General features: G+C 38.5%; 1 protein-coding gene and 1 pseudogene across 10 annotated transcripts; both read left to right on the plus strand.

Moving 5' to 3' along the window:
- The first annotated feature begins 6,632 nt into the window (after window positions 1-6,632).
- On the plus strand, window positions 6,633-41,807 carry EED (embryonic ectoderm development). Of its 10 annotated transcripts, none has more exons than XM_054662582.2 (13): window positions 6,712-7,528; window positions 12,423-12,575; window positions 14,276-14,380; window positions 17,359-17,424; window positions 18,520-18,645; window positions 19,653-19,734; window positions 26,355-26,446; window positions 28,263-28,396; window positions 30,642-30,747; window positions 32,275-32,349; window positions 40,048-40,206; window positions 40,986-41,059; window positions 41,467-41,807. In XM_054662582.2, exons 1-13 carry the CDS (start codon window positions 7,415-7,417, stop codon window positions 41,591-41,593), a joined length of 1,413 nt encoding a protein of 470 aa, XP_054518557.1. In that variant the 5' UTR covers window positions 6,712-7,414; the 3' UTR covers window positions 41,594-41,807. The 10 variants fall into 10 exon arrangements, 8 of the variants coding, with proteins under 8 accessions (XP_009422196.2, XP_054518557.1, XP_054518558.1 ...); XM_016921739.4 differs by having other exon boundaries at window positions 6,713-7,528; window positions 14,276-14,368; XM_009423921.4 differs by lacking the exon at window positions 32,275-32,349 and having other exon boundaries at window positions 6,633-7,528; window positions 14,276-14,368.
- A 9,493-nt stretch (window positions 41,808-51,300) lies between these two features.
- LOC749115 (protein SET-like) lies at window positions 51,301-52,208 on the plus strand (annotated as a pseudogene).
- Window positions 52,209-56,510: the final 4,302 nt, after the last annotated feature.

The following is a 56,510-nucleotide window of genomic DNA, read 5'->3' on the forward strand; positions in this document are numbered from 1 at the left end:
TGCGCATGTAGTCCGTCATTGTGTGAAATGTCATTAGGCAGCACATGACTGTATGTGGTAAACAAAGGCACTGCAAAATTACAAGGGAGATTTCACTCAAACTATAAGTGATCCTAATCAACTTTTCTTTAGCCACAAGACAGTGTTCTTTGCTAATGTTCAGAATGTAGTGTTTGCATCCAATGGATTGTCTGTCTCTCAGACTTTTGTCAGGGTAACACTGACAAAAATTTACTTTCTAAGCTAATTCTCACCTCTTCGTGATGCCTTCTCATATTTCCACCAAGTTACTGCCCTACCTGTTCTGTCATAGTACTGTATGTATTCTCTGTTGAGCATTTCTATTATAGCACTAGGTAGCACTAAAATTATTTATGAAGGTTGTTTTCTAACAGAGACCTGTAAGTATTAGTGTTTAAAAGGACCAGCCCTTGGGTCAATGAGATCTGGGTTTGAATTCTGATTCTCCCACTTACTTGTTGAATGTCCTTTGTCTAATCCCTTAACATCTGTGAGCTACAAGTCATCTGTAAGACATGGATAATATAGTACCAGATTTATAGTGATACTGAGAGGATTAAATGGCATGCTGTGTAGAAAGCATTTTGCACAGTACCAGACACACGGAAAACACTTAGTAAAGTAGGTCTTACTGATCACCTTTGCAGTTAGCTTCACAGTAAGGAATCCCATGTCTAGGACATCCATTATACAGCCTTGCTTTTATTCCTAGTGGTTTATCTACATTAGTTTTTGTTTTTGTTGTTGTTTGTTTTTTTATTTGGTTGGGTTTTTTTTTTTTTTTTTTTTTTTGAGACAAGTCTCGCTGTCACCCAGGCTGGAGTGCAGTGGCATGATCGCTGCAGCCTTGACCTCCCAGGTTCAGGTGATCTTCTCATCTCAGCCTCCCAAGTAGTTGGGACTACAGGTGCATGCCACCATGCCTGGCTAATTTTTTCGTATTTTTATTTATAGACTCAAGGTCTCCTTATGTTGCCCAGGCTGGTCTCGAAATCCTGGGCTCAAGCGATCCTCCTGCCTCCGTTGGCATTACAGGCATGAGCCACTGCGCCTGGCAGTTTATCTACTTCGGAAAACAAAAGCACTTTCTCTCTTTTAAGGTTTTTTTCCATTAGATAGTGAACAGATTTTCTAAGACAACTAGTGATACTCATTTGGTTTACCTCTGCCTTCCCTTACTAGACTATAAGTTACTAGAGGAGAGGCGTGATGTTTTATTTTTGAATCCCACCACCTAGAAAGTGCCTAGCACATAGCAGGTACTTTAAGAAAGTGTTTATTAAATGAACAGAAAAATTCCTTGAAACTGGCTATAAGACATTTCTGATTTTGTCATCTAGATCAGTGGTTGTCAAAGCATGATCTTTAAATCAGCAGTACTGGTATCACCTGTGAGTTTGTTAGACATGCACATTGAGAGGCTGGATCCCAACCCAGTGTATCAGAGTCTCTGGAGATAGGGCCCAGGCAACTGTGATTTAACAAGCTATCCAGATGTTTCTGAATTGTTACAATTTGAGAACCATTGACCTAGACAGTATTTTCCTTTAAAATACAGTATTTTTCTTTAAAAGCTAATAACAGTTTTTGTTTTTGTTTTTTTTGAGATGGAGTCTCACTTTGTTGCCCAAGCTGGAGTGCAGTGGCGCAATCTCTGCTCACTGCAACCTCCACATCCTGGGTTCAAGTGATTCTCCTGTGTCAGCCTCCTGAGTAGCTGGGATTTCAGGCACCCACGACCATGCTCAGCTAATTTTTACATTTTTAATACAGACAGATTTCACCATGTTGGCCAGGCTGGTCTCGAACACCTAAGCTCAAATGATCCGCCCACCTCAGCCTCCCAAAGTGCTGGCATTATAGGCATGAGCCACCGCACCCGGCCATAAAAGCTAATGACAATATTTAAAAGCTAAAGATAGTATTTGAAAGCTAAAGGCAGTATTTTTCTTTAAAAGCTAATGTCATTTTATGCATCTAAAAAACATTATGCTGAGCAAAAGAAGCCAGATACAAAAGAGAACATACTGAATTATTCTATTTATATGAAGTTCTACAATAGGCAAAACTAATATGCAAATATAGGCAAAACAGAATAGTGGCTGCCTGGGGAGAAAGAGAGGAGAGGTTTGACTGGGAAGAGGCATGAGAAAACTTTCTGAAGTGTTGGAAAGCTCCATCTGTATCTTGATGGTGTGTGGATTATATGGGTGTATGCCTGTGTCAAAACGCATGGAACTATATACTTGAGATCTGTGCATTTCACTGTATATAAGTGAAATAAATACGAACAGAGTTAAAATAATGCCATTCTAATTCCTTCTGTATAAGTCTTATCAACAGGAGATACATGTTAATAGACTTGTCTTAAGAAGGTCTATAAGATCCTCCACGATCTGGCCCCTTACCTTCTTTTCTAGCCTTCTCTGCTACCACACTTTTGTCACCTTCTCTTTTCAGTCCTTCACCAGCACTGACCTTTCAGTGTACCAATGGCATTTGTACTCTTCTCATATTCCTGCGCCAGGACTTTTGCACATGCTGTTATCACTCCCTAGAATGTTTCTCCTTCTCTTCTTAATGGGAGACTGGTTAACTCCCATTCTTCTTTTAGTTCTACTCTTCTGTCTGTTTCTCAGGGAAACCCTCCCATGTCTCACTTTATTACACACGTCCATGGAAACTTTGTCCAGCTGCTGTGTATGCCTGTGCAGCTTGTTCATCTAAACAAGGGTTCCCAGCTGAGGTGACAACTAAAACTAAAATCAAATTTGTGCTCCACTCACAAAGCCTTGCACATGGAGCAGGGTTGTATCAATCTGGAAAAGGGGGTGACTTTTCTAATTTACCAAAGTCATTGTTTGCTTGCCAAGCTTTACCTACTCTGGGCTCTTTCTGCTATGGCCTTTTAAAAAACAGCACAAAGATACCATATGGGCTAGCAGCAGCCCTGACCTTGTACTTCCCCTTCACACCACTTACCACGGTAATTTCACATTTATTTGGTTAATGCTTGTTTCTCCTACTTGTCAGTAAGCATGATGACAGCAGGAAATTGTCTGGTTTTGCTTATTGTCAAGTTTCCTCAGCACCTGGAACAGTGTTGGGCACACAGTAGGTACTCAGTAAATATATATTAAATCTATTCGTTATTTTTCTTTTTTTTTTTTTTTTTTAAGACAGAGTTTCACTCTTGTCACCCAGGCTGGAGTGCAATGGCGTGATCTCAGCTCACTGCAAACCTCCACCTCCCGGTTTCAAGCTATTCTCTCACCTCAGCCTCCCGAGTAGCAGGGATTACAGGCTCCAGCCACCACGTCAGGCTAATTTTTGTATTTTTAGTAGAGACGGGGTTTCGCCATGTTAGCCAGACTAGTCTCGAACTCTTGACCTCAGGTGATCCACCTGCCTCGGCCTCTCAAAGTGCTGGGATTACAGGCATGAACCACCACGCCCGGCCCCATTCGTTATTTCTTAACGCTGGATGAATATTAGGCTGTTTGAAGGTAGAGACTGTGTCTTATTTTCTTTTTTATTGTCCCCTCCTCCCCATTGCCCCTGGAATTATCCTACTGCTTTGCATGTAAATGGCATTCAGTAAATTCTTCCTGATTGATTTGAAAACATTCAAAGAAGCCATATGATGTTCTGTTCATAGAAAACCAGATCTGCAAGCATATGATTACACATTGCATGAATGATGATGAACAGCTGCTATTTATGAAGCAGAAGAGACAAAAATGTTGAATGAATGAGAAATAGACTCCAGTTGAAATGGGAAGGATTTAATTTAGCTTTTGAAACTCATTTCCTGATATGAAGCTTACAAGATACCAGGAGACAATGCCAAGGAACGCTGTGAATTTTCTTTTTCTATATAAGTAAATGATCTTGGAAAGTTCCAAGATGGATCAACCACTTACTTGAAGGCTAAGGGGTATTTCTTACTGAATTCCCAACAGCCAAGTATGAGATAGATATTTTAAAGTAAGTTTTTATTTTGGAATACTTTTACAGAAAATTTACTAAGAACAAAGATAGCATAGAGAGTTCCTGTATTTCCCTCATCCAGTTTCCCTCATTATTAACATCTTACATTACCATGTTACATTGGTCAAAATTAAGTAAAGACTGAAATCCGTACGTTACTATAAACTATGCTATAGATTCTTTGTTTTCCCAGTTGTATCTTCTTTCTGTCCCAAGTGAGATAGCTTTTTAAAGTTCTTTGATACTTTATAAACAATTCTGTGGTCTAAAGACCAAGCTCTGTGCATAGAATTACATAAATTTAGAGCTGCCTGGGTCCCTCATCTTGAGGTAAAAGTGCTTTGGCTTTCCAATCAATTGAACACAATCTCTAGTACTGCCACTTGAACAGCTGTGTGTCTTTGGGCATACTGTTTACTTATCCTAAGTCTTAGTTTCCTCATTTGTAAAATGTGGGTAGTAAGACCTCTCCAACTGTGATGGTTCCTGAGATCTTTCACAGTAGGAGAATGCAATGTTGAGAAACGTACAAATTTTTCTTTTTTAGAGAAGTAGGTCTCCTTATGCAGCGCAGCCTGGCTTTGATATCCTGGGCTCAAGCAATCTTCCTGCCTTAGTCTCTTGAGTAGCTGGAACTACAGGTACACATCAATGCACTCAGCAAAACTTATTTTTAATAGGTAATTAGACTTTTATGGTTATTAAATTAATACCACAAAAGTAGTACTCTGCATGGAACACCTATGACATTTTACATATCTTAAATTAGTAACAAAGACTCTCCTCTGAGCCCTCTTCTCCATCTTCCTGTCTAGCTTGCCTGGCTCAGCTGTAGCAAGAATTCTGCATCAGTTTAGAGAAAAACCCATACCCTTGATATCTGATCACCCTGGCCTTTTTTAGCACAAATTCTGTTAAGTTGGTGTAGCAAAAATTTCCCCATTCTTGATGTCTCTTCTTAGTAATTTTCCAACCACCAACCCCTCCAACTTTGCTCGACTATACATCCCCACTCCTTGCTGTAATTTGGAGTTGAGCCTGATCTCTCTCCTATTGTGATAGTCTTGACAGCTATCAAAATAGTCCTGAATTAAGTGTTCCTTACTATTTTAACAAGTGTCAGAATATTTTTCCTTTAATGTAGTGACAATAACGTAGTAATATAAACTAATTTCCATTTATCACCCCTGATTCATCAGAAACATTTTAAAAATAACCCCTTCAAGTTTTAATAAGCCTCTTTAAACTATTTTTGCTTTGTTACAGATAATATGAATGCTGTAAGGCATTTTTCTACCATATGTGTCCTTTATCCAAATGTTCAGCACTTTTCTAATTTTATGACTAGACGTTGACTCCCACTTCCCAGCTCCCACTAATCTCTCACACACGGAGTAATTTTAATTTGAAATGCTTTAGTCAATTATCCTTTACTTGTAGAACTATATTTCAGAAACGTCCTTCCCTTTGTTGGGAAAGATGTTCTTAACAAAGGGAAGGATGTTTCTGTCTGCTGATGAAAATGTCATACCAAAGCACGTCTTACTTTCTCAGGAGCTCACTCTACTCCAGTCTCATCTCTTCTCACCAACTGAGGAGTGCTTAGTAGTGCCTGGAACATTGGAAGTGCTGAACAAATGACTGCCGTCATTGAGACCTCAACTTTAATTTTTTTTCGGCTTCTTTATTTCAAAGTCTTCACTGCAGAAACCCCTCATTCTGACCTGCCTTTGCTTTACTTCCTTTTCTCATTCTCAACCAAGAGTTCTCTCTTTATCTACAAAAGAAAGAGTGACTTGCAATCTGCAGATAAGGAAACTGATGTCCTGGTTATAAAGTTATCATGCAGAAATAATTCAAGTATACTAGAATTTTATGGATGGTGCACTCTAGGTGGGTAATGAGGTCTAAAAGAGAAAAGATATACAACATCAAGTAGGTGCCCAAGAAATGGTAGGTCCCTTTCTCCCTTCCTGCCTCCTCATTTTTACAGATGAGGACATTTTTACAGAAGCCCGAATAGATAAGTAGTCACAATCACGTTCTAAGAAAAACAAAAAAAAAAAAGGTGGCGGATGCCGTATTTTATTTTTCGTCATCACTCTCCTTTTCCTGCTGCTCATTCAGTTATGGTTTCATGACCCATATAATAATTCCACAAGGCACACCAATGTTATCTGGCACCTGCTAGAGAATAGATATAGTAACAGAGGCAAATATTTTGGTGAAGTTTAACAGGTGTGTTGCCTTCTAGAATTTCATTGTATCTGATGTGCAAAAACAAGCAAAACATTGTCGGTTAAGTATCACAATCTCATAATGGAGATGAGCACTGATTCTTAGGCCTTGGCGTAGTTCAGGGCCTATCCTTCAGCAGCTAAAAAGAGCACTTTGGCTGTAACTCATTGGAGTCTAGTCTCATAATTTTAGGATATTTCTATTTAAGTCTTAACCACTATTGGTAGCAACTGGAAGGATAATCATTCATTACAATAAATAGTCAACAGAATAAATATCCGACAAGAATTTACGAAGCGTCTAGAGTATAATTCGGTAGCGCTTTGAAATCCACCCTGGGATTCGGAAACCGGGTAGAAAACTACCTGGTTCAGCAAACGAGAATTCAAACAGAGGAGGGGCTTGGAGGAGGCGGGTTTCGACGAACCCAGCGCAAGAGTACGCCACGGCGCCTGCGCATCCCCTGACGGGTACTTTCCATTCGCCAGATGGGGGAAGCCAGGGGGAATCAGGTTACTGTTTTTGCATTTCTATCTTCAAGGAAGAATTAGGTTATGAATAGTTCCGTGAATAGTCAGGAAGCGCTGTCCTCCAAGTTCAAGATTAAGGAAACGTGGCATGCACAGCTAAAGCAAGAGGTGACGTCTTGTATCTTCCCCCGTTTCCTGGGACATTGGTGGTGTAGCCCATTCCACAGACTTTCGCTCCCTAGCAGCGGGTCGGAGATCGAAGGAACGGGCCAATTGCGGCTGAAACGTCTTTGGAAGGAGGAAGGGGGTGAGGGAGCATCCCTTTGAGTTTCGCCTCTTCTCGAGGCGGTGGTGGGAAGGGAGACATACTTAATACTGCCCTCTTAATCCAACGGATCTTACATCGTGTAGACTGCCGGGAGGGCGGCGGGAAAAGGGCAAGACGGGAGTTAGGGAAGGGAAGGAGCCAGGAAGCCGCGCGGGAGGGCGCGCGCGCGCGCCCCTTTTTCAGCAGTGTGGCGGGGTCGCACGCACGCCCGCCTCGGCGGCTGGGCGCGATTTGCGACAGTGGGGGGGGCGGTGGAGGTGGCGGCGGCAGTGGCAATTTTGCGGCAAGCTCGGGCCGGGCTTGCTTGACGGCGGTGTGGCGGAGGCCCCGCCCCAGGCGGCAGGAACCTGGAGGGAGGCGGAGGAATATGTCCGAGAGGGAAGTGTCGACTGCGCCGGCGGGAACAGACATGCCTGCGGCCAAGAAGCAGAAGCTGAGCAGTGACGAGAACAGCAATCCAGACCTCTCTGGAGACGAGAATGTAAGTGCAGCTCCTGGCAGTTACGAGACTGCGGAGTGAAAGTTTTAAATTCTTTTAAAACGGGGGGCGCGGGGACGAGCGGGCTGCTGTGGGGGGAGGGAGAGGTGTCACTCAGGAAAACGCGGGCGTGCGGGAGAAAATTGAAATTGCCTACGGGGATTTTGATGTGGGGCCGAGAGCAAGCAGGAACTAGGCGAAGGAGAGTGGTTCTAGTGATTGCGTGGGTCTGAGAGGTCTGCCCTGAAATCAGTTTGCATGTGATGGGGAGTGTTTTGGCCTTTGGGGGGATTTAAGGGGAGAGTGCGGGTCTGAGATTCTAGTAGTTTAAAAGGCACGTTAGAGACTTTTCTAAGAAAGTTGGAAGGACGGGGCAGAGTTAGGGACCCTGTTAAAGGAGCGTAAGGGTTGTCACTCTAAGACCCTTGTGGAATTTTCAGGATGGAAAGTGATCTTCGATTTGCGGAGTTTGGGAGACTTTATTAAAGGGGGTTTTGTGTCCGCCTCCGTCCTGTCCGCGGAGACCGGGTGCGCCTGAAGGTCGCCTTTTCTGTAGGAGGAGCCGAATTGAGAGGATCGATTTTTGATTTGGGGGTGGGGAGTGACTACCTTTGAGGAAGTAAGAGTGGGTGATTTCTTCTTTGAACGTTTTTACTTAAGATAAAGGTGAGGGGGGTGGCGACCTGGAAGATTTTGGGCAACAGTGGTATAGGCAGATGTATTTAAGTGTGGGTTCCTGGCTTCGCCAAGTGCGCGATGTTTTGCAATCAGATTTTTTTAAGCTCTGAAATGGGTATTCGTAATCATTCGGTACCAACATTTAACCCAACTGAGTTTTAATTGACTCGCCAGTAAGAGCCGAATTGACATAAATAAGTTTTCAGTTTCATGTTTTAGGTTGATAACCAGTAAGCTCAACGAAGTATCTTGACAATTTATTCAAAGATACTACTCCAAAATGTGATTCTCCACAACTTGTGAATATCTTTTTAAAAATCCTTAAAATGTTTCAGAAGAGTGGCGTAGGAATAAATGTTACATCTTCTACACGCAGTTTCTAAATTCTGTCATAATTCCTAGCTGAAACATATAATGATGTCATGACTAAGATTTTCACGGAAAAGATGAGAAAGGATTCTTTTTGCAGAGACAAGATAGATATTCTTGGGATTGTCAGTTTGTGGGATCTTAGACTTCAAATTTCAGAAAAGCTTGGGTGTTAAGTGTTACTTTTGTATTTTTCCCCCGATTGTGCGCCCCAATCTCACTGTACATTGGGATCTAACATTTTTTACCCTCTTCTTTTTATTATTTGGAGACCGTTCATTTTATTTCTGCGTTTTCTTAAATTTCTCTAGGCAGATTAGAGTATTAAGAGCACAGATGCTGGATCCAAGTGATAGGTTAAAATTTCTGTTCTATTAGCTTGACCTCGAGCAAGAGACTGACATAATTGTCTTAGTTTCTTAAAAATGAGGATGGTGGTGTATGGTATTTACCTCATAGAGTATTTGTAAGCATTAAATGAGTTAATATAGCTAAAGTACTAAGAAGAGTGTCTGCCCCATAATAAGTACTATACACGTGTTACTTATTTATAATAATTACTACTACTAATTTTATGATTACATAGAATAATGTTTCTGGCCCTTCCACATACTTAATAATCAGGCAAAATATAATGAAACTGTCAGACCTGTTTAGAATGAAGAAACTTGCAAAGGACAAAATAAAGCTTATTTTCTTCTTGCAGACCCTTACAGGAAAACATATTCTTTGCTGCAATTTTAAGACCAAATGATTGGATTAGTTTTGTTTTGGTTCCTCCATTTGGATAGCCTTAATTTTGTGTGTGTGCGTGCGCATGCCTTGGAAGCCTTAATCTTGTAGAGTCTTCTCAAAATAACATTTTTAGATGTATGAAATACAGGATATGAGGTTACAAACAAATTCAATTATAAAATTGTACACCATGTTATAAAATATTTCTAAAACAAATTTTAGATGTAGTCCTATACTATATGTACTTTATTAGCACATTAAGTAACAAGATCTAGCAGCGGGTCTGATAGTAGTGATGGGTATAAACACTTTTTCGAAGTATAATATAAAAATACTTGATTTCCATTGGTGGCAGAGTCACAACTTCAGTAACATTAAGCATGTGTTACCTAGATAATAATAGAAGGAAGTGCTAGATTTTAAAGGTGGCAAAAAATAAGATGCAATTTTTTTTCACCATTTGAGTTCACAAGCCTTCTGAATTTCATCCATGTACCCCTGACTTAGGGGCAGTAGTAAGGTAAGGGAGTAGAGAACGTTGTATAAAAATGAGTTTAGAAAAGATAAGGGCAATAGTTTTACTCTTGAGGGAGCCAAATGGCAAAAGGCCAAAGCAGATGGGGTGTGGGGGAATATGTTTTTGTGTTAGAGTTCAGGTAACCTGAGCAGTTACTACTGTTAATGTGAGTCAGAGAATTACAGGCACATATTTTACATTTATTGTGTTATCTGCCATTTTATTGAACTTTTTGAGATCATATGACTGCAGAGTAGTTGGCTTCTGCGAGAGTACTAATGGATGCCTTGGTAGTAAGATCAGAGGGCTGAACCTGGAGACTTGTCTTTTTGCTTAAGCAAAAGCAAAGATGCAGGGCATCCCTGTGGCAAGATGCAGGTGCAAATTACTGCCCTGTGTCTCTTTCCTCGTTGGGCAAGTGAAGATGGTAGTACCATGTCTGTTGCACAGTATCATTCTTTACTTTGAGAACGGAATAGGATGGAGGTCAGCCTGTACATATATTAGACACTCAGCAAAGACTTGATTTTAGTTTAAAGATAAAATGGAAGCATGGTGGCTGTATTACATTTTCATTTGATTCCATCTTGATTTGCCTTGGGAGGAGATGGGTAAATTAAGTGATCAGAAGTAAAATAAGCAACGTGCCCTATTAACGAATGTTTTGTGTGGCCTCTGTATTGGCAGCTCAGTGTTTAGCCAGAATGTAAAGAAACTGATATATAAAAATGTCTTAGAGTTTTTAAAATTTCAGTTCTCTAGTGTTAAAAGGTAATTTTACAGAAAAAATGGCAAGTGAACACATGTTAAAACTTTTACTCAGAGGGAACCAGGCAAATGTTATACAGTAATGGTTAACCCGCAAAATCAAAACAGTACAAATTTATTAATATATGGAGTAAAGGAATGGAGAGATGAATTCCAAATGGAGACAGAAACTTTTTTTTTCCCTTGAGTGGCAGGGAAGACATTTTGAACCTCTACTGTAGAGACAAAATTTACATGTCTATCAGTTATTCATAATGAAAAAAGAGTTGTGGCTGGGCGCAGTGGCTCACACCTGTAATCCCAGCACTTTAGGTGGCTGAGGCGGGAGGATCCTTTGAGTCCAGGAGTTTGAGACCAGCCTGGGCAACATCGTGAAACTCTGTCTCTACCAAAAATTAGCTGGGTGTGGTGGCCAGCTCCTGTTGTCCCAGCTACTCAGGAGGCTAAGGTGGGGGGAAGATCACTTGAGTCTGGGAGGTGGAGGTTGCATTGAACCAAGGACAGAGTGGGTGACAGAGGGAGAGCCTGTCTCAAAAAAGAGTTGTAAGATAGCTCAAAGACATAGTGGAGGGCTATAGTCTGGTAACTTGGAAGGATGTGCTATATAGATAATGCATAGTTTTCCACTGAGATACAGAATTGTTTTCTACATTTGATGTTAATTATGTGAATACAACTGAAAAGGTGGAGAGAAAAAGAGATTAAAATACCGCATTTTCTATTTCTGTAAAGACTAATGATATTTACATTAAATTACAATTCAAATATTTGTTGAGTACGTACTGCTTGCTACCCGCCTATTATTTCATTTATGATATTTTTTAACCTTCTATATAAAACCAACTTTAGGAAGCAATAATTTAAAAATAGCCCCTAAAGCAGTGTTTCCTAGGCTGTTTAATAGGCATTTCATGGAAAAAAAAAAAAAAAAAAGGCTTCCTCTGGAATGTATTTTAGAACTGCTGCCCTAAGGTCATAGATTAAATAAATCTTTTCTTTCCAAAGGAGACATTGGAATCTGTAATCAGGAGGTAGTGGAATCCTCTTCTGAGATTAGAGAGCTGAGATTAGAGGGCCACTCGTGTGTGAGATAAGGTATGAATTAGGAGAATTTTCAAGGTTTCCTGCAGTCATTTCTTTTTTTTGGAAGGATTTACTTTAATTGTGATTGAGAGTCTCTGGAGTTCTGATTTATGAGTATTATTACTTTAGAACAATGAGACAGTTTTAACTTGTAAATAGCATAGAATATATGTAGCACTTTTAAAAAATTCTAAATGGTTTGCGTTATAAGCAGAATTTGAAAAACAGGATTTTAAAAAGTGACATCTAATGTAGAAGCCATTAACACCCCTGCTTCAAACGGCTCCCCAGCTCCATGCTCCAGACTGAGCAGCAGTCAAATACATTATGAAGACATATACATCAGTCAGATTTAAGAGTCACAGCTTTGGGGTGGAATTACCAGCCAAGAGACCAGTTAGGCTTTTTCAACACTTCCAGTACCTTTTGTAAAGAGCTGTAAAGATTCACTGATACAGTGTATTAAAGTGACTGGAACAGACCAGTGCCTTATTAAAGACAGTATTACTCTTCCATTATTCTCAATAGTATTTATTTCATTTTCATTTTTGTTGAAATATAAAATATCTACAAACCTTCTAACCTGTAGCTGGATTATGTTTATCCTTATGTGGAGGCAAGAATACATTTTTTTCTTCTTGTAGAAATTATTTCTCTTAGGTCAGTCAGCATCTTCCCAGTAGAGTTATTTACTGCTAAAAACAGTATTGCTGTTTCATGTAATTTTTCCTCATTTACTGCTTACAGGATGACGCTGTCAGTATAGAAAGTGGTACAAACACTGAACGCCCTGATACACCTACAAACACGCCAAATGCACCTGGAAGGAAAAGTTGGGGAAAGGGAAAATGGAAGTCAAAGAAATGCAAATATTCTTTCAAATGTGTAAATAGTCTCAAGGTATGTGCAAAAAAAGATCTTTTGGGCTGAATGCTAGGCTTCAGAAATTATTTCTCTGTGGCACACATTTCGTACTCAGGATACTCTGTCAAGTTGTAAATATTTTAAAGTTACAATGTTTTTTGAAGGGTTTTTTTTTTTGTAGTTCAGACTGCATATCTATTTTAGTCCATCCCATGTTTAGTTTTTTGGTTTTGTTTTTTGTTGTTTTAATTTAAATATGTGACAGTGTTGCAGGATGTCTTTGCTTTATTGTTTGCATTCAAATTAAAGATTTGGGTAACTATTACTCTTTATATTTTAGTAAACCTTAAAAAACATAAGCCACTTCTGGCATCAGTTTTTAAAAAGAACTGAATGTAACCCATTAACTTTGACTAAGTATAAATTGAAACAGATGTTTTACTTTGTACAGTTTCTGTCCTTTGTTTTATTTATAACTGTTTTCAAAGAAAAAGGTGTAAAAAATTTTTAAACTTTTTAATATTAAATATTTAGGGAAAAGGGGGTTTTGGTTATTTAAATTAATCTGTCCCCAATAGTATTTTTATTTACTTTATAAAAGGGGTTACTGGTGTTTAAGATATTTTCTTTTATATATGTCCAGTTTGTTTTTTAAATGTGAGGCTATTTTTTTCTATACTGAGGAAAAATGTGTATTATCTCATACATATGTAAGTTAAAACCTTTTCTAAATATCCAAATATATTTTTTATAAGTAAAGTTTTGGGAAAGCATAAGAAGCTATGACTATGACATTTTTCTGTCTGTGTAGCAAAAATTCGATGCCCAGTGTGTCAGATTTTGCTCCTGTAAAAGGAGAGAAATTAATCTCAGCATATTTTTAAAAAGTCAATTATAGTTTCATGTGCATATTTATTTACATTAACGTACTACTTTTAGGTACTGTACCTGGAAGATGTTTTTAGCTGCCTTTTATACTTAAGTCAGTATTTCAAAATCCTAAAGCTGTGGCTTTTCAAGTGATGAGAAAACGAAAGATGTACTTTAAAAGTGAAAACAGTGCCTTAAACTGCATCTGAAAGTCAGTGTTAAATGCCAGAAGATAGCCAGTAAAATCTTAAAGCTGAAAAATAACTTTGTGAACAAAAGTGAATAATTGTTCTTTGTACATCTCCTATAGCCTCCTGGTAACTGTGCAGTTACAGTTTATTTCTTCCCCTAGTCCCCAGTGTTCAGATATTCTCATTCTGACTAACAGAAAACAGTGATTTGAATGGAGTCTGCTATGCTTCACTTTACAAGGGAAAAATTTAGCCTTATAAAATTTAGTGAATGCCAGAGAAGCTATTAAGACCATCTGCTAATTTCCTGTTTCAGAAAAATAAATTGTGTCCTTTTGTATCCACCAAAATTATCCAGTTTATTGTGATTCAGAATATGATTGGCTTATTAAGAAAAAGGCAAATATATTATAAGTGTTTTCGTAGGTAAGCAGTTATTACCTAACTTGTGATTTCAGCCTTTGGTTGTGATAAAACTTTATCATACACAATATTTTAAAATGTGAAAACTAGACTAGTAGATATCTTTTAATTTTAGTGTCAAAAGTTAGCTTATGTATGATACACAAAATAATGTATTGCATTTTGGAAAAAAGAAGGGGATAGGTTAGTTTACTGTCATTTTCTGGTTTGTAAGATACATTAATCTTTTCTTATTTCATGATTATTTTATAGGAAGATCATAACCAACCATTGTTTGGAGTTCAGTTTAACTGGCACAGTAAAGAAGGAGATCCATTAGTGTTTGCAACTGTAGGAAGCAACAGAGTGAGTGTTAAGGTGTCTATTTAGTATTTGGCTTGATTTCCAGATCTGGTGTTAATGTAATATTGAAATAGAATAATTTCAAAGTGCATTTTGTGAAGCTGGTTTAGCAATATGATTCTTTCATGTAAGAGTGAAGGTTTCTAGAAATTAATTAAAACTAGTATGCATGGCTGAAAATACATCTATATTTAATATATTACCCCTAATTATTTATGAAACAGGTTTTATACTTGTAGTTGTCTTCATAAATACTTGGTTGAAAGAATTGGCGTTCCTTTTTTTTTTTTTTTTAATTGGCATTCTTTTTAAAGTGATTTTGGTACTTATCATTCAAATAGCTTAAGAACTGGCTGTGATTTTTTTAAAATTAAGGTAATGAATGGCTCTATAAATGAAGCATAAATCCAGTGGATTTAAATAAGTTATTGAGATGTTTTAATTACTTGCAGTAAACATTTGAGTTTGCTGTTTTTTTTTGTTTTGAGACAGGTAGTGTTTGGTGGTGGTTTTTGTTGTTGTTGTTGTTGTTGTTTGTTTGTTTTTGAGAGAGAGAGAGTCTTACTCCTTCCTCCAGGATGGAGTGCAGTGGTTAATCAAGGCTTACTGCAGCCTCAACTTCTGGGGCTCAGGTGATCCTCCCACGTCAGCCTTCTGAGTAGCTACAGGCATGCACTACCATCCCTGGCTAATTTTTTTTGTAGAGATAGGTTTTCACCGTGTTGCCCATGCTGGTCTTGAACTCTTGGGCTCAAGCAATCTACCTGCCTTGGCCTCCCAAAGAGCTGGGGTTGCAGTCATGAGCCACCATGTCCAGCCTTTTAAGGAAATTTTATAATGACATGTAAGGCTCTAGGCCTTTTACTATTTGACAAGGTCAATTCATTGAAACTCTAAATATTTTTAAGTTACCCCTGAAGTTGATAACATGAAATAATAGCTTTTTTTCTTCTGTTTTTGGTGTTTAGTCAAATGTAGGTTTTAAGATAATGTAGTCTGCTTATAGTTGTTTAGTTCCTAGATTCTTTGAAAACAACAATTCAGAGGGAAAATTTTGCGGTTTTAAGAAAAGGTTGAGGTTATTTTTTTCCTAGTTGGGAATGTAGTGCATTAATTAAATTTGAGTCCACTTTTAAGACACCACTGTAAACCTAAGTTAATATTTAGCTTTGATAGTATTATAATTGGTATAGTTTGTGCTCCAGTGTGCTGATTGCAGTGTTTTAGGTTTTCTAACAAAAAGAATCCCTATTTTTATTTAAAGTGACATAAAGGGGTGTCATATAGTTTATTGAATTATAAAAAGTTCTGCTGTTAGAATTTCTTTAAAAGGAAGAAAGAAAACGAAAACAGTTATCACATAAGACATAATCAACCTAGTTAGCAGCCATATAAAGAATTTTTTTTGAACATTAACATAGAGGAGATAATGAATTAATAGGTTGTGATGATACACAGGATCTTCAGAGGTCTTCAGTACTATTATAAAATAATAATAGGTTTTTGCTAATGTGACTGACTATAAGCTATAAGAAAAATGGGGCCGGGCACAGTGGCTTACGCCTGTAATCCCAGCATTTTGGGAGGCCGAGGCAGGTGGATCACCTGAACTCAGGAGTTCGAGACCAGCCTGACCAACGTGGTGAAACCCTGTCTCTACTAAAAACACAAAAACTAGCTGGGCGTGATAGCGAGTGCCTGTAATCTCAGCTACACAGGAGGCTGAGGCAGGAGGATCGCTTGAATCCGGGAGGCAGAGGTTGCAGTGAGCCGAGATCATGCCATTGCACTCCAGTCTGGACGACAAGAGTGAAACTCTGTCTCAAAAAAAAAAAAAAAAAGAAAAGAAAATGGAAAGAAATTTATAAAAGATTAGTATTACAAAATTGTGTATGGTGTATGTATAGTTTTAATTTTAGAGTATGCAACAAATGAAAAAGTCTATCATACATGTGAAAGTTAATGTTTGATTATCTGTACCCATAAGAAAATAATTCATTAAGCAAATTGTAGACTTTTAAATATGTAACTAATATGTAAATACTCCAAAACTATCCAAAGACTTATTTTTATTTGAATTTTTATTTTTTATGGTTTTTTTTTTTTTTTTTTTTTGAGACTGAGTCTCTCTCTGTTGCCCAGGCTGGAGTGCAGTGGTGCAGTCTTGGCTCACTGCAACTTCTGCCTCCTGGGTTCTAGCGATTCTCCTGTCTCAGCCTCCTGAGTAGCTGGGACTACAGGCACATGCCACCACACCCACCTAATTTTTGTATTTTTAGTAGAGACGGGGTTCCACCGTGTTAGCCAGGATGGTCTTGATCTCCTGACCTCATGATCCACCCGCCTCAGCCTCCCAAAGTGCTGGGATTAAAGACATGAGCCACTGTGTCCGGACTTATTTTATTTTTTTTTGAGACAGAGTTTCGCTTTTGTTGCCAGGCTGGAGTGCAATGGTGCAATCTCGGCTCACTGCAACCTCCGCCTCCCGGGTTCAAGTGATTCACCGGCCTCAGCCTCCTGAGTAGCTGGGATTACGGGCATGTGCCACCACGCTCAGCTAATTTTTGTATTTTTGGTAGAGACAGGGTTTCACCATATTGGCCAGGATGGTCTTGATCTCTTGACCTCATGATCCGCGCGCCTTGGCCTCCCAAAATGCTGGGATTACAGGCGTGAGCCACCGTGCCCGGCCTAATATTTATTTTTTAATAGAGATGGAGTTTTGCTATGTTGCCTAGGCAATTGAATGGATGAAATACAAGTTTAAAAGATTGGAAATCGAAACGACTATTACTGCAATATTTAATATGCTCTGTGTATTATGTAAAACATTCAGCTTTATAATGGCTTCTTTAAGCTCACAGGAGGTATTTTAAGGCAGTAGTTTCTGTAGTATATTTAAGATATGATTGCGATTAAAATATGTTTAAAAGTTGGAGAGAGTATGTTTTCTATACTTGAGATGAAATTTACTGTATTTTTATTTTCATTAGGTTACCTTGTATGAATGTCATTCACAAGGAGAAATCCGGTTGTTGCAATCTTACGTGGATGCTGATGTATCCTTTCCTGGGTTTTTAATATCTTTAGTCAAAGGAATTTATTTTCAATAAGTGCACCAAAACTTTTATAAATTAATCATTTCCCTAAAGTTATTGTTCTTTCTTAACCGATTTCTTCACTATCACCCAAGAGAATCCTGGTATCTAGTTTTCCTGACCCTTAGAAATCCATTGTGGTATGTGTCAACTCAGCTAGGCAAAAAGAAAAAGAAAAGAATCCATTGTGGGATGGATGTGCTGGTTGGGTGCAGATGTCTATAGAGATAGGAGCATTAGAAATCTAGTAATAGAAAATGTTAGCAAAGACTGATTAAAACCTCCTTTTTCTTTGACCTTGCCTAGAATATATCATTTCATTGTAGTTATAATGATGAACTTGGGTTGTGACTGGTAGTCATTCTAAGTATTTGATCAACGAAGCCTAGGAAGAAAAAAAAAGTTTAGGAAAAATAAAATGTATAAAAATAAAATAGGAAATAAAAATTGCAAAACAGGTTCATAAAGAAACAGAAAAATTTGAAAAGCCCGAGTTAGAGCAGTAAAAGCTAAGTAATAAGATATTTCTTCCAGATCCATTTGAAAAACCTAGCAAACAAGACAAGGCAAGGACATTCAGTCTTCTCTAAAAGATATTGAAATGTGACCTGTTGTTGTATTGAGACTGTCTCACAAAGAAAAAAGTGGAAAACTGAATTGTTCTTTTTTAGATATTTATAGAGGTATGGGGATAGAGCAGAGGTTAAACTACAGCTTGCAGGTTGGTCACCTGTTTTTGTAAAGTTTTGTTTTGAACACAACTATGCCCATTCATTTGTATATTTTCTGCAGTTATTTTGGTACTGCAGCTACAGAGTTGAGTAGTTGTACAAGCAGCTAAAGAGTAAACAAAATTGAGTGGAGAGACTGTAATTTTGTTTGATCATTTGTTAGGGATTTTAGACCTCAAATCACCATTGTATATATTTGGTTGTATAAGGAAAATTGAGAACTTTTGTGTCAAAAACTTTAGCAGTTCTTTGTAAGTTTCTATTATAATTATTGACATGTTTCTTTTTCAAAAACATTATGTTTCTTAACTGTGGAATTTCTTAGGCTGATGAAAACTTTTACACTTGTGCATGGACCTATGATAGCAATACGAGCCATCCTCTGCTGGCTGTAGCTGGATCTAGAGGCATAATTAGGATAATAAATCCTATAACAATGCAGTGTATAAAGGTGGGTTTTTCTGGTTAAATTGTAGATCTGCTTCTTTTGAATCCACAACTGTAAAAACTTGTAATGTTAAATTTAAAACTAATGGTATGAATGTAACATTTCTCATTTGATTCGTACTTTTCTTACTGCTCTCTTTGGATGAGTCTTTTGAGACGTTTGTCACATTTGGGTAATGTAAATTAAGGAATAAGTGGGAAAATGTTAATATTTGTAGTGCTTTCTTTTTAAATCATTTCCCTCTTTCACCCTTGTCATGGTTTACTTTGAGAGGCTCTAAATGAACAATAAGAGGGAGTCCATTTTCCAAGACACCTAAACTGGAGGTGTGTTATCAAAGGGACCTTGTAACGAACATAAAGGTGAAGCCTAGGAAGTTGATAAGAAGACGGGTTTTTCAAATCACTTTCATCAGCTGTTTTTAACTGTGGGGCTACATCAGACTCTCCTGAGGATGCTTAAAACCCTACGCATATTGGAGCCTCCGCTAATCCCATCAGAATATCTGCAGGTGGAGTTTTGAGCATCTTTTTTTTTTTTTGTTCTGAGACAGGTTCTGACTCCTTTGCCCGGGCTGGAATGTAGTGGCATGATTATAGCTCACTGCAGCCCGTCTCCTGGGCTCAAGCGATCCTCCTGCCTCAGCCTCTCAAGTAGCTGGGGCCAATTTTTAATTTGTGTGTGTGTGTGTGTGTGTGTGTGTGTGTGTATGTGTGTATGAAGATAGGGTCTTGCTGCATTGCCCTGACTGGTCTTGAACTCCTGACCTCAAGCGATTCTGCCTTAGCTTTCCAAAGTGCTTGGATTAAAGACATGAGCCACCCACTGTGCCTGGGGTCTTTTTTTTTTTTTTTCCTTTTCACCTCAAGTTTGTTGGGTGATTTTAGTATGCAGCCAAGGTTGAGAACCACTACTTTAAGTGAAACTATTTTTACATTCTCTAAAGATTTATGAAAAAAAATTTACTGATTTTGAGATAGGAAACTTGAAATGTTTTAAATTTATTGTAGCACTATGTTGGCCATGGAAATGCTATCAATGAGCTGAAATTCCACCCAAGAGATCCAAATCTTCTCCTGTCAGTAAGTAAAGGTAAGTGAAGCAAATGTTTCTTGAGTCTGTGCAATTTGTCAGAATTAAGATGGAGTCACTAATGTCAAGAAAACCCTGACAAATAGGAAAAACCATGAGAAGAGAGTCCACATGCTTGTATGTCTGATAATAAAAACTCACAAAAAAACACAACCACAACCTTGCACAAAGGCCATCACAACCTTACACAGAAAATACTGGCAGTAAGTGCCTCTCCATCCTGAGACTGGCATCACCCTTGTTACTGATTTTGTGGCCAATCTTATTTCAAAACAATTATGTAATCCTTCTCATTTTTTTCTTTAAAAACCTCTGTCTTTCCTTTGTGTCTCGGAGAACACACATAGTTTACTTTGGCATGCACATTCTCATTGCAGTGCATTATTTCCATATAAACATCTTTTATTTTAGAGAGCCTCTCTGTTACTTAGGTTGACAGGTCCTGTTTTATTTTAAGTCTAGTATCTGTTAGTTATTTTTCCTGATCTTCTTACTCCTCCCACCCTCTACCCTCCAGTAGGCCCCAGTGTGTGGACAGATAGTGTTCTAAGGAAATAAAGCCAAATTTAAAAAAAGGTTATAACAGTAAATTTTAGTAGGAAAATCCCAGGCTATGTTAGCATATCCAAATCATTTTGTCCAATCATGTAATAATAAATACTACATATGAAAATTCATATTGCTTTTTTATTTTTTAAAAAAGCTTTTGTTTTATAAAGGATTTCCTATAGAATTTCTTAAAAATGCTACGTTTTTCAGGATAAGTTATTTGAAATATTCCCATAAAGGGAAAGCATTGCATTTTGGAAATCACTACCTCTAGGAAGAGTTGATTACTTTTTCTTGTCTCTTGATAACACTAATTGGGGCTCAGATATTTCTGAACAACTGTATAGACCGTAATGCCTCACTTGTTCTAAATATTACAACTTTTTTTTTCTCTTTTCTTTGTTTTTTTTTTTTTTTTTTTTTTTTTTGAGACAAAGTTTCGCTCTTGTTGCGGAGGCTGGAGCGCAATGGTGCAATCTCGGCTGACTGCAACCTCTGCCTCCCGGGTTTAAGAGATTCTCCTGCCTCAGCCCCTCGAGTAGCTGGGATTACAGGCATGTACCACCATGCCTGGCTAATTTTTGTATTTTTAGTAGAGATACGGTTTCTCCACATGGGTCAGGCTGGTCTTGAACTCCTGACCTCAGTTGATCCGCCTGTCTCAGCCTCCTAGAGTGCTGAGATTACAGGTGTGAGCCACTGCGTCCTGCCTCTATTTATTTATTTATTTATTTATTTTTGAGACAGAGTTTGCTTTGGCGCCCAGGCTGCAGTGCAATGGCTCTATCTCGGCTCACTGCAACCTCTGCCTCCTGGGTTCAGGTGATTCTCCTGCCTGACCCTCCCGAGTAGCTGGGATTACAGGCGCCCTCCACCATGCCTGGCTAATTTTTTTTATTTTTAGTAGAGATGAGGTTTCTCCATGTTGGCCAGGCTGGTCTCAAACTCCTGACCTCAGGTGGTCCACCCGCATCAGCCTCCCAAAGTGCTGGGATTACAGGCGTGAGCCACTGCGTGCAGCCCAACATCACAACTTTTAACCCTGGTCTTCCTCTATTGTGTCAGTAAGAGCATTTTTAAAAATCAGAAGTTTGAGCATGAATAAGAATTTTGCTCCAAGTGATACTATCAAGAAAGTAAAAAAGCCTACTCAAAAGGAGAAAAAATATTTATAAATCATTCTGATAAAGGACTTTGATTTTTATTTTTTGTTTTTGGAGACAGGGTCTTGCCCAGTCACCCAGGTTGGAGTGCAGTGGCGTGATCATGGCTCACTGTAGCCTCAACCTCCTGGGCTCAAGTGATCTACCTGCCTCAGCCTCCCAAGTAGTTAGGACTACAGGCACGTGCCGCCACACCTGGCTAATTTTGTAAAAAATGTTTTTGTAGAGATGAGGTCTCCTTGTGTTACCTAGACTGGTCCTCAAACTCCTGGCCTCAAGCAGTCCTCCTACCCCGGCCTCCTAAAATGCTGGGATTACAGGCATGAGCCACGATTCCCAGCTAATAAGGGACGTGTATCAAGAATTTTTATAGCTCAACAATAAAAAGACAGCCCAATTTAAAAATGGCTAAAAGTTCTGAATGACATTTCTTCACAGAGCATACACAGATGGCCACTGAGCACATGAAAAGATGTTTAACATATTAATCATTAAGGAACTACAAATCAAAACCACAATGAAATACCACTTCACACCTACTTAGGGTGGCTGTAATAAAAACGTTAGATACTAACAAGTATTGACTGGCACAAGAAGAAATCAGAGCCCTCTCAGACACTGCTGGTGGGAATGTAAAATGTAACTACTTTGAAAAACAATCTGGCAGTTCCTCAAAATGTTACAGAGTCACTAATCCTAGGTGTTTACATATGTATGTATATCCTAGGGTTGTGTGGGTGGGGGTGTACATATGTATCCCCAACAGAAATAACATGTCCATACAAAAGCTTGTACAAAATTGAAATCAAGGAATCATTTTTACAGCACTGTTAATTTTCACATGTATTACTACCTCTGGGGTGTTTATGTGATGCATTTATATTCACAGACAGAATGCACATTGTTATATTTCAAGCTTACATGACGTGTCTTTGCTTTACATTCTTTCTTTTTTTTAAATACTGTTTTAGAGACAGGATCTCACTCTGTCAACCAGGCTATAGTAGAGTGATGTGATCACAGCTCACTGTAGCTTGAGCTCCTGGCCTCAAGCAATGTTCCCACCTCATCCTTCTGAGTAGCTGGGACTAGATGTGCACACCACCATGCCTGGCTAATTTTTAAAAATTTTTTTGTAGAGATAACGGTTTCATTATGTTGTCCAACCTGGTCTCAAACTCCTGGCCTCAAAAGATCCTCACACCTTGGCCTCCCAAAGTGCTGGGATTACAGGTGTGAGCTACTGCACCTGGCCTGCTGTACATTCTTTATTAATGTTTAATATAACATTGCTCAAATTATAGCTGCATAATTTTTGAAGAAGGACTGTCAATTCTATAAAATTGTGCATGATATATGTAGTTATGTTTTCAGCTTACTGTAAAAATCATAAATCTCAGTCCCCTTTCAATTTTTTAATGTGAGTGTGGTGAAGGGAAAAGCTACTATCTTGTTCTGTGGGATAAAATTGCTTATGTCAAATCTGTATTTTATTTCAAAAGTATATTTCCATCAAATTAGGTTATTTAAAGAAAGTTATTTGAGATAAGTATGCTTAAAATATTTTTCAGACCACATGAATATTTCTGAACTTACTGTCTTAGTCCACTTTAACCTGGCATTAGAAAGTAAGAACAAGAAATTGAACTTGAAGCCTTTTTTTTTAAATATATAATTGGAATTAATTCATTCATAAGAGTGGTACTCTCATGACCTAACGCTTCTCATTAGGTCTCATCTCCCAACACTGCTGCACTGGGATTAAGTTTCCCAACCTGCTTTTTGGGGGGTTCATTTAAGCTGTAGCATTCTGCCTCTAGCCCCCAAAATTCAAATCCTCAATCAGATATGGGTGAGACTCAAGGCAGGATTCCTGCTGAGGTAAATTCTCCATCTGTGGGTCTGTGAAATCAGGCATCTTATCTATTTTCAAAATACAGTGGTAGGATAAGCATAGGATAGACAGTCCCTTCCAAAAAGGAGAGATAGGCAAGAATAAGTGTAACTGGTCCCAAGTAAGTCCAAAACTCAACAGAACAAACAAGATTAAATCCAAGGCACCAGAATAATCTTCCTTGGCTCCATGTTTTGCCTTCTGGGCATGCTGGGTGTGGAGTTTGGGCCCCAGAGGCCTTGGGCAGCCCCATCTTTATGGGTTTGCCACGTGCAGCCCACATAGCATCTTATGAGTTGGAGTCGGGTGCCTGCAGCTCTTGCAGGCTGGTGGTGTGCCCTGGTAGCTCAGCAGTTCTGGGATTTGGGGGATGGCTTTTTCCCCATGGCTCCACCAGGTGTTGCTGTAGTAGGAACTGCTGTGTGGCTCTGCCCTTCTGAAAAGTTTCTGCCTGGAGCCCCAGGCTCTTTGTGATGTCTTTTGAAATCTAGAGAGGAAGCCGTGCCTCCACAGTTCCTGCATTCTCTGCATCTGCAGACTTAACACCACATGGACACTGCCAAGATTTGCTGCTTGTACCTTCAGAAGCTATGGCCTGAGCCATACTTGAGCCCCTTCAAGCTATGGGGTGACCAAAGAGCACTGCCTTGGAATAGGGGGAGCAAAGTGCTGAAGTGGCCCTGGACAGTGAATGTAGAGGTCCCACGGGTGCTTCTCTGGAAACCTTGCCCTCAAGGTCCAAGCTATGTCTTGAAGATCTCTGAAATGCCTTTGTGGTCATTATCCCATTGTCTTGGTGAATAGAACCTGCCTTCTCTTCCCTATTAATCTCCTTAGCAATTAGTCACTTAGCTACATCCTTAATATTCTCTCTGAAACATGCTTTTTTATTTTATATATTTTTTGAAGAGACAAGGACTTGCTATGTTGCCCAGGCTGGTCTTGAACTTCTGGGCTCAAATGATCCTTCCACCTCAGCCTTCGAAAGTGTTGGGATTACAGGTGTGAGCCACCACACCCAGCCTGCTTTTTTTTTCTTTACATGGCCAGGCTGAGAGTTTATAAATGTTTCTGTTTTGCTTTCCTTTTTAATTACAAATTTCACCTTTAGATCATTTCTCATTTTATGATAAGCAGCCAGAAGAAGCCATGCATCACTGTGAATGCTTAGATGCTCAGTTATTTCTTCTGCCAGGTATTGGATTCATTGCTTTTAACTTCTGCCTTCCACAAAGTCCTAGGGCATGGACACAGTCCTGCTAAGTTCTTCACAACTGTATTGCAAGGATGGCTTTTATTTATTTATTTAATTCATTTTTTTGAGGCAAGGTCTCATTCTTGTCACCCAGGCTGGAGTGCAGTGGCACAACCTCTGCTCCCTCACACCCTCTCCTTCCCTTTTGCTGTGACACGATTCAGCATGAAGGCCCTCACCAGATGCTGGCACCATGCCAGTGATCCTTCCACTTCAGCCTCCTGAGTAGCTGGGACTACAGGCACATGCCACCACACCCCGCTAGTTTTTGTATTTTTTGTAGAGATGGAGTTTCACCATGTTGCCCAGGCTAGTCTCGAATTCCTGAGCTCAAGTGTCCACCCACCTCAGCCTCCCATGCTGCTGGAATTACAGGCATGAGCTACCACACCTGGCCTGGCTTTTTTTTTTTTTTTTTTAAAGACAGGGTTGGTCTCTGTCACCCAGGCAGTGCAGTGGCATGATCATAGCTCACTGCAGCCCAAAACTCCTAGGCTCAATTGATCCTCTTGCCTCAGTCCCCCAAGTAGCTAGAACTGCAGGTACATGCCACCACACCTGGCTAATTTATTTTCTGTAGGGATTGGGTCTCACTATGTTACCCCGGCTGGTCTTGAATTCCTGGCCTCAAGTGATCCTCCTGCCTCAATCTCAAAGTGCTGGGATTACAGGCATGAACCATCACACCCTGCCAACAGGGATAGCTCTTACTCCATTTTCCAATAACTTCTCATTTCTGTCTGAGACCTCACTGAATGAGACCAACCTCATTCTGTCTGAGACCAACATTGTTCTACCAACATTCTGATCACAACCACTTAAGTAATCCTTAAGAAGATAAAGGCTCTGCCTGCAGCTCTTGTCTTCTTTTCAGCCCTCACTGGAATTACCCTCAATGCTCCACTCACACCAATATAGGCTTTTTCTAGCCTCCTCCTCCAGATTCTTCCAGCCTCTCCTCGTTACCCAGTTCCAAAGTCATTTCCACATTTTCAGGTATTTATAGCAATAGTCCCGTTTCTGAGTACCAACATTCTGTCTGAGTCCATTTTGTGCTGCTATAACACAATACCACAGACTAGGTGACTGACTGATGGATTAATTAATTTCTTTTCTATTGCTCAGGCTTCACTAATTTTTAAATTTTTTGTTGAGACAGGGTCTTGCTATATTGCTAGGGCTAGTCTCAAACTCCTGGGCTTAAGCAGTCCTCCCATCTTGGCCTTCTGAAGTGCTGGGGTTACAAGCATGAGCCACCGTACCTGACTGGGTGATTTATAATGAACAAAAATTTATTTGGCTCCTGTTTGTGGAGACTGGGAAGTCCAAGAACATGGTGCCGGCATCTGGTGAGAGCCTTCATGCTGAATCGTTTCAGCAAAAGGGCAGGAGAGGGTGTGAGGGAGCAAGAGATTGAATTTATAGCCTCAGGCCCTTTTATAATCACTATTAATCCATTTGTGAGGATGGAGCCCCCATGACCTAAATACCTCCCATTAGGCCCCAGCTCACACCACTATTGCATTGGAGATTGAGTTTCTAGCACATGCTTTTGGGGGGACCTATTCAAACTATAGCACTTACCTAGCTAATTCTACATCTGATGTAAACATTTTAAGTTGCTATGTAATATGGATTCCATTTTTAGGCTTTACTGTGCATAACTTACATCTAGACTTTAGTAGTTTTTCTTTCACAAGATGTTGAAAGTTCACAGTAAATAAAAAACATTCGCCTAATTTTTGTATGTTTATACTAGATCATGCTTTACGATTATGGAATATCCAGACGGACACTCTGGTGGCAATATTTGGAGGCGTAGAAGGGCACAGAGATGAAGTTCTAAGTGCTGTAAGTTGGAAACTGCAGGGCAATGACTTTCAGGTTTACATAGCTGTGAACAGTCTCCATGGAACTGTTTCCTTATAAGAAAGTGTGTTTCATGTAGCCTGTCAGGCAGACATTCACTTACATTTGACATAGAAGATTTTAATCTCCAGATGAAGGAATAAAACAAGTAAAGACTATATTTATTTATTTATTTTTTAAATTACTTGCACTGTATACCAATCCCTGGAGTCTTATGAGAGCAGTATGATCTTGCTCTTTTCCTTTTAATCTTAAATCACTAAGTTAATGTTTGTTTTGCCATTTTGCAGTTATTAAAGAAAAAAATTAAACTATGTAGCCATTAAAGTGCTTTTCCATCTTTTGTTTGAAGTTGAAACATACGTTTTTTGCTATTTGGAAGTGTTTTATTGTGCTCACACTGTTTTAGGTAACTTATTTCTAGCCATTCTCTTTGGGTGGCATGGTATAATACAAGACCAGTTTAAAGATAAATACCACCTTTATATTGATGTATTGTAATCCATTGATCCATTATACAAGTGTTTTTAGTTAGGTTTCAGATTTTAACATTATTTTCGCTTATGTTCCATATTTAGCTCATTTGATTCCTGTAGTAATTTTACATCTCTTAGGTTGTTTTCCATTAAACTATGTAAAGGGGCACCATATTTTACAGCATGTAACATTTTAGTTGAAGGTACTAAAATATTCCTGTGTTGAAGTTTGGATTCCTTTGTGAGAATCATACCTTCCTTCGAATACCTTGTCAACTTGGATTTCCTAAAAGTTGCAGTAGCATTCTACATCTGGCTTTATGTGTGTAAAAGCCAAGTGAACTGTTCTTTATTAATAACTCCAAATTAGTGGTATTGTCTCGAAGGATGTCTTGTTGCTGTTGACAGTGAGGTAATTAGAAGTACCACAACTGTGAATTCAATAAACATCAAGCCTAAAGTTCTTAGGCTCTTATAAAATGGTGCTCATAATTAATTCAAAGGCTGGATTAACATATAGTATCTAGGTTAGTAAGGAAAATATACTCCTTCAATAGAACTCTCTACTGTTACTTCTTAGAATGAGAGCAGGAGACAGTATGTAGCTCTTCTGTGTAATACAGGAGTTCACTGATAGGTGGATAGGTGTGTGAGATTTTCATTACTCATGTGCCTTTTGCTAAATTAAATAGCATCTCTGGGCCTTAGTGTCTGCCTATGAAATGAGGTTGTTACAATAGATGATCTGTTACATGCCTGTTAAAAATTAGTAAACAGCAAATGAAAAAAGTTAAAATCTGTTTTTTATTAGACTTTTAAAAATTCACTTAAAAGTGAACTCTAAAACTAACTTCAAAATATTTTGACTTAGAATTATAAAGTAAAATGTCAGCTCTTTAAGGATTCATGTATTTTCACATGCACATGTCAGTTTCATTGGTTGGTTGAGGTTGGATAGGAAAAGTAATATCACTATTCAGCTCTTTGTGTCAGAATAATTATTTTAACTTAGTATTCAATTTACCTTCAAAATAAGCAAAATAAATATTTTAGTGTAATTGAATAGATAAAACTAAGTTTAAGTAATTTTTTCTTGATTTATACATTGTAAATGCTCTTATATTCCGATGTTGACAAACTAATTAAAGCTGTAAATCTTGAAAGTAGTAAACTCTGATTTATGGCCTATTTAGATGAAACCCAAAATGTAGTTTGTATTGTGATTTGAAATACAGTTTTCACTATGTTGCACATTAGGCAAAAATTGGATAAATATAATTTGAAGCTGTAATTTATATAAAACTTTTTGGTTTTACATACAGGATTATGATCTTTTGGGTGAAAAAATAATGTCCTGTGGTATGGATCATTCTCTTAAACTTTGGAGGATCAATTCAAAGAGAATGATGAATGCAATTAAGGAATCTTATGATTATAATCCAAATAAAACTAACAGGTAACAGTTGTGGTATTTGAAACAATTTGCTATGTTGTGCTATTGAATATAAGTTTTATTTTTTCCCAAAATTGCTATATAAGCCCCAACAATGAGTTTAGAAGACCTTCTTTTAACTTTAAGGGACAATTTACATACTGTAAAATTCACCCCTTTAAGAAGTCCTTTATTTGCAGTGTTTGTGGCTTAGTTTTCAAAATCCCCTTTAAATTGTGTTGTCATCTTAACTTAGTAGCACATTTTACTTATTTGTATTTTGGTATGCATATGCTTGGCCTTTTAAGTTATAAATGTAAAAGTTTTAAATCACTTAAGCTTATTATGGACTAGGGAGAGTAAAGGACACTTTAGAATAATGTTAACTTTTTTTAAATGATGCTAATTCTAATTCAAGATGGTAAACCACAGTTTTAAACAATGGAGTTCTTAGCTCTAATTCATTATAATGTTTTTCCCTAAATGATGCTCACTTGATTAAATGGAGAGAATTCAAATGCAGGAGCCTCACTTCATGGTACTATAGGTTGGGGAATTTTGCAGTTTTCTTAGTATATTTTTGAAATGTCTCAATTCTTAATGCAGTAACTGTCTTTAGAATCTTATCAGGCTGTCATTAACACTTTCACTATAAACGTTGTATGTCTGCATGTTAACTTTGTTGGCACTTTTGTTTTAGCAAAGAGCTAGAATTCATTTTCTGGTTATCAAGCCAGATTGTTAATAGATTATTAAATTTGTAAGCATCAGTAAATATTTCAATGCACTAACATTCATCAGACCTAAGTGTCCTCTAAGAATTATTAAAAGTTTTACCTTTCTCCTTTAAAACACCAGGAGCTAGTAGGACAATGTTAAATTTATATTTTTAGATTATTTTCTAGATATCTGGAATAAATACAAACTATATTTCAGAGTTTTCAAAAAATAACAGTTGTACTCGTTTTTTCTTTGAGAGAGGTTTGGCCATACAATTATAGTATGTATTTAGCTAAAAAGCAATTAATGTAATTATAGCAGAGTTAAGAATTTATATCAGATCACGAATAACATTTTAATGTTTCAACAAAATGCCCCAGAATTTGAATTGGAAGGATTGTTTTGAGTTGCTCCAATCCAAAGTGCTTTTTTACATATCTGAGGGAAAAGGTAAAAAGAGGACATATGAATTGCCTAAGACAACTAATTCATGGCATATTATACTTATACAGCTATTTCTGATTTAAAACTGAGTATATTAGGAATGTTAAGTGTACTGTTAATTAAATAACTCCAGAATTAATAGCAGCTTGTTTTGTTTCTTCTCACAAATATCTCTAATGAAAACAGTGTTGCCATTTAGTTTCCTAAATACAGAAATTATTTGGAAAAGTCCTAGGAAATTTTATTTTGTTTTATTTATTTTTTTGAGACGGAGTTTTGCTCTTGTTTCCCAGGCTGGAGTGCAGTGGTGCAATCTTGGCTCACTGCAACCTCTGCCTCCCAGGTTCAAGCGATTCTCCTGCCTCAGCCTCCCAAGTAGCTGGATTACAGGCTGCCGCCACCACGCCTGGCTAATTTTTTTTTTTTTTTTTTTTTTGTATTTTTAGTAGAGATGGGGTTTCACCATGTTGGCTAGGGTGGTCTCGAACTCCTGACCTCAGATGATCCACCTGCCTCGGCCTCCCAAAGTGCTGGGAGCCACCGCACCCGCCCCCACTTAAGAAATTTTAAATTCCTGTAAGGCATCATTTTCAGAAATTATTGCTCAAGGCAGGACTCTGGACGTATCTTTAGCAGACTTTGGAATGATGTTTAGTTGTTCCTGGAAAGATGACTATCTTTTGAAATAGTGTAGATATATTGACTTTCATAGACTATTAATGCTTAATTTTAAGGACTGAGTAGGTAGCTTAGTATATTTTCAGTGAGAAACTGATCAGGCCTTTATTATTGGTTAGGGTACCCAGAATTGAGGTGATTAATTTTGGGTTATATATAGTAAAACGCAGGAAACTACAATGTTTATAAACAAAGTATCTATCATAGGACAAAGATAAAATTGGATAATAATGGAGAAAAATAAACAAAAGTGGAATGAGACTTTAGCTTTCAATAAATAGATAAGGTGGTTGGTTATGTAGGAACACAGAGCAATTAATAGTCTTACATTTTGTTTTTCCAAGTTTTATAAATCCAAAAATGAAAAAGAGTATGATTCTACTATAATTTTTTCTTTTAACTTTTTACATTTCCATTCTTCCTTCAGGCCATTTATTTCTCAGAAAATCCATTTTCCTGATTTTTCTACCAGAGACATACATAGGAATTATGTTGATTGTGTGCGATGGTTAGGCGATTTGATACTTTCTAAGGTATGGTAACTGCAGTTAAGCTGTACTTCCATCGTGTGTGTGTGTGTGTGTGTGTGTGTGTGTGTGTGTGTATGTGTGTGCGCATGTTGGAACTTGGCAGGGAGCACTTTATGTAGTTTATTAAATTGAATGGCAGCTGGGAAGTTGCCTTTTTTAAAGTCTCATATTTTGATATATTTAGAAACTTGTTTTAAGAATAAAACATGCCATTGAATTATAATTCTTTGTGCTCCAGTAAGATGAGTATAGTTTTATAAGGTGATAGTATTCTCTGATATTCAGTATTGTTACAAGATAACCAGTAACTAAAGCCAACAGAATTGGCTTTTGTTTTTTTGTATCTCTGTGACTATTTTAGTAAAATTTTATTTATAAAAACAGGTGGCTGGAGTTGGCTTATGGGCTGTAGTTTGCCAACCCCTGCCCCTGTTGATGGATTTATACAGATGCTCCTCAACTTATGATGGGATTACATCGTGATAAACCCATCATAAATTGAAAACGCATTTAATACACATAACCTACTGAATATCAGCTTAGCCCAGCCTATCTTAAATGTGCTCAGAATTAGCCTACAGTTGGGCAAAATTATCTAACACAAAGCCTGTTTTATAATAAAGCATTGAATATCTCACATACTGCATACTGCTAGCCCAGGAAAAGATCAAAATTCAAAATTCCAAGTACTTCAAAATTGCAGCTGTTTTGTACCATTTTGGTAAAGTTGAAAAATTGTAAATCAGACCATTGTAAGTCAAGGCCATCTGGGTGTGTGTGTGTGTGTGTTTGTGTGTCTGTGTATTTTTTTGTAGCTGATAATTTAGAGAAGCTATTGGTGATGTTACATGAGCATTTAGGATTATCAAATTTGGTGAAATTGCTGTCCGGTTTCTTTTCTTGATGTGAATTTCAGGCCACTTCACATTTTCTTGGGCAGAGCCTGATTTACTTTTTTCTTGGCTTTATGTGTAAACTGTTTTTTTCTTTTTTCTTTAAACTTTTGACCTTCAAATAACTTGATTCATAGGATGTTTCAAAGATTGTGCAGAGAGGTCCCATATGATCTTTATCCAGAATCCAAAGTTTATATATTATATAACTGTAATACAATATCAAATCCAGAAAATTGACACTGGTACAATGTGTGTGTTTAGTTTTATGTCATTTTATCACGTGAATTTTGTCATTTCAAGAATGGTACAGTTTGGGACCTTTTAAGATTGTTTTTTTCCACTCAAACCCTTGAGATCCATCCAGGTTGTTGCCTGTATCAGTAGTTCTCCTTTTTTATTGCTGAGTAGTATTCCATGGTATGGATTACCATAGTTTATGTAACTATCTATGGTAGGAGGTTTTGGTCGTTTCCAGTTCTGGGCTATTGCAAATAAAGCTGCTAATCAACAGTTGTGTCCAGGTTTTTGTGTGGACTTAAGTTTTCATTTCTCTGGGTAAATGCCTAGGAGGGCAATTGCTGGGTCATGGTTAAGTTTGTTTAGTTTTTTAAGAAACTGCCAAACTATTTTCCAGAGTGGCCGTGCCATTTTACATTCCCACCAGCAATGTATGAGAGATCCAGTGTCTCCGAATCTTCGCCAGCATTTGGTATTGTCATTATTTTTTATTTTAGCTGTTCTGATAGGTGTGTAGTGATATCTCATCGTGGTCTTAATTTGCATTTCCCTGATGGCTAGTGATGTTGAACATCTTTTTCATGTGCTTATTTACCATTCGTATATCCTTTTTGGTGATGTCTTTTCATATCTTTTGCTCATTTTCTAATTGGATTGGTTTTTTGTTGTTTTTTTTTTTTTTTTTTTTTTACTGTTGAGTTTTGAGAGTTTGAATATATTCTAAATATGAATCCTGTATCAGATACATAGTTTGCAAATATTTTCTTTCAGTCTGTAGCTTGTCATTTCATCCTCTTTAATAGGGTCTTTCACAGAGCAAATGTTTGTAGTTTTTATTAAATCCAGTATATTGATTTTTTAAAATTATTTTATGGATTATGCTTTTGATGTTTTGCCTGAGAACTCCTTACCAAGCTATAGACCTTAAAGATTTTCTCCTGTGTTCTCTTGTAAAAGTTTTATACTGCTATGTTTTACATTAAATGTGTAATCCATTTTGAGTTGATTTCCTTATGAAGGTGCGAGGTTTAGGTGGAAGTCCATTTTTCTCTTATAGATACTCAGTTGTTCCATCAGCATTTGTTGGAAGACTCTTCTTCCGCCATTGAATTGCTTTTGCACCTCTCTCAGAAATTGTTTGGCTGTACTTACGTGGGGCTGTTTTTGATTTTCCTGTTCTGTTTCATCTGTATATCTGTCCCTCCACCAGTACTACATACACAGTCCTCATTATTGTAGCTCTATAATTATTCTTGGAATCTGATAGATTTTTCCCGCTTTTATTTTTTTTCATAATTGTTTTGAGCTATTCTAATTCCTTTGTCTTTCTGTGTGTAAATTTTAGAATAATCTTTTCTACATTTCTAAAAATCTTGCTGGGAGTTGTTTTGAGGAGAAGGAGTTTTTAACTGGATTTGTATTAAACCTGTATATATAATTTCAAGGAGAATTAATATTGTGCTGAGTCTTCTAATCCATGATTGTGGTATGTCTCTTCATTTATTTACAACTTCTTTGACTTTTGTCATCAGCATTTTATAGTTTTTAGCATATAAGTCCCATTTTTGCTCTGTTAGATTTATACCTAAGTATTTTTTAAGCAATTATAAACTGTTTTATATTTTTATTTTCCATTTTTATGTGTTCATAACTAATATATAGAAATATAATTGATTTTTGCATATTGATCTTGAATCTTGTGACCTAGCTAGACTACATATTCAAGGTGTGTTTTGTGATTTTCTCTGTAGACTATCATGTGATCTGCAAATAAGGACAGTTTTATTTCTTCCTTTGTGATCTATATGCCTTTTCTTTTTTTGCCTTATTGCACTGGTGAACTTTCAGTCCTGTGTTGAATAGCAGTGTTAGGAACAGATATTCTTGACTTGTCATTCAGTCTTTCACAATTAAGTATATTAGGGTTTGTTTTGTTTTGTTTTGTAGATATGCTCTATCAAGTTGGGAAAGTTGAGAACTGTTTCCTGTTCCTAAATTTTTGAGAGCTTTTTCATGAATGGTGTTTTGTCAAATGCTTTTTCTTCATCAGTTTATATGCTCATATGGTTTATCTCGTGTTGCCTATTAATATAGTAGATTATATTGATTGGTTTTTTGAATATTGATCCAGCCTTGGAACCCTGGAATACATTCCTACTTGATCATCCTGTGTAATTTTTTGTATTGCTGAGTTCTGTTTGCTAATATTTTGTTAAGGATTTTTGTGTCTGTATTCGTGAGGTATGATACTGGTCTGAACTTTTTTTTTTGGTATTGTTTTTTCTGGTTTTGGTATTAGTAATACTGACTTTATAATGAATTGGCAAATGATCTGTTTCCCATTTTCCAGGAGAGATTGTGCAAAATTAGTGTGACTTTGTTTTTGTTTTTTTTTTGAGACAGAGTCTTGCTCTGTTCTGCATGCTGGAGTGCAGTGGTGCAGTCTTAGCTCACTGCAGCCCCCACCTCCTGGGTTCAAGTGATTCTCGTGCCTCAGCCTCCTGAGTAGCTGGGATTACAGGCGTGCCCCACGCCCAGCTTGTATTCTTTAGTAGAGGTGGAGTTTCGCCATGTTGGCTAGGCTGGTCTCAAACTCCTGACCTCAAGTGATCCGCCTGCCTTGGCCTCCCAAATTGTTGGGATTACAGGCGTGAGCCACTGCCCGGCTAGTGAAACTTTTTAATGAGGTCCATTAACTTAATAGTTATAGGGCTGTTCAAATTAACTACTTCATTTTGGGTCATACTGGGTGAGCTCTAGTGGTTTGTGCTGTTTGAGGAATCGGTACATTCCATCTAAGGTAAAATCTATGTGTACAGAGCTGTTTGTAATATTCCCTCATTATCCTTTCAACATCTGCTAAGTCTATAGTGATAACCCATTTCTTTCTCTTTTTTTGAGACAGGGTCTTACTCTGGCTGTGGTGCAACTGGCTGTGGTGCTCAGTGCAGCCTCGACTTCCCAAGCAATCTGCCCACCTCTGCCTCCCGAGTAGCTGGGACTATAGGCGTGGGCCACCATGCCTGGCTAATTAAAATTTTTTTTTTTTGTAGAGATGGAGTCTTGCTTTGTTGCCAGGGCTGGTCTCATTTTAGAAATTGGCAGTTTCGTTTTTGAAATTGGCAGTTTAGGTCTTTTTTAGGGTCAGTCTTGCTAGAGGTTTGTGAATTTTATTGATCTTTTCAAAGAACTAGCTTTTTATTGTTTGTTTTCTGTTGTAAATGTTATTGATGTCTTCTCTTTTGTTTGCTGTTGGTTTATTTTTTTTTCTTTCTTTCTTTCTTTTTTTTTTTTTGAGACGGAGTCTGGCTCTATCGCCCAGGCTGGAGTGCAATGGCGCGATCTTGGCTCACTGCAAGCTCCGCCTCCTGGGTTGACGCCATTCTCCTGCCTTAGCCTCCTGAGTAGCTGGGACTACAGGAGCCCGCCACCACACCCGGCTAATTTTTTTATGTTTTTAGTAGAGATGGGGTTTCACTGTGTTAGCCAGGATGGTCTCGATCTCCTGACCTGGTGATCCACCTGCTTCGGCCTCCCGACATGCTGGAGTTACAGGCGTGAGCCACCGTGCCCGGCCACTGTTGGTTTATTTTGCTCAACTTTTATCAGTTTCTTAAGATGGTAGCTTAGATTGTTGAGTTTTTGAGAATTTGTTTTATGGCTCTATTTTAGATATATTTGATGGGAGCCTGAAAAGAATATGTACTCTGTTGAGTGGAATGTTGTATAAGTGTTTAATTGGTTGATGATGTTGTCGAATTCTTCTATATCCTTGTTCTGTGTCTACTGTTTTATCAACTATTGAGAGACAGGTGTTGAAATCTTCAGTTACAATGTGGATTTTTCTCTTTCTCCTTTCAGTTCTGTCACGTTTTGCAATTCTATTGTTCATGCATTCACATTTAGTATTGCTATGTCTTTGGAATTGTCTCTTTTTTCATTACATAATCTTTTTTCAAACTTTTAATCTATGTATATTATAATTGAGTAAGTTTCTTGTAGATGATATAGTTGGGTCATTTTTAAAATCTATTCTGCCTATGTCTTTTAATTGGTGTATTTAGACCATTTATATTTAAGCTTTATATCAGTTATTATTTTAAGTCTGCCATTTTTCTTTTTGTCTTTTTCATTTCTCTCTGAGTTTTTTCCCCCCTAACTTTCTGGGTTACATGAACAGTTTTTAGAATTCCATTTTTATTTCTCTATAGTAACTCATTAGTCTACTATATTATCAGCATTTTACAATATTTTTTTTTCTCCAGAAATAAAATCTCACTCAGTCACCCAGGCTGGAGTGCAGTGGCACAGTCTTAGCTCTCTGAAGCCTGAAACTCCTGGCCTCAAGCAATCCTCCTGATTCAGCCTCCCGAGTAGCTAGGACTAGAGGCATGCACCACTATGCTCAGCTAATTTCTTTAATGTGTGGAGGTGGGGATCTTGCTATGTTGCTCAGGCTGGTCTTAAACTCCTGGCCTCAGGTGATTCCCCTGCATTGGCCTCCCAAAGGACTGGGATTATGGGCACAAGCCATTTGAGTGAAATTTAGAATGCTTCCTTCCCTTTACATCACTTTATTCTTCTCCATTTATAATTGTCTTAAATATTTATTTGTATTTGAGAACCATATCAGTTTTTTTGTTCAACCATCAAACATAATTTAGAAAACCCAAAAGGAAAAGGAGAATATTATATTGACTCATTTTGCATTTTCTGTTGTTCTTCCTTACTGATAAATTCAAATCTTCTTAATTAATTTTCTTTCTGTTTCGAAAACTTTCTTTAACCATTCTTTTAGAGCAGGTCTGCTGTTAACAGATTCTCCTAGTTTTTCTTTATCAGAGCATGGCCTCATTTCTTCTTTATTTCTGAAGGATATATTCACTCGATATAGGATTCTGGATTCACAGTTATTTTCTTTCAACACCTGACAAATGTTTTTGCTCCCTCTTTGGCCTCCGTAATTTCCGATGAGAAATTTGCTGTCACTGGAATTGTTTGTCCCCTGTAGGTAAGATGTTCTTTCTGTCTTACTGCTTTCAGGATTGTTTTCTTTGCCTTTAGTTTTCAGATTGAGCATGAGTATATTTAGTTTGAGGTTTGAGTGCGATATGACTTGATGTGGATTTCTTTGGGTTTGTCTTGTTTGGGGTTCACTGACATTCTTGAAGAATCTGTAGTAGATTGATGTTTTGTCCCAGGTTTGGAAAGTTTTCAGCCATTACTCAAATTGTTTTTCAGCCCTGCTCTCTTCCCTCATTTTGGGACTCTGATTATATGAATGTTAGATCGTTTGTTTGGTCCCTAGGACTGTCTTTTTTCTTTTTTTTTTTGTTCAGATTGGGTAATTTCTATTGTACTGTCTTTAAATTTACTGACTCTTGACCCTCTTCTCTTTTGGTATTGAGCCCATCAATTGAGTTTTTTATTTGGGTTATAATAGTATATTTTAGTTATAAAACTTCCAGTTCATTCTAAGTATGTTTGCGTTCACTGAAGCATTTTTATATTCCTGCCTTAAATCTATGTCAGATCTGACATCCATGTTATCTCAGTGTTGGTATCTATTGATTATCTTTTTAAAGCTGATTTTTGTCTTTTTAAAAAGTTGATTTTTATGATTCTTGGTATGAAGAGTGATTTTTGATTGAAACCTGGGTATTTTGGGTATTACGAGACTCTGGACCTTATTTAGATCTTCTCTTACAGCAGGCTTTCTCTGATACCTTTTCAGCTGGGGAAGGGAGGCGCATTGTGTTGTGCCAGATTGGGGTGGAAGTCTGGGTTCCCCACTCGGTTGACCTTGTGTTGGTGCTTCATTATTGCTCAGTCGGGGTGGGAGTTAAGGCTCTCCGTAGGCCTCAGCTGATACCACCCTAGCTGGGAAGGGCCAGGATGCCTAATTACTGCCCCCCTAGTGGTCTCCATTTACACTCTGGGTAGTTGGTGGTGGCTTTACCAATGAATGGTTATGAATGTCCTAACTCTATTAGGCCTCCTCTGATACCACCCTAGCCCGAGAGGAGGCGGGTCACCCCATTGCTATAAGAGGTACAGGGAGAGTCATGGGGTAGGCACTTGGGGTGCTTAGTTACAACCTGAGCATGGGTTTTCACTGGTTCAGATGGAGGTGGGTCCACAGATTTTTCTAGGGTGTTTGGCTGGAGTAGAGCATTGTTGTCTGAAAATTTTATCTTGTTAGGCTGCTACTTTTTTTGGTTCATTGGCTAGAAAAAGCAGGTTTTTATTGTTGTTGTTGTTGTTGTTGTCTTCACTCATTAGCATTTCTGAGTTGCTGCCTTCTCTCACGTCTAGTCTGGAATACATAAGGCAAAAGAAAACCCGGGAAACTCAACGGTTATCGTTTGTGTTCCAAGGTTTCTAACTTGTTTGCCTTTTCTCTACCTTTCCAAGTCTTATGTTTGCTTTGTGTATGATACTCCGACTTTTAAGTGGACTTACAGGAGAAAATACATCTGCTACATTGTTCCACCAGCAGAAGTAAAAAGCTATTAGCTTTTTAAAATTTCTGCTCTTAGAACTTAGATCTCTGGAAAGGATTTCTAAATTTTAGGTGGTAGGCTGAACTGAAATATATTGGTGGTCTCATCTGGCTCTGCATCAGAATCACTAGGAGAATGTTAGAAAAATAGATTTCCTACACCTCACCTTCAGAAATTCTAAATCTGGCACAAGGCCCTGGGAATTGGTAGTTCTAAAAAGCTCTTAGATGATTTTGAAGTGCAGCCATCCATTAGCTCTGGCAACATCTTTTTACCTCACTTTGCTTTAGTTTTTCCATCCAGGGACTCCAGTACTTAAAAATTCTTCACCGGTGCAGTTAGTAAGAAGCACTTGAAGAGCTATTTTACAGTTCTTCTGCTTTGGCCTTTCTCTTAGAGACTCTGAATCAGTAGGGGCTGAGATGAGTCTTTCGAGAAAACTCCACAGACTATTTATCCAATTTTGCATTTAGCCAAGAGTCATCACACTGGGTGGTTTCTAAGGTCCTTTACAGTTAAAAACTTGAATAATAGATGTCATATAGCACTAGGATTTAAAAAGTCTAAATAAAAAGGGTAGAGAAGAAAAATGTGTTGTCTCCTCCCTAATCTTCAAGTGGCCATACTGTTAAATTATTTAAATGCCTGTGAACCCCACAGGGCTGCCACCTGTCACTATATTATGTAGGCTGTCCAGTAAAACTCTAGGGGCACTGTTCACTTACATGAGGATTTCTGAATCCTGGTGCTATTTAGTTTAGGCCAGATAATTCTTTTTTTTGTAGGGGGTTTCCTGTGCATTATAAGATGTTTAGTAGCATCTTTGGCCTCTACCCATTAGAGCACAGACACATTGTCAAATGTCCCTTCGTGGGCAAACCACTGACCTAGACAGTAATATGAATAGTGCCCACAGTTTTGCAATTTTTTCTCATTGTATTCTTTACCACTTACTGCTTAGGTATGTGCATACAAATTTGATTTTATAGGATAGGAAAAGTATAAGTTTGAAGCCTATTTCAATCCTATCCCCATATGAGTGTCTTGATGTTAAACAACTGCTTTACTTGCCTTCGATTGCCCTATTTATAAACTGAATTCTAAGGCTATTTATGTGAGTTCATCAACTTTCCTAAGATACCTGTTGAGTACCTACTGTGTGGCACAGATACTGGATGAAGGAATAATAGTTAATAAGGTAAAGGAAACCACCTGTGATTAGAAGCGAAATGGGAAACTGCATGGGGAAAGATGAAACTAGTGAAGTAAGCAAGAGCCAGATTAATGCCGGATTCTGAAAAGCCATGTATTCTAATTCTGTGTGTTTGTAATTGACCTGTGCTATAAAACACTTAAAGTCTCTGGGTGTCAGAGTATCTAGAGCTGAACTTGGTTTAACTTGGAAGAGAAATGTTGACTTCCAAAACGAATATTTCAGACAATGTGATGCTTTTGTATTATTGAATTCTGTTGATAATCAGATTTCTTGTCCTTAAGTATGGTCATTGACTGTAAATATAAATGAATGTACATCACTGTACTTGATAGATGGATTAACCAGGTTCTAAGAGCTGTGAATTCCAAAACAATAGAAAAGCCTTGTTTTTACTTTGTAAGATTCAGTTCCTCATTAACATTTCTTTTTCTCATTTCTCTCTCTGTTTTAGTCTTGTGAAAATGCCATTGTGTGCTGGAAACCTGGCAAGATGGAAGATGATATAGATAAAATTAAACCCAGTGAATCTAATGTGACTATTCTTGGGCGATTTGATTACAGCCAGTGTGACATTTGGTACATGAGGTTTTCTATGGATTTCTGGCAAAAGGTATCAACATACTTTTACATTTTGAAATGATCTGACTTATGAAAGACCATTGTAATTCTAGCTTTTTCTGTTGTGTCCATGTTCTTTTTCCTTTACAAATCTACCCTGATGTTTTGTATTGATTACTTTGCCCTTTGATGTCATTCATCAAATACTTTGGTGTTATTCATTCTACTTTTGTGGCTCTGCATATGATCTGCAGTGCTTACTTTAAATTAAGTTGGCAGTTAGGTATCAATGGTGGAAATTAGGTGTTTATGTTCCATAACATAAACATTATCATAACATTACTAAGACTTAATGTTTTAGTAATTAGATTGTCAGTCTACCTATGTAACTGTTTCCTAGAGAAAAATCAGGATAGAAGACAGATAAAATACTAGTTAACTAAAAATTTAAATAAATCTATTGTTAGGATTTTCTGGTAACAAATTACTTGGGTATTTATTTCTGTAAGAAAAGTTTGGAAGGCTTTCCACAGCATCTGCTGTATTTCTTGAAGGCAGAAGAAAAAGTAAGTACCATGCTAACAATGTAAATTTGTAAGGCCCTTCATAAATTTGCACAATGCCTTCTTACTTGCTCAAGACACTTGTGATGTATTAATTGCTCTTATTCATATTTACGAATCAGGAGTATAAGACCCAAAGAAATAGCCAAGAGCACAGAGGCTGGAACTGAGCTTTTTCTGAAACAAGAAAGCTGTCTGAGGATTCCTCCAATGCTTTAGAACCTGGTAATTTTATTAATTTGATGTTTTTAAAAATATGTTTATACAGATGCTTGCATTGGGCAATCAAGTTGGCAAACTTTATGTTTGGGATTTAGAAGTAGAAGATCCTCATAAAGCCAAGTAAGTATTTAGAAATTTCTGTTCAAAATTTCAGGCTTTTTCTCCACACTTGTATGCCAATGTAGAGAAGATCATTTATATTTGCAGTGCCATTCTTAAGTTATTTTTAACATTTACTGTTTTCAGAGTTAAAGTTATTCTTTTTTATTCCAATAATTTTTGTTTTTCCTAAGTACCTTGGTGACAAGTCTTTTCTTGTTTTTATACAAATTATGTAGTGCTTGTTGAACTTAAAATATATCTAAATTTTATAAAATTTGAGACTGAGCTCTTAGTGAAGTATATTCTGGTTTTAAGTGCTTTTCGTATGACTTGGAACATCTGCTTATTTTCTAATCCGCTGTTTTAGGGTGGACACTGACAACGTTATGTGTGGTCTTTAACCTGTTGTCATGTTTTTTCCCTAGATGTACAACACTGACTCATCATAAATGTGGTGCTGCTATTCGACAAACCAGTTTTAGCAGGGATAGCAGCATTCTTATAGCTGTTTGTGATGATGCCAGTATTTGGCGCTGGGATCGACTTCGATAAAATACTTTTGCCTAATCAAAATTAGAGTGTGTTTGTTGTCTGTGTAAAATAGAATTAATGTATCTTGCTAGTAAGGGCACGTAGAGCATTTAGAGTTGTCTTTCAGCATTCAATCAGGCTGAGCTGAATGTAGTGATGTTTACATTGTTTACATTCTTTGTACTGTCTTCCTGCTCAGACTCTACTGCTTTTAATAAAAATTTATTTTTGTAAAGCTGTGTGTTTAGTTACTTTCATTGTGGTGAAAAAAAGTTAAAAGTAATAAAATTATGCCTTATCTTTTTATAATGGTTGTTTTTTGTAGTTCTCTTAACCAGAGAAAGTTTTGTAATACAGAGATTAAGTATAGGCTCTAGAACTAAAGTGAATTCAAATCTTGGCTCTCCTACTACGTGACCTTGGATAAACAACTTCTCAATGCTTGGTTCCTTGTGTATAAAACAGGGATAATAATACTTGCCTCGGGGTTATTGTGAGGATCAAATGATTCGTTATGTGTGAGACAGAACAGTATTTGACATATAATAAGCCCTAAATGTATTCTGTGTTTATAATTATTGGAGATTATAGTTCCTATGGTTTTATATTTTTTAATGATTTCTTATGTAATAGTTTCATAAGTAATATTTAAAATTCTACAGAGTTAGAACCTATGATAATGTTTAACTGTAACCTTTCTTTATAGTTTAAAAAATATTACTGCCATTAGATTTGGAACTAGGCCATTGGTAACCTTAGAGGAGATATCATTAGGGCAAAGGAGGAGAGGATATAGAAGTTTAAATGCAGTGGGTTGGATCATGAAAGAGATGGCAAGTATGTCCATGTAGTGAGTTGTTGCCCCTTTTCTAGAAGGATGTTACTGGCTAAGAGGGATTAAGTAGATTGAGATCATAAGGTTGGGAATAGTTGGTTATTTTGTCTCCAACATAAGGCACACTGCATTTATTTGTGGGCAAAAATTCCCTAAAGAGTGAAGACCAAGATCACATGTGGAGGGGTTAAATTGAAGCAGAGGAGTGAAGAAAGCCTGAATGATCATAAAGCTAAGGTTGGAGGTGAAATGAGGTGAGCCAGAGAAAAATACAAAAGACTGAATTTTGTCAGGTTTTTAAAAAGATTCATGAACTTGTTTCTATAAATATGTATATTTTTAAAGTTTAGTTTTGATATCTTGTACAGTGTTTGATACTGCCCCTTTTTGAGCTATCTCTGAAGCACAGTTTACTTCTCTGATAATAGTATAATGCTTAAGTCTGAATAAACAGGAAAACTTACTGCCTTTTACTGTCTTGGTCCAATGAACGCTTCAATTGTTTTTTAGAAATTTTAATAGGAACTTCAAGAAGTAAACCTTTATAGCAAGTAAATTCTTACGTACAACATCACAAAAGACAAGGAATACTGTCATATCCTTTTAGCAAAATGAGATTGCCTAGGTTCCTGTTGCAAAATACCACATAATGAAATCCTTCCTGTTGCATGATTAACTGGGTGAGAATATCATCTTTCCTTTTGGTCCGTAGAAATGTATTATTCACTACTCCATTCTTGAGGTTTGTTTTTTAATTTTTTTGGAGACAGTCTCACTCTGTTGCCCAGTCTGGAGTACAGTGGTGCGGTCTCAGACGTCTCACTGCAACCTCTGTCTCCCAGGCTCAAGTGATTCTCGTGCCTCAGCCTCCCAGGTAGCTTGGATTACAGGTGTGTGCCACGATGCCCAGCTAATTTTTGTATTTTTAGTAGAGGCGGGGTTTCACCATGTTGACCAGGCTAGAATATCGAGTGTTAAAGTTAGTGCAGATAATGAAAGGTCCAGGAGTCAGAACTCACAGGCCAGTTATCAGCCACATGTTTATACTCTATTTTTGCCCTCTCTCCTTTCCCTGAAATACTAAGGAAGTAACATCTCTTTTCCTAATGGATGTTATCCAGAGGCCCCAGTCACCAGTTATCTCATTAGCCTACAAAAACACATTATTTTCACTCAAGTGATCTCAAGGTTCTTAGAAGTTATATCAGGAAATGGAAATCAAGAAGAAATTATATTCTCAAGGGTCTTAGAAGTTGTATCAGGAAATAGAAACCAAGAAGAAATTATATATATGTATATTTCTTTTTTTTTTTGTAATGCTGGTTCTAACTCACTAAATTGATTTCACAACCTGCCCATGGATCTCAGCCTGCAGTCTGAAACACAGTAACCTAGGGAAAATGAGTCTAGATGGCTTTTACCAAGGGTATTGGAAGTGGGGCCCACATTGTGAGAAATACAACCATAAGTAAAAAGTGCTAAATGGCCTCTCTTTAACCAGAGACCACAGTCTGTAACTTCCCCTGCTTTCAGTGGTTACCTCTGGGTTTCCCCTGTTGTGATTTATAGAAAATGACTATCACTTTGGAATTGAGCTGGTGGATTTCTACAAAGATTCTTGGTATTTCATGGTTATTTTCTGATGTAGAGCAAGACTTCATGTGAATGAAAGCAGATTCATTTTGCCTTTCTTGCTTGGGTACCCCAGGCTGATGTGGAATAAAAAATTGTTGGGTGATTTCTCTTACATTTCTGCATAATGAGTGAGGGAAGTGTGTGTGTTTAATTCCGAAACCAATAAACTGGGTTGCCAGAAAATCATTGGTCATAAGAAGTGTATGGCACTGAACTGACACCCTATGCTATATGGGCCATTATTTTTCTATTTTTCTTCATTGCAAAATCACTATTTTTTTTATTTATTGTTTTTGAGACAGAGTTTTGCTCTTGTTGCCCAGGCTGGAGTGCAATGGCACAATCTCAGCTCATGGCAACCTGTGCCTCCTGGGTTCAAGTGATGCTCCTGCCTAGCGTCCTGAGTAGCTGGGATTACAGGCATGTGTCTCCATGCCTGGCTAATTTTGTATTTTTAGTAGAGACGAGGTTTCTACATATGGGTCAGGCTGGTCTCAAACTCCCGACCTTGACCTCCCAAAGTGCTGGGATTACAGGCATGAGCCACCGCGCTCAGCCATGCAAAATCACTTTTTAAACTGTTAATATTTCATATAAGAAAGGCTTGGCTTATCTTACTGAATCTGGTTGCAAATTAAGTCTTAATAATCCCAGTTCTGAATAGCAACCTGCAGGGGATGGTGGCTCAGGCCTGTAATCCCAGCACTTTAGAAGGCTGACGCAGGAAGATCACTTGAGCCCAAGAGTTTGAGACCAGCCCTGGCAACATAGCGAGATTCCATCTCTACAAAAAACAACTAGCCAGGTGTGGTGGCACATGCCTGTAGTCTTAGCTGCTTGGAAGGCTGAGGCAGGAGGATCGCTTGAGCCTTGAGCCATGATCCCGCCACTGCACTCCAGCTCTGGTGACAGAGCGAGACCCTGACTCTAATGAAAAATAATAAAATGAATAGCTTATGTAAGAGTTCTGCATTATTCCCCTTAATCCCTGAGTAAATCTGGCTGAAATACAGAGTTTGTGACCCTTGGGAAGTCAAAACTCTCTGTGAAGCGCCCTTCAAAATACTTTTTTGCCTTTGCTCTAAAATGTTAGCTCCTGGTAGACAGGAGAGAATCATTTATTCATGCATTTAATTGGCCAGGTGTGCAAAGCACTGTATTAGTGATGGCCCTATATAGACCTTTATCATGCAGTGGTTCCCACATGTGAAAAGAGTGAATGTACCATAATCATTTAGGGAGTATTTTAATAATAAACTCTCAAACGTTTTGCTAAACTGCAATTTTATATTGGCTGGGCACAACACAAAACAGCCCAAAGTAGATATAATTATATAAAGTTGATTTCAGCCCAGCCCAGCCCAACTTTCCACAGTCAACTTGAAATTTTCTCACTGTTACTAACTGGTGTCTTTCAAACCCATGTCCAAGGTTACGGGTGGGAGTGGTAGAGAATTGTCACTAGCTCTGCCGCCTATTGAATTGCTTCTGTGTCTAGGATTTAGCAGTTCCTGTCCCAGACTGGGGCCTGACTCAGCTTTCTGCCAGGACTCTTCTCGTCTGTGGCTGTGCTTTCTAGTCTTCTGGGCCATAATCAAGGCCAGTACATCCAAGACGCCAGCTGTGAACAGACTAGGATTTGATAGGGCCCCTCACTGCCTGATGCCTCTTTCTGGTGGCCTTTCCAGGTTTAGAACTAGATCCTGCTAGGCTGCCTTCCTGGTAGTAGAGGCTTTCCAGGTAGTCAGGCTGCTTTCTACATGCATGATGTTGGGCTCAGTTAATATTTGTAAAACAAATGTCCTCTGGAAAGGGCTCTGCCTTTCTGAGTTACTGCCTCTCTTCTACCTCCTTTAATGACCTGCTCATTTTAGCATCTCATTGAAATGCACACATCTTGTGGTTTCCTATGCTCTAAAATCAGTGCCAGACTAAGAGCTCTTCAAACAGGAGCCTTTCCCCTCTCCCCGTCCTTTTTTTTTTTTTTTGAGACAGAGTATCACTCTGTCGCCCAGGCTGGAGTGCAGTGGTACGATCTCCATTCACTGAAACCTCTGCCTCCTGGGTTCAAGCAGTTCTCCTGTTTCAGCCTCCCAAGTAGCTGGGACTACAGGTGCACACCACCAAGCCCAGCTAATTTTTGTATTTTTAATAGAGTCGGGGTTTCACCATATTGATCAGGCTGGTCTCGAACTCCTGATCTCAGGTGATCCACCTGCCTTGGCCTCCCAAAGTGCTTGGATTACATGCATGAGCCACCGCGCCTGGCCCTTTCCTTATTTTTTGAATGCTCGTTGCTTAACACACTATATTACTCATAATAGACATTCAAAGAAATGTCAAATGAATGAAAAAATCAGCTAAACAATCTTTGCTTAAGTGAATTTCTGATGATTTTCAGGCTATATAGAAGAGAGTATAGGGGAGGTGAAGGCATGCTGGAACACCACTAGGTCTAGTCCCTTATGTAAAACTCCTGGGAAAAGAAGGGGAAGATTTGTGCCCCATTTGCCCCAGTATTCTTAGCCCCAAGTACACACACAGCCTCTTATATTTTCTTCAGCAGTGTTTTTCAAATGTTAGCATGCATTGGGATCATCTGGAGGGCTTGTTAAATCAGATTGCTGTGCAACATCCTAGAATTTCTGGTGCAGTAGGTTTGGCGTGGGGCCAGACAATTTGCATTTTTGGTAAGTTTCTAGGTCTGTTGATGCTGCTGGCCCAGGGTCCACACTTTCCAGGGTTCACACTTGGAGAATTACTGTATTTTCTTTCTTTTCTTTTCTTTTCTTTTTTTTGAGATGGAGTCTCACTCTGTTGCCCAGGCTGGAGTGCAATGGTATGATCTTGGTTCACTGAAACCTCTGCCTCCCAGGTTCAAGCGATTCTCCTGCCTCCACCTCCCAAACAGCTGGGATTACAGGCGCCTGCCACCATGCTCAGCTAATTTTTGTTTTTAGTAGAGACAGGGTTTCACCTTGTTGGCCAGGCTGGTCTCGAACTCCTGACCTCAGGTGATCCACCCACCTCAGCCTCCCAGAGTGCTGGGATTATAGGCATGAGCTACCGTGGCTGGCCTGTATTTTCAATAGTAGTGGCTACACTATTAGTTGAGTACTGACCAGCTTATTCTTTACCATGCACTGTGGTAAATTCTTTATATATGTTATTTCATTTCCATTCAACAACCCCATGAAGGAGAAATTGTCATCTCAATTTTACAGATGAGGAATCTGAGGAATAGAGTTGTTAAAAAACTTGCCTAGTATCTTATGTACAGGGCTGAAATTTGAAGTAAATTCTGTCTGATTCATAGTAAGTGTACAACAAATACATAATTGTTGAAAACGAATGCATAAAGTATCTAGGCAAACCTAAAACTTGTGAACCAAGTAGGTACATGTTCACATATATAGACTGAGTGTGCAGAAATCCTGTATTAGACTGATGGGTATTTACTTCACTCCAACTCAAGACTTCTGAATTAGCAAGGCAACTTTATGTATGAGACTATATTGCCATTGTTTCTCAAATTGTGGCTCCTGAACCAGCAGCATGAACATCACCTGAAAACTTGTCTAAGACTGCCAGATTTAGGGATTTAGGGATGCCAGATTAAATTTGAATTTCAGATAAACGATGAATAATGAAATCTTTGAGACATACATATACTAAAAATTATTCATCGTTTATCTGAAATTCAAGAATCTGATATATGGGAATTCTATATTTTATTTGGCAAGACTATTAGAAATTGAAATTCTCCAGCCCTAGCCCAGACTTAATGAATTAGAAACTCAAGTGAGTCCCAGCCATCAGTGTTTCAATAGGCCCTACAAGTGATTCTGATGCACCCTCAAGTTTGAAAACCAATGACCTAGGCAATGCCTTGTTCACCTAAAGCAGTGGTTAGCCGAACCTGGCCAGCTGTCTGTTTTTGTCAATAATTTTTGTTTTGAAACACAGTTACACCCACACCCATTCTTTTGCTTATGCTTTTATTTACTTACTTATTAAGTTACCTGCCCTCTTGAAGCTTATATGGTCTAGCTGTGGACAGTTGTGTTAATTATATCTTCAGGTGTAAGTAACAATAAAACAAACTAAAATTGGCTTAAGTAATAAAGGAATACAAGATCTTGCATAGCCAGAAGTACAGAGGCTGCAGGGATGCTTGGCTCAGCAGTTCTTGTGTTACAAGAGCATGACAGGACAAAGACTTTATGGCCCTAGAATGTTTGCTATCTGACCTTTTACAGATAATGTTTGCTTAACCCTGACCTAAGAGAGCATCCTCTGATCATAGAAGCATATTCTCAGCCCTCTCTAACAGGTGCTGGAAGCTGGGATAGGACAGACACTGAGTTTCTGAAAATTGAAAAGTCCCTTCTGAGCTTTCTTGCATTGCTGTGTTCCTTGGCTCCAAGAGGGGTTCGGGGGAAGATGAAGGGCAATGCAGCAAAGGAGGGGCTGAGAAGCAAAAAACAAAAAACAAAAAACAAAAACTTCCCAGAGCCCAGAATACCTGGTTATGGGCACCCCCTGCTGGAGAGTTGGCAAAATTCTGTGACATTGGTCAATTTAGTCACCAAATGTGTAGAGGTTGACTGTATGCCAGATTGTGGAAAGCAAAGGTAAAGTTCTCTTGAAGAACTGACTCACAGTCAAGAGTAGTCAGGCTCCCGAATTAGATCTTTATGCTGTCTAGTCAAGTGTCAGTTGCAGTCGTACTTAACAAATGATGATTGATATAATATGCTTATAGTCATTCAGTAAATAACTATTACATGTTTGCTAGGGGATAGGTGCTGGACTACACACTGGAGACAGAGTAGTAAACAAAATAGACACATTCCTTGCCCTCTTGGAGCTTATATTCTAGTGGATGTTGTGTTAATTATAACATCAGTTGTAAGTAACAACAAAGCCAACTAAAACTGGCTTAAGCAATAAGGAATATATTGTCTTACATAACTGTAAGTACAAAGGTAGGATAGGCTTTAGGGCTAGTTGATTCAACAGCACAAGACATCAATAAAGACAAGTTATTTTCATCTCATTCTCTGCCTTTCTGATTGTACTGGCATTTTCCTCAGGTTGTTCATTTATTATTATTATTTTTTCTCTTTTTTGAGATGTCTCACTCTGTCTCCCAGGCTGGAGTACAGCTCACTGTAACCTCTGTCTCCTGGCCCCAGGTCAGGGCCTCCGCCTCCTGGGCCCAGGCCCTCCCACCTCAGCCTTCTGAGTAGCTGAGACTACAGGCATGTGCCAACCACCCAGGTAATTTTTTTTTTTTTTTTTTTTGCCATGTTGCCTAGGCTGGTCTTGAACTCCTGGGCTCCAGTGATTGAGCCTCGGCCTCCCAAAGTGCTGGGATTACAGGCGTGAGCCACCTCACAGGCCTCAGGTTGTTCCTTTTGAAGTTTCAAAATGGTTGCTACAACTCCAAGTATCACCTTCAGATATGTCAAAGTACAGAGACAGAAAGTGATCATCTCTTTGTGTGGCTTTTTCTATTTTGTTTTAAGAGACAGGGTCTCACTTGTTGCCCAGGCTGGAGTGCAGTGGCACAGTCATAACTCACTGCAGCCTTGAACTCCTAGGATCAAGAGATCCTCTAACTTCAGCCGCCCAAATTTCTAGGATTACAGGCGTGAGCCACTATGCCTGGCTGTGTAACTTTTTTTTTTTTTTTTTTTTTTTTTGAGACAGGGTCTCACTCAGTCACTCAGGCTGCAGTGCAGTGGCACAATCACAGCTCACTGCAGCCTCAACCTCCTGGGCTCAAGCGATCTTCCTGCCTTAGCTTCCTGAGTAGCTGAGACTACAGGCCTGTGCCACAACACTTGACTAATTTTTTACTGTGGCCTTCTTACAATGAAGACACTTTTCTCAGAAGCTCCCAGAACACTTCCTTTCAGGTTATGGGGCTGATCCTAAACCAATCACCGCAAAGAGAAGAGAAAATTTTTGATTAAAGTAGGGGCTTCCCCTGGGGCTTCTGAGTCACAGAGAGGAGAGATGGATGCCAGGACAAAATTGGGGTTCTGTTAACAAGGAAGAAGGGAAGAAGTGGATGTTAAATAGACATCTGCCAGCATTTGCTATAGGAAAGGGAAACTAATACATAAAAATTATTTTCATGGGCCGAGCCCAGTGGCTAACACCTGTAATCCCAGCACTTTGGGCAAAGCCGAGGCAGGTGGATCACCTGAGGTCAAGAGTTCGAGACCAGCCTGGCCAACATGGTGAAATCCTGTCTCTACTAAAAATACAAAAAATTAGCTGGGCATGGTGGTAGGCACCTGTAATCCCAGCTACTCAGGAGGCTGAGGCAGGAGAATCACTTGAACCCGGGAGGCAGAGGTTGCTGTGAGCCGAGATTGTGCCATTGCACTCTAGCCTGGGCAACAAGAGTGAAACTGTCTCAAAAAAAAATTTTTTTTTTCATATGATGAAGGAATTACAAAGAAGTTAGCTTTTGCTGCTGAACAAAACACCTCCAACCTCTATGGCTTAGGACAGCAATTTATTTAACTCATGATTCTATTTGGGCTGAGCTCAGCTGGGTGGTTCTTTTGGACTTGACTGGACTTACTCATGACTGTGGTCAGCTGCAAGTCAGCTAGGTAGCTTTGCTCATGGGATCTGGCTGTTAGCTGAGGAAATGAGTCCAGGTGTCTTTACTTATCCAGCAGGCTCTCCTTGGCTTATTCCTGTAGTAAATCAGCAAACTTCCAAGGACTAGAGCAGATGCTTGCAAGTAGTTTTGAAACCTAAGCTTGGAACTGGAACATTATCAGTTCTGCTGCATTCTTTAGGTCAAATCAAGTAAGAAGGCCAAGAGGGTGAAGAAATAGATTCCATCTCTTGAGAGGAGGAGCTTCAAAGTCACATTGCAAGGGCATGGACCCAGGTAGGGAAAGAACTTGTGACACTTTTGCAATTTATCACAGGTGGTAAGAGTAACAGGGAAAGCTACCTGGATCTGCCTTCAAGAGAGAACTATCACTTGTAAAGTTTCAATTCAACAGTATGTCTACTCTGAGCTGAAATTCTTATACTAGTATAACTGTTACTGATGGTTTCATTACACTGTTCTAGGTAGCAAAAGTTCAGGGGTTGTGATGCTGTGATTTAAAACAATAATATTAGGGTTTTCTGAGCTTCTTCCTGAGGGGCAAGGAGATCTGTGGTCTCATTTTTGGCATTTCCACACAACATGGCCCCCCAAATGCCATGATTTCTATTTCTGCTTCAAAAGAAAAAACCAAGAGCACCTTCTGCCTTGAGGCTGGAAGAGACATCAGTCTGTCTGGGCTTGCTGAAGAAGGGAGAAAAAGAACAGCAAGAAGCAACTGAATATATTGGTGAAGTACAAAATGAAGTAGACTTAATAAGCCAGTGAGGAGACTTTGAAAACAGAACAGAAATATAACAAACTCGGCCAACTGTTTTTTCAGATGAGGTCTGAATTGATAGCCAAAATCCCAAACTTTGGGGTAACAGCATTTGTCAACCATCCACAAGTGTCTGCACTGCTTGGGGAGGAGGATGAAGAGGCACTGCCATATTTAACCAGTGTTGAAGTGACAGAATTTGAAGATATTAAACCAGGTTACAGAATGTTTTTATTTTTACAAAAATCCTGACTTCAAAAATAAAGTTCTCTCCAAAAAATTTCATCTGAATGAGAGTGGTGCTCCATCTTCAAACTCACTAAAATCAAATGGAAATCTGGAAAGGATTTGATGAAAAATGCAAGTCAAATGCAGAATAATGCCAGCAGGAAGAGGCAGCATGGGGAACCAGAGAGCTTCTTCACCTGGCTTACTGGCCATTCTGATGCAGGTGCAGATGAATGAGGAAAGGTCATCAAAGATGGTATTTGGCCAAATCAATTACAGTATTACTTGGTTCCCAATAATGGATGATGAGGAAGGAGAAGGATAAAAAGAAGATGAAGACAGGGATGAGGATGAAGGTGAAGATAAAGGTGATGAAGGGGAGGAAGGAGAGGAAGATGAAGGAGAAGATGACTTACAGAACACCAATGGATTCCAACCTTCCTTTTAAAACATTTTATCCAATCCCTGGGAGCAACTTGCAGTCTTTGTGTTTTTGCTGTTGTGCTCAGTCACCCCGTTGTTGAGGTCTTTTCTCCATACCATGGTTCCTAACTCATTTTCGGGAGAAACATATTGAGCAAAGGTGGGCATTTTGACAACATGATTTCTCCTTTCATATGGATGGAATCATATATGTGGTCTTTTGTGGCTTCTTTCACCTAGCACAGTATTTTCAAGGTGTATCCATATTGTAGCATGTATCAGTACTCATGCTACTCATGCTATTTTTTATGCTGAATAATATTCCATTGTATGGATATACCACATTTTATTTATTCATTCATCTGTTGGTAGAGATTGGGTTTTCACCTTTTAGCTATTATGAATAATGATGCTGTAAACCTTCATGTACAAGTTTTGGTGAGGACATGTTTTCATTTCTCTTTATCTTAGGAGTAGGTTCACAGGGTCACATGGTAGCTGTTTTCCACAGCGGCTGCACCATTTTATATTCCCATCAGCAGTGGATGAGGGTTCCAGTTCCAAATCCTTACTTCCTAGTGGGTATAAAGTGTTCTATTGCGGTTTTGATTTTCATTTCCCTAATGATATCCAGCATCTTCTCATATGTTTATAGGCCACTTATGTATCTAACTTGGAGAAATGTCTACTCAGATTAGTAGAGGACTGAATAGACCCTCCCCACTCCCCTAAATTCATGACTATTTGGTACCTGTGAATGTTGCCTTTTTGGAAACACAATCTTTGCAGATGTAACCAATTTAAGTTGAACCCATACTGGAGTAGGGTGGGCCCTAAATATAATGACTGGGGTTCATACAAGAAACACAGAGACACAGTGAGGAATGCCATGTGAAACAAGCCAATGAGGCAGAGTTTGAAATTTATCTATAGGTTAAGGAATGCCAAGGACTGCTGCCAACGCCCAGAAGCTAGGAGAAAATCATGGAATAGATTCTCCTCTGGAGCCTTCAGAGGGCACATGGCCCTCCCAACACCTACTTTGACTTCAAACTTCTAGCCTCCAGAACTATAAGAAAATAAATTTCTGTGGTTTTAAGCCTCCCAGTTTACAGTGATTTGTTACAGCAGCTCTAGGAAATTAATAAAAACCCATGGCCCATTTTTACATAGGGCTGTCTTATTTTTTTTAAAGATGGGGGTCTCACTATATTACTCAGGCTGGCCTTGAACTTGCAGGCACAGGTGATCCTCCTGCCTCAGCCTCCTGAGTAGCTGGTACTATAGACATGTGCCACTGTTCTCATGTTCTTAGCTTAGTGTTATCTTCTTTTTTTTTTTTTTTTTGAGACAGAGTCTCGCTTTGTCGCCCAGGCTGGAGTGCAGTGGCGTGATCTCGGCTCACTGCAAGCTCCGCCTCCCAAGCTCAAGCGATTCTCCTGCCTCAGCCTCCCAAGTAGCTGGGATTACAGGCATGCACCACCAAACCCGGCTAATTTTGTGTTTTTAGTAGAGACGGGGTTTCTCCATGTTGGCCTGGCTGGTCTTGAACTCCTGACCTCGTGATCCACCTGCCTCGGCCTCCCAAAGTGCTGGGATTACAGGCGTGAGCCACCGAGCCCAGCAGTGTTATCTTCTTATTGAGCTGTTAAGTCCTTTAAATATTCTGGATACAAGTCCCTTATCAGATATATGATTTGTAAATATTTTCTCCAATTCTATGGGTTTTTTCATGGATCTTTTGAAGCACATTTTAAATTTTGATGAAGTAGAGATTATAAATTGTGCTTCTCTTGCTCATGGTTTTGGTGTCATATTTAAGAATCCTTTTCTAAATCCAAGGTCATGAAGATTTAACCCTGTTTTCTTCAAGAATTTTATAGTTTTGACTTGTATATCTAGATCTTTGATTCATTTTGGGTTTTTATATATATTATGAGGTAAGGATCCAAGTTTATTTTTTTGCATGTGGCCATCTAGTTGTCCCAGCATCATTTATTGAAAAGACTATTCTTTCCCCCCATTGAATGGTATTGGTGCTCTTGTTGAAAATAAGTTGACCATAGACATATGGTTTTATTTCTGGACTCTTGAATCTAATCATCTATATGTCTACCCTTGTGCCAATACCATACTGTGTTATCTTGAACTCCTGGCCTTAAGTGATCCGCCAGCCTCGGCCTCCCAAAGTGCTAGGATTACAGGCATGAGCCACCCTGCCCCGCCTTTTAAATACTATGCTGTCTTGATGACTGTTTCTTTGTAGCAAGTTTTGAGATCAGGAAGTATGGATATTCTTAGTTTGTTCTTTTTGGCTATTCTGGATCCTTTGCTTAAGAGTTTTAGAATCAGGTTGTCACTTACTACAAAGAAGTCAGCTAGGAGTCTGATGGTAATTGCATTGAATCTGTAGATCAATTTGGGGAGTACAGCCTTCTAAACAATATTAAATCTTCTGACCCATGAATATGGGACGTTTTCCCATTTATTTAGATGTCCTTTAATTTCTGTGTTACTCCATTTGCATTGCTATAAAGAAGTACCTGAGGCTGGGTAATTTATAAAGAAAAGAGGTTTATTTTGACTCAGTTCTGCAGGCTGTACCAGCATGGCAGCAATATATGTCCAGCTTCTGGTAAGGGCCTCAGGAAGCTTACAATCATGACGGAAACGGAAGGGGGAGCAGGCATATCACATGGCGAGAGGGAGCAAGGGAGATGCCAGGCTCTTTATTTTTTATTTTTTTAAACAATCAGCTCTTGAATGAAATAATACAGTGAGAACTCGTTACTGCAAGGATAGCACCAAGCCATTCACAAGGGATCTGCCCCCATGCTCCAAACACCTCCCACTAGGCCAACCTCCAACAATGAAGTTCACATTTCAGCATGAGATTTGGAGGAGACAAATGTCCAAGCCAGATCAATTTCTTACAACAATTTTTTGTAGTTTTCAGAGTATATACTTTATACTTCTTTTGTTAAATGAGAATTTTAAATGAAATTATCTTCTTAATTTCATTTTTGGATTGTTCACTGCAAGTGTATAGCAACACAATTTATTTTTGTATATTGACCTTGTATCCTTCAATCTTGCTGAAATTGTTTATTAGTTCTAATAGGTTTTTAGTGGATCCCTTAGGATTTTCTATATACAAGATCATGTTGGCCAGGCGTGTTGGCTGACACCTGTAACCCTAGCACTTTGGGAGGATGAGTTGGGTGGATCACCTGAGGTCAGGAGTTCGAGACCAGCCTTGCCAACATGGTGAAACCCCATCTCTACCAAAAAATACAAAAATTAGCCAGGCATGGTGGTGCATGCCTGTAGTTCCAGCTACTTGGGAGGCTAAGGCAGGAGAATCGCTTGACCCTGGGAGGTGGAGATTGCAGTGAGCTGAGATCGCCACTGCACTCCAGACTGGGCAACAGAGTGAGACTCTGTCTCAGTCTCAAAAAAAAAAAAAAAAAAAAGATCATGTCATCTGTGACTAGAGATTGTTTTACTTTTTCATTTCCAGTTTTATTTATCTTGCCTAATTGCCTTGGCTGGAACTTCCAGTGCAATGTTGAGTACAAGCAGCTATAAAAGACATCTTTGTCTTGTTCCTGATCTTTCACCATTAAGTATGAGGTTAGCTGCGGAGTTTTTGTAGATGTTCTTCATCAGGTTGAGGAAGTTCTCTTCTATTCCTAGTTTGTTGACTGTTTTTATCATGAAAAGAGTGTTGGATTTTTCCATCAATTCTTAAAACGTGACCCTTTTCCCCTATGGATGAGGGATGTAAAAAAGAGCTATCTCTGCATGGATGATATAGTACAAAGCACTCTCACATGGATGCTTTAGAAAAAGCCACCCCTCTTTGGGTGGACATAGTCTGGGATATGTTTGACTTGGTGAGCCAAGGACTCCTCTCTCATTTGGGTGTCCTTATTTAGGACCGAATCTGTACATGGTGGCCTTAATTTACAACCACTTTTTTTCAGTATATGGTTTCCTAGTACCCAGGGTGCCTCTGATTTAATTTTTTTCCACAGAGATTTCATACCAGTGGCCTTTTGCAAGGTGTGGATGAGGAACAGATATAAACATCTTAACACTGATTTTAAGCAATCTACCTGTCTTACCCTTGCATTCTGTGGCCCCTGATATCTCCAGTTCCTGAGCTTCTCTGATATTTATCTTTCTCTGTAGTACCTGAGTTTGATCTTCCATGCCTCTGCTAAGTCATTTGCCTTTCTTTTATCTACTTTCCATTGATATCTGTTGTGACTTGGGGTTACAGATATCTCCCAGTTCAGGGAAGACAGAGTTTGTGTGTCTATTTGTTGTTCTCCTTGTTTTGTAAAGAAAAATTTTTCAGAGAAGAGAAAAAATATTTTTTTGCTCTCTTCAAGTCAGAATTCAACCTAGA

This window comes from Pan troglodytes, chromosome 9 (assembly GCF_028858775.2).
Source record: "Pan troglodytes isolate AG18354 chromosome 9, NHGRI_mPanTro3-v2.0_pri, whole genome shotgun sequence".
Classification (NCBI taxonomy): Eukaryota; Metazoa; Chordata; class Mammalia; order Primates; family Hominidae; genus Pan; species Pan troglodytes.

What these genes read in the sequence shown, in the direction of transcription:
- EED (XM_054662582.2), top strand. Translation starts at nt 7,415, where the DNA reads ATGTCCGAGAGGGAAGTGTCGACTGCGCCGGCGGGAACAGACATGCCT. An exon ending in AATGTGTAAATAGTCTCAAG is followed by an intron (nt 12,576 to 14,275) that starts GTATGTGCAAAA and finishes ATTATTTTATAG; the next exon opens with GAAGATCATAACCAACCATT. An exon ending in AATCTTACGTGGATGCTGAT is followed by an intron (nt 17,425 to 18,519) that starts GTATCCTTTCCT and finishes GGAATTTCTTAG; the next exon opens with GCTGATGAAAACTTTTACAC.